The sequence below is a fragment of the Salvelinus namaycush genome, chromosome 41, assembly GCF_016432855.1.
Source record: "Salvelinus namaycush isolate Seneca chromosome 41, SaNama_1.0, whole genome shotgun sequence".
NCBI classification, from domain to species: Eukaryota; Metazoa; Chordata; class Actinopteri; order Salmoniformes; family Salmonidae; genus Salvelinus; species Salvelinus namaycush.
In genome coordinates this window covers 3,736,867-3,808,955 of record NC_052347.1, presented here as the reverse complement: position 1 = coordinate 3,808,955, position 72,089 = coordinate 3,736,867, and the positions used below count along the sequence as shown (strand labels likewise).

The 72,089-nt window shown below is 40.2% G+C and overlaps 6 protein-coding genes across 6 annotated transcripts; all 6 read left to right on the top strand.

Annotated features, from left to right (window-relative positions):
- The first annotated feature begins 22,606 nt into the window (after positions 1–22,606).
- On the top strand, positions 22,607–24,971 carry LOC120034568 (homeobox protein Hox-B10a-like). The gene is made up of 2 exons (XM_038981167.1): positions 22,607–23,192; positions 24,694–24,971. Exons 1-2 carry the CDS (start codon positions 22,607–22,609, stop codon positions 24,969–24,971), a joined length of 864 nt encoding a protein of 287 aa, XP_038837095.1.
- Positions 24,972–33,402: 8,431 nt separating this feature from the next.
- LOC120034483 (homeobox protein Hox-B9a) lies at positions 33,403–37,843 on the top strand. Its single transcript, XM_038981063.1, has 2 exons — positions 33,403–34,010; positions 37,234–37,843. Exons 1-2 carry the CDS (start codon positions 33,497–33,499, stop codon positions 37,467–37,469), a joined length of 750 nt encoding a protein of 249 aa, XP_038836991.1. The 5' UTR covers positions 33,403–33,496; the 3' UTR covers positions 37,470–37,843.
- Positions 37,844–45,761: 7,918 nt separating this feature from the next.
- LOC120034452 (homeobox protein Hox-B8a) lies at positions 45,762–47,221 on the top strand. The gene is made up of 2 exons (XM_038981019.1): positions 45,762–46,185; positions 46,908–47,221. Exons 1-2 carry the CDS (start codon positions 45,762–45,764, stop codon positions 47,219–47,221), a joined length of 738 nt encoding a protein of 245 aa, XP_038836947.1.
- Positions 47,222–48,927: 1,706 nt separating this feature from the next.
- Positions 48,928–54,304, top strand: LOC120034314 (homeobox protein Hox-B7a-like). The gene is made up of 2 exons (XM_038980818.1): positions 48,928–49,593; positions 53,456–54,304. The coding sequence occupies exons 1-2, from the start codon at positions 49,182–49,184 to the stop codon at positions 53,713–53,715; spliced, it is 672 nt and encodes a 223-aa protein (XP_038836746.1). The 5' UTR covers positions 48,928–49,181; the 3' UTR covers positions 53,716–54,304.
- Positions 54,305–62,700: 8,396 nt separating this feature from the next.
- Positions 62,701–65,788, top strand: LOC120034305 (homeobox protein Hox-B6a-like). Its single transcript, XM_038980810.1, has 2 exons — positions 62,701–63,562; positions 64,970–65,788. The coding sequence occupies exons 1-2, from the start codon at positions 63,136–63,138 to the stop codon at positions 65,224–65,226; spliced, it is 684 nt and encodes a 227-aa protein (XP_038836738.1). The 5' UTR covers positions 62,701–63,135; the 3' UTR covers positions 65,227–65,788.
- A 2,267-nt stretch (positions 65,789–68,055) lies between these two features.
- On the top strand, positions 68,056–70,525 carry LOC120034308 (homeobox protein Hox-B5a-like). Its single transcript, XM_038980813.1, has 2 exons — positions 68,056–68,707; positions 69,410–70,525. The coding sequence occupies exons 1-2, from the start codon at positions 68,125–68,127 to the stop codon at positions 69,655–69,657; spliced, it is 831 nt and encodes a 276-aa protein (XP_038836741.1). The 5' UTR covers positions 68,056–68,124; the 3' UTR covers positions 69,658–70,525.
- The last annotated feature ends 1,564 nt before the right edge of the window (positions 70,526–72,089 follow it).

Sequence of the window (72,089 nt, the reverse complement as noted above, 5' to 3'; positions counted from 1 at the left end):
CGTAGAAACACATGGGCCTGAGTGTTCAGCTGTATGTGCCCCATAGCATTTCTATTCAAGTAAGCCTCAGTAAATAGCAATGCCTGCCATTTGAAACATTATTTGTAATGTTGTTATTTCAGTTCCATTGTGTTAAATACAATTGCATGATGTATTTCCACCCAGTATATCTAATTAAGTTTGGGCATTATACTAAATGATTATAAACATGGCCTATAGCCAATTCATGGCGATTTTGAATTGGACCGGTCATTTCTCAGTCCAGATTTCCCGGCATGTGCAGTGCTGCTTTTCAGACCAGACGTGTCTTCCACCGAACTGTGCTTGGCAATAAATGCGGAACAACATTCCTTCCACCGCCGGTTAACATTGAACTTGACAAAAGCATTCTAACAAACGGCGCGTCTGCTTTGTGTTTACGTTGTGGTTTAATGGTAGTTCCTTCTCCTCCTTTAGAAAACGCACAATGTGAGCATCAAGCACGGAAGTAGCTTTCCACCAGCAATACAATAAAGCTGCAATTTTCCCTGAGTTGAAATACCAGACCCTATCATTAATTGTTTTACTCTTGAATAGTAAATTGTAATTGGTCGATATTTTTTTATCAATGTATAGGAAATATAGCCATTTCCCATTTCGTATGGCCTGCATCCACTTCAAGGACTTTAACGTGCATCTGGGCCTATCCCACTCTGGAGTGACGGATGATTGACGCTGTAGCCTTTAGTGCCGCAGTACTGACGCAATAGTGTGGTTTTTGTTGAACGTTGTCTTCACTGTTATCCTCATTTTGCTTTTGCCAATTTAAGATATTCTCATAACTCAAACGCTCCGAGACTTGAGTGTGCTTTATACCCAAATACCAATTCAATATTACGTTTAGGAGTATAGCCTATATCTTTGCTCAAGATTCACCGAGGTGTAACTTTAAACATAACCGCAAAGAATAGCATGTCGTGGCTTTTTGAAGTAGGCAACAGATCTTCTCATCATCATCACACACCATTCCAACTCTGAAGAAAGTGCCATTTCAAAGTGTGACGCTCAAAACGAATTAATTTTATTACTGCTCTATTAATACTCTTGGAACCCTTGGACGTTTACGCAGGCCTAAGCCAATAGGCTACTTCAAAATATATATGAATGGTTTAGACAGGATTGTGTTAATTGGTAGGCCTATTTAATTTTAAAATTAAAATCAGTCAGATACGGCTACAAAGGTTAAACTGACTTCAGCTATAGGCCTTTATATGCAAACTAAAACAATTGAAATTCACTTCAAGCGTCAAGAAGTGAGTTGCGTATTCAATATCGGTTGTTAGTCTATATATCCTGTTCTGGGTGGATACGAGGAATGTTTTGATGTTCAAGAAGGAAACAGAGCATGAGGCAAATGCAGACTTCCTTAATCCGGCCTTGACCTTGAGTGTCACGCGCTCACCAGATCAGCAATACCGTTTGTCTCACGCTGATCATTAATATTTATACGGGGAACGGGAGTTTCTATGTCCCTATGAATAGCCTATAGCCACCGTTATGCTAGATCTGACTATGTTCAGTTGTCCATATCTCGGATATACAGTAAATCTCACAACGTAAACAATATTTTGTGTCAATCTTGTCATGGAAAAGGCTCTCAAAGTAGCTTATAGCCTTGGTTCCCCACACATGCTTCCATTCGTGTTGAGAGGACCTCATAGTGACTACCCTCCTGCGTAACTGTATGAAATAATGTTCTCCGAATGTTCGCTCGTTTGGATAATAATTTTACGCACTATAATCTGTTTTACAGTCTTTTGAGACGCGATTTACGTATCCGTCCGGTTCCGAACAGTTTAATTGTTGGATAGTGAGCAGAGCTAAGGCGCGCTCCGGCTGCATACTACTCTTAACGCCGGTCTAGATTAGTCAGGGTGTAAAAGGTGCGTCGTTATTCAAACGCTTTACATCATCACCTTTGCATCGTCCTGTTGCTTTCTCTTTGCTGTGCTCTGTTTTAAAGTCAGTTGACACACCACATAGGCATGTACTTCTCTCGTTGGTGAAATATAGACACTTTTAGGGAATTCTCATAATATTCTCATAACTCAAACGCTCAGGGACTTGAGTGTGCTTTATACCCAAATACCAATACAATATTAATGTTAGGAGTATAGCCTATATCTTTGCTCAAGATTCACCGAGGTGTAACTTTAAACATAACTGTAAAGAATAGCATGTCGTGGCTTTTTGAAGTAGGCAACAGATCTTATCATCATCACACAGCATTCCAACTCTGAAGAAAGCGCCATTTCAAAGTGTGACGCTCAAAACGAATTTATGGATAGGACAGGCTATGTCACATATTGGCTATACATGTATGCTTTAATATCATAGTTCAGCCCAGCCTCACATTCAATTCGCGCATATATGTACAAAATGTATTTCAGCAGATTTCGTGCGTTTTTTTGTGCATTTTTGGGGTGGTTCAATTCGTTTGAAAATACACGAATTTCTGTGCTACTTAATTCGTGCGAAAATACACGAATTTCTGTGCTACTTAATTCGTGCGAAAAGACACGAATTTAACCAGTAGGCGACACACAAGCCGTTGCAACAACCATAGACGCGATCGCCTGTATTTATTTATTTTACGTTATGAATATATAGATATTTTGTCTTTTTTTAACCATTTAACCATAAGAGGTTATATATATATTGTCTTTATTTAATTCCTATTAAAACATTGTGGTTTTATGCCTATATGTACTGTTTTCGATTTTTTCTGAACAGACTTTTCAGGATAGAATGAATGTAAGCAATGCATGATGGTTAATGGTGTTTTATTCGGTTGTAGTTCCATGTATTTCTTAAAAAATAAACGTGTAAACCATTTTTATTGAACAGAATGTAACTGAAAATACAATGGCAGCCTTGCCATTGTCCATCAATAACAAAACGTTTTTTTTTCGTATAACATTTGGGGAAACGTATGCAGTCATTGTAGTCTTACATTTTGTTGGCCAACCAAAATTACCAAAACGTTAACCCGTAATAAGGCTAGGGTGGCTGAGTGTAAATACATGGCTCTGAGTGTAAGCACCTTTTCACTAGAAACGTTCTTGTGTTCAAATTACCGTCAGTGCGAAATAGCTAGAAAGCTTTCGTATTTCCACTTGGCTGCACCTACGGTTACGATAACGATAAATCAAGTGCAATACCTGCGTCGACCTGTGTCGAGCAGCAAAACACCGGAAAGCTTCTAGCCTACCGGAAAGTTACAAGAAGAACAAGAATAGTTACCTCATCCGGTCATGTGACACTCTGGATGCCCCCTAAAAGCAATTTCAACCGTTTTGAAAAATGACGCCTGGTAACCCCCAAAAAATACCAGGTGCATGAAAAGTTTGGACTTAGAATATTTTTTTAAAACCTCCATAAATCACTCAGGCCATTGACTCGAGAAGAAAAAACATAAAATATTTTCCAGAAGAAAAAACAGAATATTTTTTGAAAACCTCCATAAATCACTCAGGCCAGCACCCATTGATTTGGGGCGGTAGTATAGCGCTCCCAGAGCGGGTATGGAAGTCTGGATCCCCCCTAAAAGCATTTAAGGCTCTGTGTGTCTTTAAGCACCATACTTTTTCACTCCATCCTTGCTGTGTGTGTGTGTGTGTGTGTGTGTGTGTGTGTGTGTGTGTGTGTGTGTGTGTGTGTGTGTGTGTGTGTGTGTGTGTGTGTGTGTGTGTGTGTGTGTGTGTGTGTGTGTGTGAGAGAGCTTTTCTTTGACATCTGTTTAGCGAAATTACTGATTTACAGTTCATGAGGGTTGACCGATTCACACATTTAAAGTTTTGGAAAGATCTGACTTTTTTAAACCTTCGAAACAGCACCTATGACCCCATTTTAAGGCACTTCCGGTTGGCACAGGAAGCTATAAGTAAATACATATCCTGATCGGGGTATGCTTTTACAGAATCCTGAGTTTTAAGTCTATACGTTAAGAACTGACTGATTTACACAGGGTTGAATGCACTATATCACAAACTGCTGGTTGGGTATGGCAAAACACTTTTAGGGTGATTTTATCACTTCCGGTTGCTCCAGGAAGCTTAGAATCAACACAGGTAGACCTCATAGTGGCTTGATGGATTGTCATTGAAGACAGGTTCATAAGACATTCATAACCCACATAGGCTTCAGGTTGAATTTAGGGGTGCAGGCAATGTGTTCCTATGGGGTGAGATGTCATTGTAAACTGTTTGATGTAAACACCTTCTTTTAACTGTTAAGGGTTAATGCCACACGGTCAATGTTAGGCTTGCACAGAGACCTTAGGAACGTTCCTGAGGTCAAATTGTGCTTCTAAACCTTAACAGTTCTCTCTCTGTCTCCCAAAAGCAAAAGACTTGAAATGTAGGTCAAGGGTCATCTTCTTGTCACTGTCGCTGCGCTCAGACCGAGCAAGCTACGGTCAAGCGGGGCATCTCGTTGAACTCGGCACGGCTATGGTGATGTCATTTTTAGTGGTGATTTCAGAATGCTATTTTGGTGGTTTTTCACTGTTGAAACATATTGCAAATGCACAAAAGTCAACTAGCAAGTCAGTGTCCATCAGCTAATTAGATATTTTCAGACACCAAACTGATACCATCTGACTCCAAACTCACTTTTTCCAACTCGTTTAGAAGCCAACTATCACATATTTCAGAGCAGGCCAAAAATTCACAGCGCCTTCCATTTAAACCATAATAAAACAAATAATACGTAGTTATGTTCTAGCTGCGGGTCCAGTTTTCACATTATGTTTAGCCCTATGTGAGGCGACCTCGAATCCCAAGTTTCGGCTCGATAGGTCATTCGGTGCCCGAGCAAAACCTTAATTGGTGCTGAAATTCCACTTTTTTCCATGCCTTGCTACGGGGTCCTTGAATGAGCTATCGGACAGAAATGTCGGGGTCCGTCTCTATGGGCCGAGCCGGTTTCAATGCACCTAGTCTTGCAACTCTGGGACTTTTCTAAATGTCACCATTTTGTAATGCTCAAAATGAATTGAAGTCAATGCAAATGCACCGAGGCTTTTTATCGGTCCGAGAACCTTCTAGAGCCACATAACTCACCGTGCTTAATCGACCTGAGCTCTAGAACAGGTTTGTAAAGTTTCAGAACTCTAGGTCTGACGGTTCTTTAAAAGTTCAAACAAAAGTAACTATTGCAGGCACTGTCTGCCTCTAAGCCCCTCAGTGTGTCACTCCATCCTTTCTGTGTGGGTGTGTAAATTTTTCCTTGAAATCTGATGGGATGAATGACTGATTTACAGTTCATGAGGGTTGCCTATTCACATATATTAAGTTTTGGAAAGATTTGACTTTTTTAACCCTTCGAAACAGCCCTTTTGACACCAATTATGGCACTTTCGGTTGGCACAGGAAGCTGAAAGTAAACACATATCCTCATTGGAGTGGGCTTTTACAGAATCCTGAGTTTTAAGTCTATACGTTAAGAACTCACTGATTTACATAGGGTTGAATGCACTATTTCTCTCAAACTGCAGGTTGGGTATGGCAAACACTTTTAGGGTGATTTAACCACTTCCGGTTGCTCCAGGAAGCTTAGAATCGACACAGGTAGACCTCATAGTGGCCTGATGGATTGTCATCGAAGACAGGTTCATAAGGCATTATTAACCCACATAGGCTTCAGGTTGAATTTAGGGGAGCAGGCAATGTATTCCTATGGGGAGACATGTCATTGTAAACTGTTTGATGTAAACACCTTCTTTTAACTATTAAGGGTTAATGCCACACGGTCAATGTTAGGCTTGCACAGATCGGGAGGACCTTAGGAACGTTCCTGAGGTCAAATTGTGCTTCTAACCTTAACGGTTCTCTCTCTGTCTCCCAAAAGCAAAAAACTATGAAATTGAGGTCAAAGGGTCATTTGGGTCCTTCTTCTTGTCCCTGTCGCTGCACTCAGACCGAGCTAGCTACGGTCAAGCGGGGCATCTCGTTGAACTCGGCACGGCCTGGAGATAATGGCAATGCCATTGCAGGCTTTGTGTGTCTTTAAGCACCGTACTTTTTCACTCCATCCTTTTATCCCCTTTTCTTCGTGGTATCCAATCGCTAGTAATTACTATCTTGTCTCATCGCTACAACTCCTGTATGGGCTCAGGAGAGACGAAGGTCGAAAGCCACGCGTCCTCCGAAGCACAACCCAACCAAGCCGCACTGCTTCTTAACACAGCGCGCCTCCAACCCGGAAGCCAGCCGCACCAATGTGTCGGAGGAAACACCGTGCACATGGCCCCCTTGGCTAGCGCGCACTGCCCCCGGCCCGCCACAGGAGTCGCTGGAGCGCGATGAGACAAGGATATCCCTACCGGCCAAACCCTCCCTAACCCGGACGACGCTAGGCCAACGGACCTCCCGGTCGCGGCCGGCTGCGGCAGAGCCTGGGCGCGAACCCAGAGACTCTGGTGGCGCAGCTAGCACTGCGATGCAGTGGCAGAGCTTCGAGACCCACTTAAAAAATGTTCGTCTGAACACACTGCAACTGGATCTGTAACTTTTTTTTTTTTAACTCCTTTTTGTGAACATGACCAATTTGTCAATGTACGATTTCTCTTAAATTACGATAGATAAATGGCTGGTTCTTTTTTTCCTGACACCGTATGCTTATGTACTTTGACGTGAAGCGGTCAAATTAGCACCCTACTTTACGTTTTTGACATTTAATCCCAGAAAAATGGCCATAACTCAAAAAGCGTTGAGGCCTCGACGCCATCTTGTTCGGGGCCAACTGTCCATTACGTCTTCGAAATATTTTCCGTTTAGGAGAAAAGGCCACATGCATTTGCAATGTGCTTGTGCATTTGCAATATTATTTATTTTCCCTCTGGTGGGAATTTCCTAGACTGCAGAAAAATGACCAAAATGTGTTATTTTTATAAAACGGAAACCGAACGTCCGAGAGATTTAGTTTGATGACTTCCTGAAAGATCTCTCCCCGTTTAGAAACGTTGCAGGACGTCTAGTAAGGGACCTTACATTTGCAATGTGGCGTTTCTCACTAACCATATGGCGAGTGCTAAAATGTTCCCTTAAGGTATGGAAAGGCCTTGGAAAGGCCATAAGTGTAAGCCAACATAATTCATTATTTTACATTAACATGTAATACATGCATTATGAAGAAAATGGTGTAATTTAGGCTCCACGAAATATGAAATGGGTTATGAAGAAAATCGTGTATGGTTGCCTACATGACAAAAAGGCGTTCTGATTACAAGTGCACCAGTATCCAAAGTATTAAGCGAAATCAAGCACAGAAAACAGCATTGGCATTAATAAAACAATATTTCCCACGAATTAAGTCGCAGGTAAATGTGCGTCTTTTCTCAAAAATTCTGTTCAGCAAGTCTAAAACAGTACATATAGGCATACAACGACACATTTTAAAACATGGTTAAACAAAGACAACATTTCTGTATATTCATGACGTTGAATTAGCCATTAAGAAGAACAAAAATGAAATACAAATTATCGCGTCTACATGGTTGTTGCAACGGCTTGTGTGTCACCTACTGGTTAAATTTGTGTCTTTTCGCACGAATTAAGTAGCACAGAAATTCGTGTATTTTCAAACGAATTGAACCACCCCAAAACACCCCAAAAATGCACAAAAACGCACGAAATCTGCTGAAATACATTTTGTACATATATGCGCGAATTGAATGTGAGACTGTGTTGCATAGTTAGGCCTACTTTACTTTATTCGATTTATTTGACAGGGACAATGTTTATGTCTGTGAAAATTGACGGGTATTTGGACCCAAATGTAAAATATATATTTTAATACGCCTATTTTCCATTTGATTATTTTGTCTGAAAATATGAACTACTGCGATAGAACAGTTATACAAAGTTAAATGGAGTAAAGCAGTTTAATAATTGTTAACCTATTGAAACGACTTAATTATATTAAAGGTTTTTGGACATGGTAACGTTAGGCCTATTTTAGATTTGAGACATTCGGCCACTCAGGCTAATGTTTGAACCTCCTGAGTGTGCTTTAAACTACTTTATTTTTAAACAAGGCAGATTGCAAATTATTATGTCAATCTGTCGACGTTAAAATATGAATGTTTTGACAGTGTTTTTGGTGTTTTGGTGGCTGGCTTGAAGACAAGAAAGAGAGTCCAAGCTCTATCCCGCGATGACTTCCGTGTCAATATCCCTCCAACTGGCCGTCCCAAGAGCATGCTTCATTTCTAGAATGCCAGACTCTTCCCTCTCAAGTTCACGTCCAGCCCCCCCCCCCCCCCCCCAGTTTACCACACTCTTTCACTTTTGCAGAGTCCTCCTCCCCCTAGTCTGCATTGCGGACAGTCTTTTGTTACACGGGTGGACTTTGCAGTTGAACTTGAGACATCTTGTAAACAATAAGTAGTCTGGCCCTTGTCTGGACAGAGGTGGTCAATGGACCTGAGGCTCAAAAGGTGTCCGCTGCATGCAGGAGGAAGAGGAAATGACTCTACACACCAGGCCTCCAACAATGCACCTAGAAATAGTGATGAGCTCAGTCTGAGCTCCCTGAGCTGCAAGGTGACACATAGGCCTACATGGTTTAATGAATTGAGAATAAGACCTGCATCCCCATATAGGCAAAAATGGGGACAAGGTCAAAACCACATAAAACATTGACGATATCTATATATTTGGGGCGGCAGGTAGCCTAGTGGTTAGAGCGAAAGGTTGCTGGATTGAATCCCCGAGCTGACAAGGTAAAAATCTGCCGTTCTGCCCCTGAACAAATCAGTTAACCCACTGTTCCCCGGTAGGCCGTCATTGTAAATAAGAATTTGTTCTTAACTGACTTGCCTAGTTAAATAAAGGTTAAATAAATAAATGTACAATATTTACAAAGATAAACATTATATATATGTAAGAAGATATTGTGGGTCAAGATCATGGATGAAAATCACCACCTAACGACCCGTTTAAAACGGCACAACACTAATAGTCTGTAGCTAAACTGTAGCTGAGCTAGAATTTCCCCACATGTGTGCTTTAATAAAGAGCCTATAGATTGTAGAAACAAAGTGATGTTTCTTACAACCACATCAGCTGGTGCCAACACTAGTCCAATAGGGTATGAACTCAACTGCAAATATTTTCTGGCGGTGCACGTGCTAAAAGTTTACTGGCCATACAAGTGGTTAGGTGCTATTTTGAACGGCTCACTAGAATATGGCTACACCAAATTTTAGGATTGAAATGTCTTTTTTTGTTGCTGAGCAAAACAAATTGTTGGCCTAGCACTGTGTAGACGCTCAAAAGTCACATGCGACTATCGTTTTCAACAATGTATCTGTTTACCCTATATGAATCCAACATAGTTTTATTATTATTAGGCATGTAATAATTATTTAAAAATAAAAACCTAAAAAGCGTAGGGCTATTCTAATGTAGGTCTGTATCTTGAATTAATGATATGCAAGTAACAGTGATAATTAACCATTAACTCTGTTTTAAAACTATTTTATGTATTTGTTTTATGCCACATATTACCATTAAGCTGCCAAACTCCTAGCCAATTGCTGGATACTTACTTATTGACATTACACTTGGAAAGGAGAGTCATTAAGATTCATTGATAAGCCTCTCATCATGTTAGGTATGTATTCGTATGCCATTATTTACCTTCCTTGCATAGTGTCATGCCAAAGGTTATTGATAGGACCATACGCCAGCAAAGGGACTTTTGGATAGACACATTCAACCAGGCCTAGACTATTATATTTTCAGCTACCGGATATGGCTGAATAAATGGGGCTCTGGAAGACAAGGCTAGGCTACTTACAGGTAAAGAAATTAACAATATTTAAGATGAATAAAGACTATACTGAAAATAGTTTGACAGGAAATTATACTTAAGTGTGACAGCATGGACTTGGCCTGCCTTTTGGCCATGCGCTAGGCTACTCAGTGTATATCTTGAATCTGGTTAGGTTTGTGTTTTCTTTTCTTATGTCGCCAGGGGATCTGGGAGCAGCGGGAGAGGTGTTGGTGTTGACAAACAGGAACACGAGTTGGAACTCTCGTGCGCGCTAATGATCACCAGCCCACCCTCGCGCAACGGAACCACATCATAGCATCGTTCGGACTGAGAGGAAAAGCCCGCCTACTTAAACCGAGATCAACATAACTTTAAGACTACGCAGTAAAATAACCAATTGTATTGGCATGCAACACACAACTCATCTGTGAGATTTTACGGGGCACTACAATTATGTGGACCTTATAAATCGGAGTTGGTTTAGGAAGAAAGTGAGGCAACGTTCTGCATTGTACTGGGCTAACTATTGGTTCCGTTATTTTCCCTGTCATTGAAATTATTTACGCACTGACCTCCAGTTTTAGAACCTAGTTATTATGTTATAACTGTTAGCTACATTTGGATGTATTTAGCCCACCAATAATTCATTTCAATAACATTATGCTGAATGTATTGTCAATAATCATATATGGCTTTACAGGTTAACTCATGGCCTACAATTGCGAAAATAATTTTAAACCTTTCGTGTATCGGAACCGAATACACAAATATAGCTATATCTACCATATTAATTAGGCAACAAACTCCATCTTTCACCTTGACCTGTTGTGTGGAGATCTCCTTAAAAGGAACAGTTCACCCAAATTACAAAATTACACGTTGGTTTCCTTACATATGACAGCAATCCATGCTTTGGTTTAGTTTCCCTTTCCACGTGCGAATGTTTTAGCATTTGTGGCACGAATCCCATTCAAGTCATGGGACGGATATTAGCATTTTGTTCAAAACGTCTAAAGGTGACTTTGTTGAGCTTCACGAATAATTCGAGATACTTTGGATGATTTGGACATGATGAAATGCTAATATCGGTCCCATGACTTGAATGGGATTTGTGCCACGAATTCAAAAACATTAGCATGTGGAAACAGTGCCAGGGAAACTAAACCGAAGCATGGATTGCTCTCATACCTTGCCCATTGACTGCTTACAGGGTAAGGAAACCAATGTGTCATTTTGTAACTTGGATAAACTATCCCTTTAACCTTGCTCCATGCCTCGCACACGAATTAAAATCTGACTCAGTACATCTGGATGAGTTGTGTAACTAGAATCGTAATGAAAGGCGTGGATGTTTTTAGTAGCCCAGTGCACTAGCCCGCTGGCACGGCGTGGATGTGGTCCAGATGTGTTGGGCCGCGCCAGAGTGCAGAGGTGCCCTACCCGAATCAGCAGCGTGTTAGAAGCCGAGGCCAAATTGACCTTACTCGCATTTTCTGGTCGCCGATTCCATATTTCGATGGCCAGTAAAAAGGGAATTTTGTATCATGACGTGGGTGGTTTGTCAACACCTCACGCCAGACATTGCTCTCCGGGGCCGCGGTGTAGGCATAGCCTATAATGGACAAGTGTTGATGCCAGGTGTTGGAGTGTATCAGCGAAACCGCAGTTCACAAAATAGCCTGATATATTTATCGTGGTTTTTGCAGGCCGTTGTGTATTTTAACGTTTTTCCAAAACAATAACACACAAAATCGTTAATAACCTGTAATTCGGTTAATTAATTCTCTACAGCCATAATTGATCACAGTTTTTTTCGGTAGACAATAGCTTCCCGGGTTATAAACCCTTAAATTAGCCTAAATTGGGATACAAATTGTTGTACAACTTCAGAATTGTGCAGGTTTAAGATATATAGACAACGTTATATTAATGTTGTAACCTGTATGGGTACATATAGCCTAAGTAACAGCTGGTGAACAAAGTAAACGGACAAAGTAAACGAATGCAATATTTTTAATCCGAATTGTGTTACATGTTTGATCGACTAATCTATTGCATTCCCATTTGGAGATATGAATCAGGCCTGGTGTGTTTGACCTCTGATACTATTTAAAACGTTTAGTGGTTCTGTGATATAAATTCTAAACGTAATATGCTACAAATGTCTTTATTTCGATAAATGCGTAAACAAAGACTCATTTAGCCGTATTAGTTCTAGAGAGAGAGAAACTCGCAAATGCAGGCTTCAATATGACCAATCGATTACAATTGGAAGTTGTTGAACTGTTAATACATTTAGCCTGAATGTAGAAAGCGATAGGCCACAGTGAGCAGTAAAATGATAAATGATCAATAACTACTGCACACACACTTCTTATAATGAAAAATCTAGGCTACTGAAAGAGCTACTGCCTAAATACTGCAATGCGGGATCTTATGCATCCTGTGTCATGTCAAATACCTCAGATTTAGCTGGAAAACATTGAAATACTGGGTTGTAATTTTGCATTCTAAAAAATATTTGCTCTTATTGTCGTATGAAGTATCTCTTGAGGCTTTGATAGCGGTTCAAACACAATAGCTGTTTGTTTATCCTATTGCTTTTTAACCAAGACAACAATATGCATTGTATACAATTACGATTTTGAGTTTTGCTATTCATCTATGCCTTATCTTTTCAAATCTTGATTAAAATGTTTGTATTTGATCCTACGTAAACTTTTCGGAACAATACAAGAGGATCAGATGAAAATGGTAAAAACGTATTTATGTTTGGTCCAAGTTGTTCTTGAGTCGACTTGCCTCGAGCTGAATTTCTCTCTTCCCTGTTCACCTTGTAAAAAGTACTTTCCAACAATAATATCTATCTAAAAAAGTATACAGCAGAAGCTTCCTTATTTTATGGATGTTTCATTGTCCTTTTATGAAATAGGATTTTGCAATTGAATACTCAAATCAATGGGCATATTTTGTGCTCCCAGACACAGAGCTTAGGCCTACATTTTCTGACATTCAACATTCATCATTAGCTTCACGCACGTACCGATTAATCTTCATGAATCATGAATACTTTTTTGGGACTTGAAAAACGTCAGTGGTTTCTCTTTTTTTTTCCAGTATGTAAAATTGCAATTTTGTGCTAGCCTCGTTATGAGTTAGCCTACTCGTGATTTTTTGCTACGTGATGCTTGATGATTGACATGATAAAGTAAATCATGTATTCAAATTGTATTCATATTTGATTAATAGCCGATTCCCCAGTCGCTTAGTAAAGCACGAAGGCATACTTTGAACTTCCTGTCGGGGTAGCCTAACTATTTAAAAATTGTTTATGCACTTCTAGGCAGCACTATAAACTTGTAGAATATAGTTGTGTTAAAATATGATTGGTACATTTGATATGAATTCGTATGCATTGTCAGAGAGACAGGCACTTTTGTGCAACGTCCTTCTCTTCAGTAAATCGGCTCTCTTCTGCCATCTTGCGTCGTTTTGAGTGACATGCAACCAGATAGTTGCATTAAACGTCCACTAGTAGGCTACCCATGAGGTCGGTGGAAGAATTTTCCTTCAAGGGAATTGTGCACAGACCGCACTCACAAACCAAATATACAAATCTTTAGATCTGGATTTGACATCAAATAGAATAAGGAGAGTTATAGAAACGATACTTTACACAGACAGAAGAGAATTTCTTGGTTTTGTCCGCTTTCACGGTCACTCAAGGTCAAACGAGATCTTGAAGCGAGAGCCTCTGATTAGAGAACGGGCTAGTGTTTTACGATTTCTTCCCAGTGACGACATAGGCAGCTCGTTTTACAGGAAGGCTCTTTATTGAATTGTTCTCGCTCTGATAGGCACCCGGGACATTGAGCGTGTGTTCCCCATCTTAATTGTCTGTCGGAGGCAACAGAGCCACTGAAATACACAACTATAAAATACTTCACCCGTGTCCAATGATCTAGATTGGCTGTCACCGAATATATATGAATGAAAAATAAAACTCAGGAGGTATTGGAAAATACTTCTTCGCATTGTGCAGTTTTGCTTCCATTTTGAGAAGTATGACCTACATGCGTTTTGCATGATTTTGAATGAATCAACTGGCTTAGTGGTTTAATTATAAGTATCAATGTGAGTCAGTCCCAGAAGTTGGTAATTCATCCATCATGAGATCACGGGTTGCCTATCATCATCTTTACATGTCGATGTTTGATTGCTTATCACCGGTGCTGGTAGGGCCTACTGTAGGCCATGCAATACACTGTGTAATTCTTCATAATGTTTCATTGATGTTTAAGTGTGATGTACATTTGATGCACAGAGACAACAATCTGCCCAACAGGCTAAACATGACTAAAACACAGTATCCATTCAGAATGCAGTTTATTAGATATTGGGCCTTTGTTAAAAATGAATAACATGTACATGTAATATACTGCATGCATGACAAGTAGGCAGAGTGGAAACCAAGGGAAATACTTTATGAATATGCTCTTATCCTTGTAAAACGGAATATCCTACCGATCCTTGACTTCGGTGATGTCATTTACAAAATAGCCCCCAACACTCTACTCAGCAAACTGGATGTAGTCTATCACAGTGCCATCCGTTTTATCACCAAAGCCCCATATACTACCCACCACTGCGACCTCTATGCTCTCGTTGGCTGGCCCTCGCTACATATTTGTCGCCAAACCCACTGGCTCCAGGTCATCTATAAGTCTTTGCTAGGTAAAGCCCCGCCTTATCTCAGCTCACTGGTCAAAGCCAACACTTACTTTGGCCGCCTTTCCTTCCAGTTCTCTGCTGCCAATGACTGGAACGAATTGCAAGAATCTCTGAAGCTGGAGACTTTTATCTCCCTCTCTAACGTTAAGCATCAGCTGTCAGAGCAGCTTACCGATCACTGTACCTGTACACAGCCAATCTGTAAATAGCACACCCGACTACCTCATCCCCATATTATTACTTACCCTCTTGCTCTTTCGCACCCCAGTATCTCTACTTGCACATCATCATCTGCACATATATCACTCCAGTATTAATGCTAAGTTATAATTATTTTTGCCTCGATGGCCTATTTATTGCCTTACCTTCCTACTCTTCTACATTTGCACACGCTGTACATAGATTCTTTCTATTATTATTTTATTTTGTGTTATTGACTGTACGTTTGTTCATGTGTAACTCTGTGTTGTTGTTTTTGTCGCACTGCTTTGCTTTATCTTGGCCAGGTCGCAGTTGTAAATGAGAACTTGTTCTCAACTGGCCTACCTGGTTAAATAAAGGTGAAATATATATATATATATTTATCAGCATGTTTATTTCATCACAGGCTTTTTCAGGCTGAAGTAACAACCAATCAATGTCTCCGTCCTCCTGGATTCCAGAGAGATTGTGAATGATGGTTCATAGTGGACCCATCATTGGATCTTTCTCTCCCACTGCAGAGGGGCACACCAGAACAGTACATCTAAGGGCTGTGGACTGATAGAAAGAATGGAACAATGATGGAAAGAGTTAGATTTTTGGATGACATTGAAAGTGCTCTTGATATAATTGTGGGTTGAATTGAAAACCACGTCTATTGTGGTCTGATATATCAACATGTTGGAAGAGAGTCTCTGCACAGGGTGTCACTGTTAAGCAAGATTTTGGCCATATTAATTGGATTAATATGCTAATTGCAAGCAGACCATCCAAATCATAAATGTTTGGGCCAAAAGTGTGCAAGCTAGTCAGATTGAAATTTGGTTTTGCACCAGCAGTTTTTCTCTTGTTTTGTCAGTCACTAACAGTCACTCAGTTAGCCATGTCAGCTTCCATTTTTTTACATTTACATTGGTAAGTTAGTACACACCGGGCATGCAGTGCACGTGCCCAAGGGCCCTGACCTCCAGGGGGCCCCGTTGATTTTGTTAGTCACTCTCACGCATGGCATAAGTCATGACAAATTGTATAGAATTGCAGGCAATTAGCTTTAAAACGGCAACATTTTCTCTACGCTCCATGGCAAAATTTGTAGAATTGCAGGAAATGAACTTCAAAACATACATTTTGTCTCTTCTGTCACAAAAAAATGTTGCCCGCTTGGAAGGGGGACCCCACAACCAAATATTGCTTAGGGCCCCAAAAGGCTAGAGCCGGCCCTGGATGGAGTAGACAAACACATCTGTGATGAGTCTGCTTTTCACATTTGTTCTTGTGTAAAACAATGTTTGGTTGTTAATCTCCATGGACAGTCTGTTTCCTGTGTCCGTCATAGGCCTCATGTATATACAGATGCTGCAGTGAAACTTAAATATCTATATCTGGGTATTTGTGATTAAACCTAGTATCCTTAGTTGCTACATCCATTTTGGACTTATAAATTGACAATATATACCCATTGATTCTTGAAGAATACAACTTAAATGCCTCATGAGCTTATTTCAATGGTTGTATCCCATCAGAACCCAAAATATAAGCTTGTTTTACTCCAATGTTTGTAAACAATGTAAATGTAAATAAACACCGTATAGCTTTAAAGCATGGTTAACACGACCATTTTGATATCATGGATGGCCCTTGCATCCATACCTCTGTCTATGAATTTGATAGTGGTTACATTTCTCCGTGCCCATTCCTGAGTTTTTTTTCCAAAACAGAGGCGGGGTGTTGGCTTTGTTATTGTTTCAATTAATTAGGTTTAAAGAGTGCAAAATATATCAGTAATGTCGAATGAAAAGAGAGTAGATTTTCACTGCCTTATTGTTTTCGAGCAGACACCAGTACTTTCCACTGCAAACCTTTGCATACATAAATCAGCTTTTAGTTTTCTTGCACCTTATTTGTGGAACAATCTTCAAAATGTTCTTACATGTGATGTTTTGGTGCCTCTGGGGCAATTCAGAAAGCTGATTGAAGACCTTATTACTGATGACTGTGTTTGTTTTTTATGACCTTGTTTTTCGTTCTGCTTGCATTTTTGTATTTACATTGATTTGTGTATTTTCTGTAATTTATGTCATTCAGGGCTCATCTGTAAAAGAAACCTTGGTCTAAGTATGACTCCCTGATTAAAAATGAATGTTCAATTTAAAATAAATACAGGAGTCAAAGTTAGGCAACACTGTCACCTTCTGGTCATAGTATAGTACTGCACACCGAAGGCAGACGTTCTCTCAAACAGTCAAGTCTAGTTTATTGGGCTTAGTTAACAGTATTTCAACTCAAAGTATTAATGCAAAAGCATAGCTGTTTGAAGATTTTCAAATGTCCATATATTCTCGGGATAAATAAGATGATTTCTACTAAATCTAAAGTACGGAGCAATTTTGAAATACATAGCATATTAACGGGAACTACTTTTAGATTGCGTCCATCTCTTTTTGATTGTGCTAATGGATGTCGTCAATGCAAATGATATAGAATTAATCCATTGACATTTGAAAGGACAACTCATCACGCAATACAAATGATTTAAAGCATGCTGTTCTGAAATCTATTTATAGACATTCAATTAAAAGAAACAAAAGCAGTCTTCTACACAATGAACACCCCACTACTAAGAAGCAAGCACCTTAATAATAAATAAATAACAATAACAAATAACAATCTATTTACTTGTCTTCTTCTCTCGCCTCTCCTCGTTTTCGAGTTATGACGATAGTAATAATGATAATAATAGTAATAGTAATGATAACAATAATAACGATGATCCTTAAAATAACAGACAACAATACTACAAACAACAATACTATTATTGTTGTTTTTAAATTGTAATATCTACCACAACAATACAAGTATTAACAATACTAATGGGTATATATTTGTAAAGATTGGTGAAATGTAAAGGTAGGCTTACACGCCTGCTTCATGCTTTAAAACCTATTGGTGACTAGATGCAGGATATTGAAATATCTCGGTCCTTGCAGAATGTTGATACTTTGTTGAAGTTCTGTCTGAAAATGATTAAATACATAGTACTATAGTATACAATATACTGTGCTTAGTGTGTGAAACGCCCTGCATTACGCACAAGACAATCTATTCCGTGTTGTTTAGTTTTCACCCTCTTATTTCAGCTTTTTAAATATAAAATGAGGATTTCATATTGAACGACTACTCTGCACTTCCAATCATGCGTTAGATGCCAAAATTGTAATCTGCCAGATTAGACTTGTTAAAGTTAAAATGTGCCATTCTATTTCTGGTTTACGGCACAGGAAACTTGTAATTGTTAGCAGAACTTGCATGTGGGTTTGTCCATGGCCGTATGTCCCAAAGTCAACCACTTACTGTAGTTCACACTGCGCACAGACGTCCGTTTAACGTGTAATTTTCATTTACATTTGGTTGAGTTGTCAACTAACTCGAATTTATCGTGAAATCAACCAAACATCCCACCGTGTCATTGGATTTAGGTTAAAAGTTGGGTGAATAAAAAAATTAAATTCCCTTACATTGATGACTTTTTGCAAATCCAATCAGTTTCCCACGTTGATCCAACGTCATCACATTGTTTTAGTTTTTTTAAATGACGTGAAACAACGTTGATTCTACCAGTTTTTTCCTAGTGGGTTGTTTCTCTTGTCTTTTGCACAGAGGATGCTAGATCTATTTCCAGATAGTCTTTCTAAAGTGTGCACGGCTAAAGATTTTTACAGTATTGAACGTAAACTTTCAGTTCCAATAGCCTCGTTGTTTTGTACCAATTGCGTGACTAGTCGTAATGAAGAAAAACTGAGGAGATTCCGAATTTGGAAAAATTGTGAGGTAGGTAAGCACACTGGAAAATATTTTTAACTCCTATTGTCATTATTTGCCATAGCCTGGCCATGGGCCTAGCCTACTAACGTTATGCTATTGGAATTTTTGTTCAACCCTAGACTAATAGGCTACTGATTTCGTCAACACCAGACAAACAGGTATATCAATACCTGTGTCGGTAATTTGGCAAAGGCCCCATGCTGGAAAACATTGACTCGTTTTCTGTTGAGGAATTTAGTTAAAGCCAAGTGAGTAGCACATAGCCTATGAATAGCCATTTCCAGTAATGTAGCCCATGCACTCAACTCTAGTGGGGGTGCTCGACCTTCCAACCTCAAGGTTAGACTTTCGCGTTGTGCTGATTATAAGATATGCAAAACAGCTCGTTATAATATGGGTTAATTCTACTAATGCACTATTCTACTATTCTCAGCAAGTAATGCACTCACAATTCTATTTTCATTAAAAAAACTATCGTTTTTTATATAGATAACACTCATGCATGGATTCGTCTTTTAAAAAAACAGCCTTTGAGAGGAAATATCTGCATAAGATCGATTCCATTACCTTCCAGAGCAGTGGCATAGTATTTAGAGCCTTTCTCAGTTGTAAAACTTTATAGCAATCTGGGGGCTCCGTAGTCATGGATACAGTTAAAGGAGTTTCACCGATGTTCCTCTCAGCATTTGGAGAACAATTCTTTGTGATTATGAAAAAGGAATGTTAGGAATATATAAATTGTCGTGCCTTCGTTGCACAAAATAAGTTGGGGCTTAAATCGTGCTTTGCCTGTAGGATAGTCTTCTATCTGGGCTTCTAGGACATGGCCGTCATTCCAAGTTCCCCCACAAATGTTTATTTGCTTTAGTGCAGCCCGCCAGACAAAAAGTAACAGCCGGGTTAGAGTGGTGTTGTCAACGTCAAAACTGTAGTGTCTGGGAAACTATTGGTTTATCTTTTGTAAAGGAAGATACAAATTCGTTTGGTTTAGCATCAAGAGGCCTATAGCTTTAATACAATAATGTTTGTCATACGTCAACATCCTCGAAGTCTAGTAAGCGTAGGTTACTTTTTTGAGTGTAGTTTTACTGTAGTCTAATACGTCTTCCCATGGCTTATTGTTGTTATTGACTACCTACTTGCACCATGCCATATGCATCAACGTTCATCCCACGACGCTACGTGTGCAGTGCAAGTTAAAGCTACATTGAATGATGTAGCGTAGGCCTACTGTAGAATAGTTATAAATGATATAGAATATAAACAATTTAAACATAGGTGATGCTTCTAAAGTTGTATAGACAGACCCTATGTTATGGACACCTTTTGCAGGCCTACGCAATACTTACGCGGTAGCAGTAGCAATGGTCGTTCTGCGGCCATGCAGACGTTTTATACAACCTTTTACGTCTTTCTCAGTTGAACGTTTTTTCTCCTTCTAATATAGGACATATTTTCCCTCAGACACGGTTCTTATTTATTCTTCTGTCGAAGTCTGATCTTAACACGTGTAGGCTAATAGCCTAATATTTATGATAAAGTCTATCAGTTTTGCAATAGTGCTTTTGTTGACCAATGTGCGTATTTAGCAAAACGATTACCTCCAACGAATCTATCATTTGTATCAAATGGACAGCCGCGAGGGCCTATTGGTTGACGAGAAAGAAAATGAGGTGTTACTCGATTGGCTAGTTAGGCTAGTTACGTTTCTTAGCTATGTGTTTCATACGTACGAAATATGGTTATAGCACATGGACCTTTTAGTTTTGATCAGTTGGCTAATCTATACAATTTAGTGAACTGTAAGAATTAGGCTACATATTTATGTATTAGTTGCACGCAGTCTTAATTGTCTCTCCAATGCCAACATATGGTATTAGTTAGCCTGTAAACACAGAGCATCAAGAAAGGTGTATAAACCTTTAGGCCCTACAAATTCACAATATTATATCTGTATACAATATTATATCCCAATATACAACGTGTGCATTCAACGTGGCATGAGCCCTTCGATTGGTTCAACTGTACAGCGACATCTGGAGGCCACAAAGGAATTTTGCTCGGGGAGATTTCCAAACCGTTCTAATTTCCCTTTGTTTTAGTAACCTCGGTTTGAACTATAACCGGCACATGCATTCAGCAGTATCTATATTCTCTGTCAATTTTCAACGTGCACAGTTTCCCTTAACTCTTTTTTTTAATCAAACCTTTCACATCATTGCTGTAGACTACTCCATTGAGTGGGGGCCTTGTTGAACGAACGCTAGGCCTGCCTATTTCGGACACATATTTTGCGCATACTTGGGCACCAAAGACCACGTATAAGTCTATCGTTGAGACACACAGATGTTTTCACTTGTTTCTAAATTCAGAATTTACGCACGTGTTTCGAAATGAAACATACCTGCTATGCCAGCTGTTTTCTTTGGCCATATTGCATTAAAATGTTGCCGCTCAAAAAAATATATATTATTATTACAATTTGAGGCTTAATTGTAACCCTGATTATGGGCCATGACATTTACTTTCTTGTCATTTCAAACATGTAATACTAGATAGCCTGTATCGAAAATTATACAGTTAGTTTTTACTTCAGCTCGTTCGTGTGCCCACAATAGGCCTATCCTCTACCTGAATATGAAAGACAGTCCTGCATTACATTATGGTTTTCATTCCAAATTGAAGTGTCTATAGGTGTGACTGCAATAATACTTTACATAGATGAAGAAAGCAATTTCATCCTTTTTTTTAGGAATGTGTGTGACGGGTACTCTTCATTTATTAAAAAATGACAACAATTGTAGATTTGCAATGTGTCGCTAAGAAGGTAAGAACGTTATAACTATTGCTGTTATAGCTATAGGCTTTAGTTGTTACTATTGTTATCATTATTGTATCATTACTAAACAACACAGCGTTAAAAATACATTTACAAGATGAATGTAGAGTCCTTATATATTTTATCCATAGTTAGAAAAATTCAAGATTGTCTTTAAAGCTGGGGGGGTTTAAGTACAAATAATTAACAACGTTTACAGAATATAAATAAGCAACAGCAATGACTCATTAGGTTATAAGGAGCCATGGCTACGGTACTGTATATAACCTGTACTAAAACACAAATAAGTGTGTGATTGTACAAAGTGTGAAGTAATCATCCATTTATAATAAGATGGTCATAATATTTGTGCGTAACGTAGCAATGTCTGTGCGTAATGATGTAAGTGATAGGCTATTGCTAGGCGTGCATTTGAGCTAATAACTATTGTAATGTGTATGACATTGCTGCACATTTCGTCGAATTTATAGGCATAAATCTGACTGATAAATTTGCCATTTTAACAAGGGCCTGTAGCCGACACGAAACGCTGCTTAATTTTGACAACAGGTTTGAAAGCTTTAATTGTATAAAATCATACACGTTAGGAACGCACATGAATATGCTCATACAGCTTGGAATAGAGTCAAGCCAGGTGTATATATATTATTAAACCGAGTGAGTGAATTACATCTGTGTCCAAAATATAATTTAATGCAGATGTTCCATCTAGCAGTAAATAACATGTCAATCTCTGCCATTTTGAAAACAACTCCGCTACTTGCATTGACACATTGGCGATATGCATTTAATTTAATTAAAGATAGATAAGATAAGAAATGGATAAGAAATGAATTAAACAGGAAGTTCTGGGAATAGGAGATTTAGGCACTTGAATCAACCAGCGCCGCAAGGGGAGGAGCCTGCCGGTGAACCCCAGACGCTATTGGGTCCCTTGCAGGAAGCTGCTCGCCAGACTTTTCGTCAAAATATGTCCTAGCAATGTCATGCTCTGAGAGATTGGTTTTCACGGCGTCCTTGGTTAACTCTTTCGTGGACTGCCGTCCAAAGGAGCCCCCCTCTGTTGCCCACCCTCACCAGCACGCCGCCCGCTCTGACCCGGACTGCAGTGTCCAAAATAACTGTGGTTCCGTGCCAAACACGGCCATACCCGGGACAATGAACCAGCACCAGCCGTTGCAGCCGCCAGAAGCAATGGCCCAGCCTCGATACCAATACCACCAGGGAATACTGAACTGGGACGTGCCACACTTGAGCCCGGTCCGGGTGCCACAGATCAGTGCGTGCCCTTACAGCGCGTCAAACAGAAAAGACAACTCCTCCTATTTGCTTCTGGAACCTGACAACCACTCAAAACCGTCACCGGACGTGTCTGCCTTCACCAGACTAATGTCAGAGATGGGCTCCATGACGGGCGGTTCTGGTCCAATTCAGGGCTACTTCCGCCCGGAGCAGTCATACTCGGGGATCAAAGTCCAGGAGTACAACAACTGCGTGCACAGCTTGCCCACGACCAATTCACCGCGCTCTCCCCACTCAGACTCGCGCCATTTGTGCAACTTGAGCTTCCCGGTGCTGCCATATCCAGACAATGACTTCAAGCGCGTTATTGATGACTTAGCGCTGGGCAGCAGTGAGTGTCAAGCCCAGAGAGGCGATAGCAGCAGCATCACCCTGGCCAGTCAGACCAACACGGAAGACTTGGTCATAGGTTTACGGCGAGACAAGCCCTCATCAGTCTTACCCGAGGGCGATAAAAGTCCCAGACAGGAGACGCAAGGTGGGTAAATGGAAGGAAAAGGCAAAAAGCCTTGAAAGATAGAACGCGATCATGGCAATAGCCACAGGAAAACATGATCCGGTCAATCGAGACATGGTGCTTTTTTTTACTAAGGCTGTTAATTAAAGGGAAGAGAGAGGAGAGGACAAAGGGAGCCATTGCTCAAAATGTATTTATTGCACGGAACTACCCTCACCAGGCTAAATTGCACTCAATTTTACTGTGCGCTCTTTTGAACATCAAAACAGCGGAAGTCTCCTTTGTGTTTCGGGACAGTTAGCTAGGTGTAGCATACAGTTGATTGTGGGCCCAGGTTTATGTGAGAGTAGGCTATAAGCGACTGACTCAGTCTCACAATAAAATGTAGGCTAAAGCTAATGCTAGCTTCTATTAGCCTGCCGCAATGCTAGATGCTATAGCTAACATGAATATAGTTTCGTAAAATGAGCCGTAAAATCTCTAATTTAAAAAAGGCATCATATAACACGAACGTTAACCAATGAACCAAATATTGACATATTTCAACTCAGGTTGTAAAGTCATCACGCATGCCAATATTTGACATTGAGTGTTCAAATATTACGCCATTTTGTTCAAAATAATATTTTTATGTACAACTATACCATGCTTGTCAATAGTAAATATCGAAATAAGTTGTCCAACGGCATTTGGCATATTAAAAATAAATTGTCATTATAGGCCTGTCATGCTAGGCCTAGTGCAACAGATTAATGGATCAACAATAACCCATTTATTTTATGTGAAATCTTCTGATTTCTATAGCCTAATCAGAATAGAGCTTTGTCACATAATGATTTATTGAGTAGGCTAGCATCATTTAGCGTAACAACAGCCAATGCCTCGCTGTAAGGCTACACACCATTCACATCATCTTCTACATTCAGATAGACTACTACTTAGCTTTTTGTCCATTTACAATTTAAACATAGGAACATATTTAGATTCGTTAAAGATTTGATCCAAACATGGGGCCTAGCTTCGTTTTTATGTTTGACGCATGGGTTTCTAGACAAATGGATTTGACTCCAGTAGGCACGGCACGACAGTCGTTCAATTCAATACCAGAATTGTGAGACCTATTCCTATTCCTCTCCTATGCATGTGTAGTCCTACATATTTCAATTTGTCCTTTTGATAATAGTTTGTTCTTTTGATAATAACCTATTCACGCCCAAGTAGAATGTAAGTCGTGTTAGCTAAGGCCTACATGATAACAAACCTTGCATTTCAGAGAACTAGCAAACAGTGAATTAGAGGAGAAAATAGAACACAAAACAATTGTACTATCACACGCACGCGCGCACACACACACACATACAGGGGAGAGAGGCATGTCACGTGACATTATATCCCGTCATAAACTGAAATTATCAGCCAGGTAATGCCCGCGAGAGTATTTTAGAAATGTGCATATCCTAAAACAAAGAATTCGCGCTCTGCCAGTCTATCACTAAATAAATGTTTTGTCTTGTTTTGACAGAGGACGCAACATTCGAAAATGATGCGTCCTGTGGATGGCTGTGGGCGAAGGCGGGGAGGAAGAAGCGCTCTCCTTACACCAAATACCAAACCCTGGAGCTGGAAAAGGAGTTCCTCTTCAACATGTATCTGACTCGCGATCGCCGCCTGGAGATCGCTCGCAGTGTCAACCTCACTGACCGCCAAGTCAAAATCTGGTTCCAGAACCGCCGCATGAAGTTGAAGAAGATGACACGGGAACACAGAACCAGGGACACGGTCACACATTTCCCCATCTGATTCCTCACAAACATGGTGCGCAGAGACAGGCCTACATGGACAGGAGCACGGGATGATGCAAAGTCAATAATAGGATGGACCATATACTGAAGGATGTGGAGATAGAGGTTCTGATCTGAAGGATGGGCTGGATGAAAGTACTGTCTATGTCCTATACACTTTGCATGAGGATATGGTGGCTCTTACCGGTTACACTTCGGTTTTTCCATGATGGAGAAATATCGGGAAGCTTTTTCTTTCTCCATACCCCTGTCCCGCAACACCCTTCATAAAAGCACTTTATTTTATCATTATTTAAACAACTGTCTTGTAGTTGTTTCTTGATAGCTCAATAGAATGATTGCAACGTTGCTTAATTGGTCTTTTTTGCCAGACATAGGCTACCGTCTTGAATCGAAAACTATTGTTTACAGTTCATGCTAGGCTATGGGAAGCCAATTTTAAAGGATTACTTTATTTATGACGCGAGCACTATTTTATTTATTTTCGGACGCAATGTATTTGTAAGCGCTGGAAAATGTGCACCAATAAGCACAATATGTTGAACTTTTGTAACGGATTTTAAACATGATTTCTTGTTTATACGGAGTCCTTTTTCAGCTTGACTTGAAACAAAGGATGTGTTGATTACAATAATGAATGATTTTATTATTTTAAAAAAAGACCTCTTTGTTTTCTAAATGAGAGCATTTGAATTAAAGGTTACGCTTTCGGTGATATAGGGAAACGTGTTACTACGCACATGAGCCCTTGAGGTTCCAAAAGGCAAGCCTGGGATATTATATATACTTTTGTCTTGTATTATTAATTTCTAAGCTAATATTTGTTTTGATATAGTTTCGCCTATCACTTCTGCTTGAATAAATATTCCCCAGTTCCCATATTTCTTCATTTGCAACTTCGATATGTATAGATAGATGGAGAAAAACTGACAGAATAGTTTGATTTGAGTACATCCCATTGCAACAACTTAGGGTTCTAGACACCTATTACCCCCCTTAGCCCATTCCTCTTCCTAGGAGCCGACTCCTACCAGGTCATATGAGCTCCAGTAATGTGATTATTCTATCCTGTAGTGATGATTGTAATTGCTGTAACTATGATTATTAGGCTAGTATTTGTGGTTTGCAGTAGCATAGTTGTATGTTGTCATTTCCTTATCATAACAAGCAATGCCAATGCATATATTTGGTTTATACAAGGCCTATTTTAAAACAATTTAATCTGATTTAGGAGTGATTCCTTGTAATAACGAATAATGGATATAATATACTTTTACAAGGTTAGCCTACATCTATCGTGTCCCTTTAACCTTCTTTCCTTTGTTCACTAGCTGTGTTCAGTGGCTACCATTTTTTGTAGCCTACCTTCTGAATTCAAAATATGTATATATATTTTTTTCAAAAGCCAAGTTGCAGATGCCAGAGTTTCCGCTGCTGATTTGCGGGTTGTTAGCCAACAAACAGGACGGTCTTTAACGTCCTCTGGGAACAGTGTAGGCTTACATGCATTCCACATAGAATTCCCTCTTTTTTTTTGTCTTCCAGATTGTTAGAGATTGGTCGAGCTGGAATTATGATCTGGTCTGTGACATTTATAGCCTTTTACCAGATCATCATGATAACCACGGCACGTAAAAAATAATAATAACGTGCGTGTATTTAGTGTGTGCATATGACTATTTAGTCCCCATTGATTCCATTGGTATCTAGATTTATGGATTCATTCGACGTTATCTATCGTTTCATTCTGCATGGACTTTCTCTGATATTGTTTGAATATGAAGAATTGATGGAAAACACATGCCGCAACTTCCCCACACTGGATACTGGATATTATCGTTTTGTCTGTTGGCCTTTTGTCTTAAAAGGAAACTGTGTAGCGTCTCCTGCTAGCATCGCCATATTGAAGAGCGCACGATTTTAGTGACGCTGTCTGGGGCATCCAGGTTTTATCAGGGGCAATTGACAGGGCATTTATTGTAGACTCAGGAAGTCAGGGTAGCGGATGTGTCACAGGGATTCTAGTACTGTACTTTTCACTACAATAGTATTGCCTGCTATTGTGGTTAACAAAGACGTCTTAACGTGCGTTATAGGCCTTTATGTGCATGATTGAAATGGCATGGGCATGCTACTTCCTCTCATATTCTTCATTCCTGCTGTATTGCAGTTTGTATCTTGTCTCGTTTTATAACTGCTGATCACTTTAGTAGGCTAGTATATATGGAATAAAGGCTACATTTTTTAAAAATGTTATTCATCTAGCGGAACCAAGAATAACGTTTATGGATGGTCACCCACGTTTATAAGGTATGGGAACTTGTCCAGTGGCTCAATCAGGTTCTCTGAAGGTCTTTGAAGAGAATATGAGACAAAGCTGTTGTGTGATTTAGGTAGTTTCAAGTTGTTGGGCTGGACGCTTATCACAGGAACCTGAAACTACCTGAATTACTCCAGTACTGCACATCAACGCCCGTGCGTAATGGACGAATGCAACAACAACGAGAATGAGCCGTTTCCACACGTCTGCGCACTACCCTCCATTTTGTAATTGCACACAAAAAATGTATTCAATATGATCTAGAAAAGTTGTTATTGTTGACATGTATTTCCCTCCCAAGAGTCAACTTACTGCACATGGGCTTGTGGAGAGTTAAACGGCTAATTTAAGCCTCCCCCAAAATACCTTGGATGTGATGAACGCTTCTTCTAATATAATAAATACATTGTATGAAGTACAGCACGCCCAGACGCCGTAAATTATCTACATTAAAAACACCAGCACCGGCTCTACCTCATATTCACACCAGCTTGTTTTTACTTTGCGTCAGGGGCAATGCTCATATATAATTTGCAGGCAATGTAATAGCACATTAACATTTACCGTCTACAATACATTTTCTAACTTCTATCTTGTTTCAACTTTGTAATACAAGACAAATATCATTCACCATTTTTTTGTTCTAATTTTCTGCATTGTGATCACGAACTTTTCAATAAACTTCAATGAACAAAATCAAACTCAGAAGCCATATATGCTTTTGATAAATGTGTTTATTTCTTACAGATAAATGTTACAGCATTACCGTTGATACCTTCACAAAGTATTCATTACCCTTCACTTATACCACATTTTGTTGAATTCAAAATGGATAAAATGTATATTTTTTTCTCACCCATCTAAACACAATGCCCCATAATCACAAAGTAAAATCATGCTTTTCAAAATTTATGGTAGATTTATTGAAAATTAAATACAGAAATATCTAATTTACATGAGTATTCACACCCCTGAGTCAATACATGTTTAGGATTACAGTTGTGAGTCTTTCTGGGTAAGTCTCTAAGAACTTTGCACACCTGGATTGTACAATATTTGCACATTATTTATTTATTTTATTCCTAAAGCTCCATCAAGTTGGTTGTTGATCATTGCTAGACAGCCATTTTCAAGTCTTGCCATAGATTTTCGAGGCAATTTAAGTCAAAACTGTAACACGGTCGGTCAGGATCATTCAGTGTTGTCTTGGTAAGCAACTCCAGTGTATATTTGGCCTTGTGTTATAGGTTATTGTCATGCTGAAAGGTGAATTTGTCTCCCAGTGTTTGTTGGAAAGCAGACTGAACAAGGTTTTCCGCTAGGATTTTTTATGTGCTTAGCTCTATTCCGTTTATTTTAATTTTAAAAAACTCCATAGTCTTTGTCGATGACAAGCATACCCATAACATGATACAGCCACCACTGTGCTTGAAAATATGAAGTGGTACTCAGGACATAAAGTACATTTTTTGCCACATTTTTCACAGTTTTACTTTAGTCCCTTATTGCAAAACGGATGCATGTTTTGGAATATTTGTGTTCTCTAGAGGCTTCCTTTTCAATCTGTCATTTAGGTTATTATTGTAGAGTAAGTACAATGTTGATCCATCCTCAGTTTTCTCCTATCCTTAAGCGGTTTCCTTTCTCTCCGGCAACTGAATTGGGAACGACGCCTGTATCTTTGTAGTGACTGGGTGTATTGATACACCATCCAAAGTGTAATTAATAATATTCAATGTTTGCTTTTTTTTTAATTTTAAGAAGGTTCTTTGCGAGGCATTGGAAAACCTCCCTGGTCTTTCTGGTTGAATCTGAGGGACCTTACAGAAAATTGTATGTGTGGGGTACAGAGATGAGCTAGTCATTCAAAAATCATGTTAAACACTATTATTGCCCACAGTGAGTCCATGCAACTTATTACGTGACTTGTTAAGGAAATGTTTACCCCTGAACTTATTTAGGCTTGTCGTAACAAAGGGGTTGAATACTTATTGACTCAAGACATTTCAGCTTTTCATTTGATATTAACTTGTAAACATATCTAAAAACATAATTCCACTCTGACATTATAGGTTATTGTGTGTAGGCAGGTGACACAAAATCTCAATTTAACCGTTTTAAATTTCAGGCTGTAACACAACAAAATGTGGAAAAAGTCAAGGGGTGTGAATACTTTCTGAAGGCACTGTACGTCTTACCATGAACCCTTACCAGGGTTACCATGAATTTTACCACAGGGATGTCTCTATTGGGAAAATGACAGTTACACGTGAATGGCTGACACACTTTCTCTTGTTTGTTTTGATGATTTCATGTGAAAGAGTATAGACTTTTTGGACTGGTATGAAGAGCGAGGCCCTTAGGGGTGTGTGTGTGAGTTGTGTGTTGTGTTTGTGTTTGAGAGAGAGATATCTGTCATCATGAAACCTAACAAATTCATTAACTTGGTCTGAAGGTGGATTCTTACACGTTCAATGGCAATGAATGTAAAACAGGTTAGCCCCGATCTGCCATTGTATTCTGCATTTCAGTTGGCAAAGAAGCATATTACCTACTTCCCCAGAGTTAGATAAACTCATGGATGCTATTTGTATTTCTCTGCATCCATTATGAAGGAAGTTAGAGGTAGTTTCGCGAGCCAATGCTAACTAGCGTTAGCGCAATGACTGAAAGTCTATGGTATCGAGTAGCATGCTAGCAGTTACCACATGCTTCCAGTCATTGCGCTGTTTCTACTAATATGCTAGCAGTTAGTATAGACTTCCAGTCATTGTGCTAATGCTAGTTAGCAATTGCACTAACACTACTTAGCAACTTCCTTCAAACTCTACACAGAGACATAAAATGGTATCCATGATTTAATCAGACTCTGGAGAAGTAGATAAAGGGTTTCATTGCCAAAATCCTGAAGTATCCCTTTAAGGCTTATCCAGAGGGGGCTCACAGAAAGATGACAGAGCGTAACACATATTCATGTCAGAACGGTAATTAACAGACATAGTAAGTTTGTATGCAGTCATGTCAAACTTTCAAACTTCAATGTCTGTAATTTTATTTCAGCAGTGTTCACGAAAACATGACCCTTATTTAGACGCTAGCCGAAAAAGCTAAAGGTCAATTCATTTGCATTTCAGCAACAACTTCACGACACTGCGTTCGATATGTATATATATATATATTTATTATATTTTATCTGATCAGGATAGATAATGCAATGCATACGAATAGCATATGTTATATAGTACACAGAGAGCAAGCATATGTGTTAACTATTTCCCACATACAATCATGTCTTGATTATTAATATCTTAAAGGCAAAGCACTTGTACTCAACATTCCACAGAAATGTAAGGCTGATTTATTGTGACTAGTTACTGCTCAAATGTGTAGGTTACTGTTTACTGCTTTAGGCTAGCAGCAACAATCACCGAAAGAACTGCAGACTGCATACTATTTAGCATATAGGCTAATATTAGCTACATGCTATACTAATGCTGAAGCTTCTACTACTAACCTATACAGGCCTGCTGCTGCTACTATTACTACTACTACTTTCTTACAACGCACTGTTATGTAAAATGTGTTATATTTAGTAAATAGCCTATTATAGTTATGTAGTCCCAAGTGCAAGCGGGCTAGCTTTAGTAAGAGCATCAGAACCTTTAAAATCAAGCATTTACTGTCAACAAAGGAGGATACAAATAAATTAGGCCTACTTGGAGATGGGGTTGGTAACATAATCATAGTTGACATGAGTTTCCTAATATCATAATCACTTAAGGAATTAGACTGAATACCATTATATAGTGGTATTTACAAACGAATATTATTCACATAAGACAGGAGAGCAACAAAATATTATTCACATTATTTGAACGTTGTAAAACACACCAATATCCCTTCCCTCTTTTTTTGCGGACAAATTAAGCTACATAGTATATAAAGGCATGTAGCCAAAGTTAATTAACAACATTTAGGATAAAAACGTTTCTGTATAGAACCAAAAAGTGTTATATACTTGCTTCATATATGGCACCCCGTAAGGTTCCATATAGAACCATTGGGTTCCATCCCGTAAAGGGTTCTATATGGAACCTTACGTGGTTCTACATATATTCTTTAAGGGTGCCATATATGAAGCAAGCAATAGAACCCTTTTTGGTTCTATCCGGAACCTTTTCCCCACGAGTGTAGGCTACTCACAAAACTTATTTTATTAGCTCTCTTGTGCAGAAATCCACTTAAGAGACTTTCTGAGTTTCTTTAAACAGTTCTAAAGAACCTGAGCATAATCATAAGATATTTCATTTTGCACGTCACTAGTGTTGCCCATAGCTTTGGAGAGGCGATGTGATAGTTATTGTAACTCCTGGCAATATTAGGTTTCTTATTGAAAAGTGGAGGCTTTTGTAGTCGGAAGAAATATCTGATGATGAATTATAAGTATAGATACATGTGTTTGTTTCATGGTTTGTTTTACGTTGATTTAACAATGAGGTGTTATCAAACCCTTATTATTGTAACTTGTAGGCCTATCTCCTTACCAGTGATTACATTTTGTTACGATAATTACGATACGATAGTCTACCACATTTAATTAAACGTTGCTCTTGACATTTTTTTTAAACATTTCGTGCGGTTGGCAGATAATGTTTTCAATGTTTACTACTCCAATGTATCTAATTAAGTTGTTGGCACTTTGCACAGCGGGTATTGGGTGGAGTGTATTCAATTACCAATGCAACATTCAAGCCAGTGGAAGGCTACACGCAATGTTATGTAGGGAAAAACATTCAAATGGCCTTACAGATGAATCTCATCTACCCAATTCCCTTTCGCATGTTATCGTGCTTTGGAATTAGTCTATATATTTTTTAACATAACAGCTGCTAGGCTATTTAGTGCTCAATAACCCTGCAGATATATTCGAGTGCAAACACAGCGCAAAGTCTTCTCAGCCGTAGGTATTCCTATATTGCTGTTCTTTTTGCACTTGATAGAAGTTGTTCTGAAGCTGAAATGCATTAGATGCTAGCACGAAAGCCAGTGGAAGGCAGAGAGAGCATTGAAGGCCGAGGCCAAAGCTTTGACCCGCTTGAATGTGACAAGTCATGCACAATACCTGGAAAGCTGCCAGAAATAAATATGAACTGTCTCCAAACCGTTAACTTATGAGTCTTCTTCGCTTCCCCCTGTATCAGTAAAATGGTCATCATCCTCTGGGTTTTCGAATATCCTGGTGTAGTCTCACTTCTGCGGTGTTTACTTTTTGTGTCTGAGTGTGAAGTGAGCGTTTTTGTCAGTGGCAGGAATGCTACAGCAGAGTCGTTTACGGTCCCCGCCACAGGCGATATATCAAGTCTATAAAAATCAAAGCTGCCTGATGTAGTATTTTATTATAGTATTAAACGACCAAAAAAGTTCAAGTAGTTCCTTCCATAAAGACAGGGGATTGGCACGCAGTAGTGTTTAATGCGCTCGTTAAGAAACATTACTCTTAATCTTCCAATAAAGCATGAACATAGACATTTCCTACACCAGAAGAAACTCAGACGCAAGTTTAAAGAAAACAAACCAATAAACGTCTAAAAACCTGAAGATTTGAAACATAAAACGTTATCCGTGATAGACATCCAGAGATGAACGTGGTAGAGAAATAATGGCGCCTTAATAGTATTCCGATGTTAGATAGATTCTGATGATATATTGGGCATTCATACACGTAATATATTGGATAAGGCTTATTGTATTCAACGGCCTTGTTCCATGAGACGCATGCATGTTTATCAGTTTGATAAAGAAAATAATGTGATCGCTTATTTTATCGTCCATTGTTTCCAATATGCATGTATAGTGTCGTTGGGATGCATAATTCAGCTGGATGTTTCTACGACAGCCTACAGATACCCACATATATATGGACGCATTCACATTTTGCATATTGCATAAACAAGACAATTTATTTAGAGAGGAAAATATGTACAGTGCTAGGAGAGGTGCAGCCCCCTTGGCGGATTGATTTACGCCCCATTGACGCTTTATCAGGCTCGTGAAAAAAGTCTGACCAATCATTTCGCTCCGAGCGCACAGCCACAGCAATCTAGCTCTACTTTGTTCGTAGGCTAGTAGAAGGCTAGTAAAAAAAAGACTTCTGTCCTATATGTTTTCAATTCAATGAACCGTGAATTGTATAATGTCCGAGAATGTCAATTTCTGGAACGCTGAGCAACTATTATGTGGACTCTATAATAAGTCACGAGAGCGAAGATCCGACTTCAGTCAGGTTTTCCAATGTACAGTATTCCAACTCCAGGCAACCGGGGGGACATGGCGAGCATCCCGAATTCCCCTCTTGTAGCTTCCAGCCTAAACCTCCAGTTTTTAGCTCGTCCTGGAGCCCGTTCAGCCCCCATGCCTCCAATGGCTTACCAGCGGTTTACCATCCATACATCCCGACTCAGCCCGTGCCTTCCACGGACACCCGATACATACGCACTTGGCTCGACTGCGCTCCGCGCTCGGAGTCCCTCCCCGGGCAGGGGCAGGTCAAGATGGAGCCGCTACTGGGACACCTCGGGGAACCCCCCAAAATCGGTGGACACGAGTACATTTTGGAATCCTCTTCGGCAAGAGAGATGAATTCCAGCCAGGGCTCCGGATTCGAGGACAATAAGGATATCTGTGAAGGTAGCGAAGACAAAGACGGGCCAGATCAAAGTAAGTTATAAAACGAGGAAGTGAACAGTCTGTAAAGCTTTTAATGCTGTCATAAAACAGGAACAAAGAGATAGCGAGCCATAGAGGCTCACTACCAAATATGGTCCGTAGTGTGCGTCTAATTTACTATGTATGTTTACGTTAGAATTATTATCATACATTTATACATACATCAGGTCAGGGTATGGATGGTACTCTGTTTTGGAGCTTGCGACATTTCACGTGCGCGGTTTTCTGCGCTGTCCTGCCTTAGTTTTGGGGACCAACTGGTATTGAATAATTTGAATGCAGTAAGTTTTGGCACACAGTCTCTGAGAACAGGTTATCTGCGCTCAGTTGCACTTTAGTGCAGTTCGTTTTGTCAGCAGCTTGTTTTAATCTAGTAATAACTGAATAGCACCTCAAGAACAACGTCCCTCTATTGAACTATGTGCCAAGAGCCTCTCCAGTGCAAATGTAGGGTTTACCAGGGCAAGGCCCCCTTAACTCTAGTCAATATTTTAGTGTAAATATCCTCTCTAAGGGAAAACGAGCCTTTTTTTCATTCACGTCTGATGACAGTAGTCTATTTATAGACATTTCATGTAATTTAGAAGGTGGAGTGTGGGGGATTGGGCTATATGTTCGTTTTTGCAATAATTATTATTTTGGCAAAGAAACCGCATTGACGACATTTTCTGGAAATAAAGTTTTATTGATGCCTTTAGCGCTGTTGAGTGGGCAAGAGTCTGTCTTTAACACCACCAAATAAATCTGAAACATTTTCCAAGTGAGTCTCACAGTTGGGTTTTTTACAAGCAGACTCATCTGTCTGAGCTATATGACATTATGTGGAGGATGTTGGTCACTGCACTCTCAGTTGACTCGCTGTTCTAGCCATGCCTATGGTTGCCTTGACAGAATAAAATTAATTTTCTCTCCTTTACCAACACTGCCTCATAAGATCAGGCTGGCTATTAATCAGGCCTGGAGCCGAGCCGGAGTGGAAACCTATATATTTGTGTTACTCTGCACAGCACAGTCTTGTTGAAATAGGCTTTGCGTGCTCGCCCGGTAACGTTTTGGTGCGCCGGGACACATAGAGATATATCATACATCTGAGGCCTAACCTACATTGGGTGGGTCAAGGTTCTGACAGATGGTCATTTTCGAGTAGCATGGACTGACGGTGGAGACGAACGTCGATTTGAATCCACAAAATGGGTTCACGCACTACGTGAACTCTCTAATGGATGGTGCGCAACAGAATTCCCCTTTGTGTTGCCCTGGGCGGCATTCCAGAATAAACTACGGGCAAAGGCAATGAAGTTGGGAATTACACGTCCCTCTTTGTGCTAGCAGCGGCTTGTGAGTAAAAAAAAGTGATTGCCCCTGAAGTTTATTAAGTTATAAGACCAGCCAACATCACTATTAATTGTAGTATGTTGGCTCCCTGGGACAGTTGGGGAAAAACATATGAAATACGATGCAATCTTATTGTAGAGAAATGCAATAACGAATCTCTCTAGGCATATACGAAAGGTCAATTTCTCAGACTATTAAGGTAAAATTGCGAAGAGACATGATGGTATAATAACGGTCTGTAGCCATTATGTGTTTCCATCCCAACATTCGTCACAAAACAGACCATGATCATCCAACGACAATACCCTCTTAAACGTGCATTGTTGCAGATCATGTCTCGGAGCTCATAAGTATTTAGATGGCACACCTCTATCTCCGACGTGTCCGCCGGCAACGGATAGCTTTACAGGGTTATCAATCATCCCCGAGGGATTATTTCCTTTCATGATAACAATAGGATTGCGTCATAAGATTTAGGATATTGGAGACAGTTGATGTGGAATGAAAGTGCTTGTCTAGGGGCATGGGCCGATTGGATTTCTCTACGTTGGTTACATGTATGTAGCCTAAGAGAAATGGCCATGGGCTTCAATGAGCCCAGATTTTTTTTCATCTGTAGAAATGCACGGATCCATTGGCCAAAGCTATAACCCTTCACATATCCGTACGCGTTATGGGATAGCACTGGATGGTTTGTCATGCAGTGACAGGAAAAGCCCTGACTTTGCACGGGATGAATGACACTAGGTGATTATGTACTTGGGGAATGCGAAGCACCACTTTGCGTGTCACAAAGCCCACTTCTACCTCCAGTGCCTCGGAACAGGCATTTGTGTCCACTTGCAGATGCAATCGATCCAATGCCATGCCTGGGAGATTTATATCCCCACGGCCTTTTGAGTAATCAAGGTATTCTCAGTTTAAGCTTTTCAAGGCCGTTTGAATGCCATGGTAGCCCAACATGCACAGTGATGGTATACCAAAAGCAACTGTGAGGAAATGTAGATGGGCCTACATGAAAATACATAGCATGCATTCCCGAGAAAGCCACCAGAGAGGAAAGGCGTCTCCACGGAGACAGCAAGAATTATTTCCCCTGGAACATATCCCATAAAAAGGAGATAATCCACTTTCCAAAACAACCGCATTTCAGGGGGACTGCATTTTTGTATGGGTTAGGCTCTGTTGCTCACTATAGGTCTCTCATAGTTCCAATGCTTTTGGCTCTGTTGGGGGAGGATAGCTTCTCCTCATAACCATGCTGCGCTTTCTTCACTAATTGCATTCGGCTGAGGCCTGCTAACCAAGCTGAAGGGTGGAGTGCATTGCCATGATTGGAGGTTCTGACAAAAAAAATAAGGAGAATCGTAGTTTACGAGATATCATCACATCCCAGTGTTCCCACCCATTTAGAGTGCACTTCTCACAAACAGGGTGATTTTCAAGGTCTAGTGGGGTGAAGGACACGAGTACTTTTCCCATTATCTTTGTGTTTCCCATTTATGGCGTTGTTATGGTAACATGAAAAGACACCTTGTGGTCCAGGAAGTACTTTCATGGTAACATGTACATTGAAGGAACTGCCTGTCCTCTAAACCCATTTACAATACCAACCAAGGTCACCTTCGGCCTGAGGGGAGGTGAGGAACTACTTTCCTCTCTCCTCTACATTACCGAACACGGTTCCATTTGGAGCAATATGAGCCTTGGCTTTTGATATCACTTTAACTCAATTATATAACGCATGGGCATGGATATCTTGTTATTACGCACGCATGTTTGTATTTAGTTATATTATGAGGCTTGCTAGTCTAGGGCCTATTCTGGTCTGTGTTTGTTAGCCATTTACTAAAGGTGTCTGTCTGACTTTCCCTTGTAGATGACCCCTCTGTCAACTGGTTGCATGCCCGGTCTTCCCGGAAGAAGCGGTGCCCTTACACGAAATACCAAACCCTCGAGCTGGAGAAAGAGTTCCTCTTCAACATGTACCTCACCCGGGACAGAAGGCACGAGGTAGCGCGCTCCCTGAACTTGACCGAGAGACAAGTCAAAATATGGTTCCAAAACCGACGGATGAAAATGAAGAAAATGAATAAGGACCAACCCAAGGATTAAGAAAAAATGTAGTGCTATTAAAAAACACCACCATCACAAAGAGTCTGCTTTCTCGTTACTTTTCCCTTAAATAGGCATACATGGACTGTAATGGGTAAAGTAGGGGTACAGGAAGCTTGTTTTTGTTATTTTCCATATCGATGTGAAATACCCTCTGACGTTATAGAAGCACAGACCAATAGAGAAAACCCTTATGGTCCATTGTAGCTGAGTTGGTATAGCATGGCGCTTGTGACGCCAGGGTAGTTGGTTTGTTTCCCGGGATCACCCGTACATAAAATGTATGCACGCATGACTGTAAGTCGCTTTGGATAAAAGCGTCTGCTAAATGGCATATATTATACTATACAGTAGAAAGGAGGGTGGATTCACGCGGCTCTTTCTCAAGCACTGCTTTTACCACGTATTTATTGCTTTACGCATGACGCCAACGCTCATCAGGAGAGGCGCGGAGGTGCTGAAACGTCGGTTTCATGTGGTCATTAATACATAAGAGAAACGGTTGTAGTTAAAGGGTGTGTGCAACCTGCATTTATTCTTATCTTTTAGTTTTTTGTTCGCTCCATTCCTCTGTTCAACTCCCTAGATGCGTCTTACGTAATGACGGTGCTAGGCCTGTAACTGATCCTTCACGAAAAATACATCATTTTATTTTCCGAGCAGCAGTTCCCCAATTCAGTTCCCCGATGATGTTATGTTTTAAATCGATGAATAACCTAGTGTGGCGTCACATCCCCCAGAGCCCCTTTGACTGGGTCGCATTTACCAAAATATCAGGGTTCCAGGTATTTGTTGTAATCCCTTTAAATACTAACTCAACAGGTATATGCACACTCTTATATGTATCTAATTTTTCTACATAATACTTTCACATTCAAGTTCCTTGTGCGTAAAAAGTGCGTAATAACCTAATAAGAGTTTCATATGGAAAGGTCTATGACATGGCTCTCCAACCCTGTTCCCGGAGAGGTACTGTCCTGTAGGTTTTCACTCCAACTCCAGGTTGTAATGAACCTGATTCAGCTTATCAACCAGACAAATATTAGAATCAGGTACGCTAGATTAGGATTGGAGTGAAAAGCTACAGGACAGTAGCTCTCCAGGAACAGGATTGGAGAACCCTGGTCTATGGGGTATTTATCCGTTAACATTTCCTTGAGACCAATGTTACTATTTCATTGTGTAATTGCTAAAAAAAAAAAGAAAGTATTTTAGACTACTTGATGTGGAAATTAATCAGGAATACGTGTTTTCGGGTAGATAGCGCGACATGGTATATTTCATTGAAGTATCATATGCAACAATGTTAGATCACATTCAAGATGGAACCTTGTTCGTGACTGGGATTAATCCTAGTTTTATATAGTTCGGTCTGCCAATATAAGGTCAGTAGATCCAGTGGCCCTTAGCCTACTTGCTTTGATCTAATGACTGTGCAGTCTAACAGTGGGACGTTTCGAACATTTACGTGGAAGTAAAATGGCCTACAATAACCCGCCCTTTTACGCTCTCTCTCATTTTGATATATGCCATAAAAAGATTTACTCCTACGCGCTAAATACAGGATATAACATATGTCGAAGAAAAACAAGCCTACATTGTCTAAGAATAAAATGTTTACATTGTTAGCGCATGCCTAATATCATAATGAAATGTAATTTATTTCTTTATGTTTGTGTGTTTTGGAAATGAAAATCTATCTAAAGAAAATGCGCCATGCTATAGCAGTTTTTGGATGGTAATATTTCTAATTAATTGTAAATAGGCCTAGGTGAATAACCTCGATTGTTTTTATTGGAATGAGTTGAATATGTTCAAAATTGGTGTTTTGGGAAATGACATCGGAGTTGAATGAGCAGACGTCGTTTCTTCAGTTTTAGATATTGTTTACATGTTCTTGTCCAGAATGTATTGAGCATTAACTGATTTAACCGTGTTGTCAATACAATAAGGAATGACGTACTTATTTGGTGTACATGTATTTTTGTTTGTTTGTTTGTTTGTTTGTGTGAGTACTTACAAACATCCTGGGAGACTCTTAGGATGCATTTTCAGTGAGATATGAAATGGGTGGCGTTTCTGGAGTCGCGCGCACGGCTGACCTTCATTCTGAATATTAAGGAGCATTAGACCCCATTGTGTCTCCATGCGCTCGAAACCTCGCATATTCATTGCAGAGGCCTTCAGGTCATCTCAGTTGGACTCTTCATTTTTAATAACAACAACGCTGTAAGGACCGACTCCAGAAACTACCAACCCCCTCTCAGTCTTTTTTTTTTTTTATATCACATTAATCTCTTGTTTCCCTTATGTAAATTGTATTCAGTCCTGTGTTGTTTATCTGTGAGATAGAACTGCTGATGCTGGATACGTATTAAAAAAATAGTTTACATTAGAACAACGTCTCTGCACTGTTTTACTGCTGTTGATAACTTCATGGAATTGATATGAGATTCAAATGAAAGTAAAGCAGTTGTATTTATGATAGCCAATTCATTTTAGACAGTGGGAAGGTCTCAAGAGCGCGCGTAATAGGGCGCATATGCGCCTTCTCTCTGCGTGTGAGTGACAACAAAACACGTTTGAGGCTTTTTATATTTCCAATTCCACTTCATCTTTTAGGAGGAGCATGTGTTCGAAATATGTCTCGTGCGCCGGAGCATGTGTCTTGAATTGTACTTGAAGGAAAGGAGTCAAATTGGCCAAGTATGCACATAGTTCCCTGAAGAAGATAGCCACAGACCCTGGCCTGTGGCACATGACTAGTGAGGTAGGTTATGATTCTAAGGCCCATGTTCGCTTTTTTCCAAAGATGAACGCAAAGAAAACTATGATTTTTTAATAGGTCTTTCCAAAAATGGCACGCCCAGCAAATGCCCACCCCTTTGCATAATGAGTCCATATATTATATTTAACTAAAAAGCAGTCTATTCATGAACTTGGATTAAATAGTTTTATAGATTTATTGCCGTATTTTGGTACAATGTGGCGCATAATGGTACAATTCATACCCTATATCCTCCTGTAACATCCCATAATAAACAATGATGCTAATGTTTCATCGATTTATTTTTCAGAAATGGAAAATAACAACATGGGCGTGGAACTCTGGAGACTGGATATAGGCTACATGAGGTTGAATGTACAATAACATTGTTGGGTGTTATTATCTGAATCCCTGCAGCCTATAGTAATTAAAATATGTCTTGAAGTTCGGGCCAACCAGAACTACTGGCTTGCAGATGTGCAACTGAGACGTTACCGTTTTTTGCGTTGCCAAGCATATGGGAATAAAACGCCTATTTCTTGTTAGGGTCAGTATTGGTTATTATGGCTCTGTACCACCCAATCCTGGGCCTGTTATGGTATTTTTTTCAGGAGGAAACAAACAGCAAAAACGATGTGGGCTTTCGTTTGGGGAGAAGGAGATGGGGAAGCCGACTGTCATAAAAGAGAGAAAGAAAATTCAATGCGGTGTGCCGCAATAAAATAATATGACTGCAATAAAACTTAATAGGGTATACCTTTCTGAAGGTTAAGAACTAAACGGCTGTAAAGCAAACACTGGGAGAAGGAAAAGTTTCAAGTTCTCCTTAATAACTGTTTCGAGGTGTGGTAGGCCTAATCCACGTTCCTAGACTGGGGATTTACGTTGTTCCTTTGCGTTTTTGTCGTTTATTGTTTGCTGCGTTTGTTGTTTTCAGATTCCACTAGGAGTGGGGGGCTTGCGTGGCGAGGTCTGGACTTCCAGATGAACCGCCGGAGTCCAGTGTTCGCGAAGCATCCCTTTGTTTCACTTCCGAGCGCATCCTGGCCGCCCTATAGCAGTGCCATAAAACGCCACAAAAAGATTCTGGCGAGACGTCTGACATAGGGGAACCTTAATCTGTTAACAACCTCGCCCCCAGGCTAGGCTGGCCATTTTGTGGCAGAACCTTCGATTGTTAGGTCATGGAATAGGTTCTAATAGGTGGTCAGAGTGCATCTCTTTCTTTTATAAACTCTGTTTTCCCCATGTTCTCATTTTCAGTTTGCAATTCTGTTGTATGACTGTATGCTGTGATTTTGCATACATTCATTGAGTACAAAGACAAACTCCTGGACAGAGTAAATTCAATTTATCATGGCAATTTTATCATACACCAGATTATCATACCAAATCTGAAATGACAGCAAACGTTGCAGGCTCTTTTTGACAATCATTACCACTCTTGTCAGTACTTGCTACCACTATGAGGCACACTACGACCCTTTTCAAAGAAATTACCATAATTATAGGCTACAATTAGGCCCCACAACAATAACCAGAGATGAACGAATAGTAATAACCAACATGTATATTATACTGTCTCTACGTTGTTTTGACATTTAAACCTCAATGAATGTTTCTATTCATATTGTTTTTTATTGTGATCAAGTTTTTATTCGTTTTTTGGTTGTCAGGACAAACAAAAAACACATGCCAACAGAAATTACACAAATTCACACTTATCCCTCCCCCTCTGCTTCCAACCCGCAGGGTTGAGTACATATATTAAAATAATGGACTTTATACTACCAAGTGTTGTAGTCCATAAGTTAATATTCTCTAATGTTGCACCATGTAGAGATAATATGAGTAAATGTGCCAGGAGTACCCAGGGGGCAGAGCATACAGACAGGGGTTGAGTTTGTCTTCATCTGGAAAGTGTTTTTGGAGTCGCATAACTCATATGGGCAAAATTAATAAATAGCTTTGACTTCTAAATCTCTGCAAGCTAGACTTCTCAAATATGTGCACAGAAAATGAATGTTTCTAACGCATATTGTTGATTATGTTTTTCCATCAACTTTGGCAAAAGTTATGTGAATGATAATTTCCTAACATGAGCTTGATTCAAAGTTCTTAAAATAAATATTCTGATCATTCTTATTTTCGTTTGAACCATGCACGAGAGGTCTACGAATAAGGTTGAAGCATAATTTACCCTCGTGTTAACACGTAAATCGTTTTTAGAAACAATTAAAAACCTCACTTGCAAATTACAAAGTTTCTTAAATATTTTAACAATTTCGTGTTTTTTTTTTTTTTACATTATTCAGGTTATTCATCTTACATGATTCATCTCAAATGATATGTTTAATTTGTTGTCTGCATATAATCAAATACAATAAGGTATGCTTTCTATTAGGTAGGCAGCTGTTAGAGTAACAACTTAAATGAAACAAATATGTATTATGTTCTTTCCAACAATATGTAGGCCCATGTACGGCAGCTAATTATTTCTTACAAAAATAAGTTTGTAGGCTACATATAGAAATGACTCGATTGATATTATGTTGTCAATTAAATAGGCCTAAATAATTACACATTTTTAGCAATATTAATTAAACTAGACGGGATTAGGCATATGTATAGACTAACATGTCTTCAGAACAGAAGAGGAACAGCTCTTGTAGCCTATGTGTTTTCTTATTTCGAAATAAGGCCTATACTTGCACTGTTTAGCTATGAAATAGCGTCATTATGTGGGTTTATGGGTCGTGTTCATAGAATCATAAACTGGTATTAACTTGAAATCCCTGCGTCACACCTAAAAACGGCCTCTTGGTGGCGATGTTGGTCCACGAAAGAAAGCCTCCACTGTGTTGTCTGCCTATCCGGAAGTCCTTAGAAAACTCAGACAGGCCACTTTACACCACCTAAACTTGGGCGAAGAGAACCTCTTGCATCACTTAAAGAGATTTTGAAGGGCGGCAAGAAGATTAATATAGGCCTATATGTTTCTCCTGTATTAGGGTAAGATTTCAAATTAGGCCTATATATTTGAATAGTCAAACAGAAGCGCATTGACAATGATTTGGGCTATTTGTTTGTTTCTTCATAAACGTTATTAGCTTGCAAATAATGTTTTCACCCTAAAGCACTTATATAAAGGGCACAGCTCTTCTGAGAGGATTATATAGCCTACTAATTTGTAATAATTGATCTTCTGTTGGTTTAAAGGTGTTGTCCATGACTTTGGGAATAATTACTAAAAACAAACTGAATGTTGTGAAGGTTTTTTTGATTTATTGTTATTCGATTGCAATGTGTTTAACTTTGTAGTACAACTATTATATTCATTATTCGGATCGAAAAACGCTGTTCATATTTATGTTTTTTTTTTTACAATGTAACGAAATATGGAAATAAGTGACTCTTGCTGTAAACCGTCATGTTAGAAGTAAAATGCCGCTAAATTGGGTAACACTCTACATTGGTAACGCTTTTAGCGCTGTGAAATGTGTTTGAATTTACATTAGAACTCCCTGATATGTAAAGGACAACAGTTAATTCAGTGTAGCTAATTCGAAAGTTTGGTATACTTCCAATAGATAGCTAACTAATTTGGGTTAGAACCTTAATTTATTAAAATTGCAGTAACCTCCTTAACGTAGCCTATCATGAATGCGCACGCTATAAAGTATGACAAAATGGCAGAGAAATTGTCCTACTGTAAATTGGACATTCACATGACATATGTTGGAAGGTTTTCCAAAAACACGGTTAATAATAATGTTTAAAAAAATTGCAACGGTTACATTTGACAGTAGCCTAGCAGGGCAAATACTTGCATACGCACACTGGGAATAAAATAATGCACGCAAAATGGATATTTTCTCACTTAATTTCAACAATGAACATATAGGCAACAACAACAATTTCAACAATGAACATATAGGCCTATATCTTACATAATATCGGAAAACTGCATAAAACAAGAATAACAAAAAGTTATTATTGGTTTGGCTCCTATACTACAATGTAAGTCATATATTGGCCAATACAACGTAACTAAGACGTTATCATAATCTTAATTATCTAGGCTAGTTGTCCTAATACTAGAATTCTGAATAAATACTCGAAGACACTCCTCCTTGGCTTCATTTTGTAAATGCAAACTACGCTCGGCCTATTTTTCAAAGCAATCACGTATAGACAGGCCTATATTCTCTTTAAAACGTATTGTAGTCCCAATCCTAACAACCGTTTCGTTTTTATGAGGTCATTAACGAACACAACCTTTCCACAAGTTAACCCCTCATTTGTTATTCCAGAAAATAATTCTAGGGGTTAAAATATCAGCTTCTATAATGACAGTCCGTATGGAAAACACAACTAAAATTACAATTAAATACTTGAATATTTCTGTATAGGTGAAATTGCTCCAAGTGAAGCATTTATGGCGTTGGTCGTGGAACCTCATAAAATCTTAACAGCTTTTTTGATGCTAGGTGTAAACAACAAACAGCCTCAGCGTTTATTGCATTTTATAGTTTGTTAAACCATTTACAACCACTTTCTCCATTACACCACGAGTGGCGCTCCTTTCAGACATCTTCATATCTTTATGAATATCATATTTATAAAAATACTATCATCAAAATGTTAAATCTGACTACCTCGTTTGTTCTCAACAAGCCTCAGACGCTGGTGCCGAGGCTTTGACAAGTTGTTTTAGAACTGCAATTACATTTATAGGACTTGTTAAAACTGATACCAATTACATCGTGTGCTTTCACAATTTGCCAGGGCGACCCTGACATTTTCGAAAAAGAGGATCCCACCTCATTATAATTTAGAAATGAATGAGTAGGCTATATGTGCATCCCTTTAGGTTGACCATTAGCTAGGCTACATGCTAAAAATCAATCTCTCCAAGAGAGGTTTTTAGAGTGGGTAAGTTGTGGTGGGTGGGGGCGCTCTCTATTTGATCTGATGCAAAGCGGCAGATTTCTCATTAACTTACCCGCTTGAATATATTAATGCGCATATTCTCCCCTCCTCTCTCCCTCGACCCCCCTCTCTTTCCCCTAGTCCATTGCTCCCTCTCCCTTTCTCTTTTTCTCTCTTTTTCATTCTCTCACTCCTTCCATATCAGAAGCCCGCAGAGTAGAGCAGTGTCCGTGTGGGATGCGAGAAGCCAATGAGATGAGGACCCGATAATAGATGCAAATTATCGTGAAAAGACACCGCAAAATATGAAACAACTCATTTGCAGCGGAGTAAATCACAGAAAACTGTTTGTGAACTGGCACCTCATACCAGAATTGTGATGCAGGAGCACTTCAGTGGAGACGATTTTATGGAATCGGCATGATTGTGGCTTCGGCTATTTAGATTGGGTGTTTTGAAATTCAACATCAGTCCATATATTGCGAACCAGCTTGGGTTCTTTTTTTTTTACCCAATAACTCTTCAATTGCCTTCCTCTCGAGCGCTTGAGTCTTGATAATCACAAACAACAACAAAACCAACAACAACAAAAGATGAGTTCATATTTTGTCAACTCTCTCTTCTCCAAATACAAGAGTGGAGACTCTTTACGTCCCAATTATTACGAGTGCGGGTTCGCGCAGGACCTTGGGAGTAGACCCACAGTAGTGTATGGACCAGGCACTGGAGCAACTTTCCAACATCCCCCTCAAATCCAGGAATTTTACCACCACGGAGCGTCCACGCTCTCCAGTGCCCCTTACCAACAGAGTCCCTGCGCCGTAACATGCCATGGAGAGCCGGGCAACTTCTACGGGTACGACGCTCTCCAGAGGCAAACCCTTTTTGGACCCCAGGACGCAGATTTGGTCCAGTACAACGACTGCAAGCTAGCCGCTGGTGGTATCGGGGATGAGACGGAGAGCACGGAACAGAGCCCCTCTCCAACGCAGTTATTCCCGTGGATGCGACCGCAATGTAAGTCATATCTAAAACTGGAACATTGCTTGTGGGTATGAATGAATAGCGGGAAAGGGGTAGAATATTAAACCTCAAACCATTCGCAATTAGGGCTGAGGTGCGTTTCCTGTGTTCAAAAGGAGAGACAAAGTGCTTTTATTGTTTTATGGTGTCCAAAACTTTACAGTTTAATGACCCCGCAATATACAAGAGAGAGGGGAATAGAGAAGAGAGCAAAGCTTTTCTCTCCATGTGCGAGCCGGACCGCAGCTGATTCTCTTACTTCTCACCCAGGTTAAAGTTTTACTACTCGCTTTTACGACTTAAAGTGGTCTCGGGGATTATTTCGCTACAAGGTGGTCATTTCCCACAGGTTAGGCACTTTATGGCTTCACCCAATGCGTTGAGTAGCCTATGTGTGGGCGTCAGACATGACTTGCTTTGGATTTTATTTAATATCCTATGAATGTGTGGACATTAAACATCCAATCATTTGAATTGTATTGCAATGCTGATAAATCACTTGGAAGTCAATCTAGGTTTAAGTAACCTCGGATATATATATAAAAATGAGTGGATTATATAATTGATAGCTTCACTCTGTAGGCCTAGACAATAATACTTGCTTGTGGGGATATTGGGGATGGAGATAAGGGGATTGCATTTGTGAACTTGTATAGGCTATTCGTTATGGCTATTTGTATGTTTTCCTCAAACATGTCCCCTCATTTTGCCAACAGCTGCCGGACGAAGGCGAGGCCGACAGACCTACAGCCGTTACCAGACACTGGAGCTGGAGAAAGAGTTCCTATTCAATCCCTACCTGACCCGCAAGCGGCGAATCGAGGTATCGCACGCCCTGGGACTGACCGAGAGGCAGGTCAAAATCTGGTTTCAGAACAGGAGGATGAAATGGAAAAAGGAAAACAACAAGGACAAATTCCCCAGCAGTAAGACAGAGCAGGAAGAGATCGAGAAGGAGAAACGACAGAAGGAGCAGGGCGCGGGGACACACTCGTCCGGGGAAGACTGCGACAAAGCCAAGCAAATGTAAGCTATAGGGAGATTGGGGGGGTCGAAATCACCACCGCGAAAAAGGCAGCGAGAACGATAAGGGAAGTGGGGTCAGCATGTGGTTTTGTCTCGGAACATGGCAGTCTTTGGCTAGTCGTTCCAGGTTTGAGTCATTCGAAGGGAACGTCTCCTGACGGCGACAAAGGACAGGACCATTCACATTGTGGTTGTTGGGAGACAAAACGAAACATTTGAACGGGAAATGAAGCATTTGTACTTTTTATCTGATGTTGGAAATTATTATTGTGTTAAAAATAGAGTCCTTTCATTGTGGAACAATTATCGTGAGAAAAAAAAACACATTTATATTGTTAGAATTTTGTCATTAACATTTATCTTGGCAGCTGTATAGTTTTTAAGTTAAATTGTGCACTTTTTACTGTTCTCATTTCTATGTTATGCCCACGTGGCGAATAATGAATTCCAACAACATGAAACTGCCTATTTATGCTGTAGGCTTTCCTATTTTTACACTTGTCCTTCCTTAGTTCGTTTTGATTGATGGTATTTTGTTGTCTTCCTTATTTGGGTAAGCATGCGCACAGTGCAAAAATGAAAAAATGAATAAAAATACAATGGAAATTAAAAAGGATGTCATGTGACCCCTCGTTTGAACAGAATGTGTACTGTATGTGTACTGGCTACTCGTGAATTAGTTTATGGGGACTTCATGATATGTTTAATTGTTCTTCATCACTTTGTTCTATTGTCTAAACCTGGAAGCGGCGGAAGACAGAGGACACAATAAAGTTTACAAGCGAGAATCTGTGACATCATTGCTGCTTAATTTCCTCTCAAGGTGTGAATCCCAATAGGTACCGTCATCACACAGACTGACTCAACCAATTAGTAATCTTACCCAAATTACACAAGTGCATTAAAACCTTCACCAAACCAATGAGTATGTATGGCTACTGGGTGCACACTTCTAACAATGTAGGGATTGACGCATGGTCAGAATTGTGTCGTACATGTTTATCTCCACACAAGCATGACATAGATAAGGCCATGGCATGTGGAACCACACTGTAAAGTCTGGCTAAATCATATGACTATTGACAGTAACAACACACACCCCTCCTTCAGAAAAAACGTGATAATATTTCACTTCCCATAACAGTCACATTCATGTTGAGTCTTATTTGAGAGGGGGGAAAGAAAAAAAGGCGCATAAAAGCACCTGTGCGCCAGGTAAATCTTGTCAAACACTGCGAGAGCGTGGTACGTGGCACTAGGCGACTCGAGACAGCTACTGGCCTCCCTGTTCCGTAAAAACAAAAGTGCTTGTGTTGTCCAGAGCTTCTCTGTCGTGCTGGAGATGGAAGCTGTGGAAAGAGGGATGCTCTAAAGCAGAAAGTCTCCCAGAGTGGGCTCCACTGGTCCCTGGACATAGTACAGGCATCGTGCGCAGAGACCACAATAACAGACAGAGGAACTTGCTGAGAGATCCCACCACTGACAAGGATAAGTAAAATCGATATGGAAACTAATAGGTTTTTCTTATTTGTGTGGTGTCCAACGAGAAGTCGAGGACATTTTAAGATCTGTCTGTATACATTCAGTTGGATATTTGTAAGCATCAGCCCTTTTTATCACTGTGCAACGCGCTGGGTGATTACATAATATATTATATTGACTATCGATTTGTTTGTGTTCTAGTTAGTTCCTTGATTGGAGGTAGGCCTACCTTTTGGCTTACAGTGAATAGACTGAAGTATTTTATGTGTATGGTCAGCGGTGCACTATTTTCCACATTAGCTGAGCTTGTAGGAAGCCCTGCTGTTATTGGACGAGTTTGTATCACATGGCCCTCGTCACGTGGCCCCTGAGGAAAAAGGGGTGATTTTTGGTGTAAATCTAGACTGTAATTCTGTAATATATCACAGTACCTCGTAAAACCGACAGTAAAACCTCCCGGCCTACAAATCACCGGTCAAATTATGAGTTCATTGTATTATGCGAACGCTTTGTTTTCCAAATATCAAGCTGCAAGTTCGGTTATTCCAAGTGGGGTCTTTCCCGAGCAAACGTCTTGCGCCTTTGCGTCCAGTTCACCGGGAGTCAGCAGCTATGTCTCGGGCTCCGGCGGCGCAGGCTTCTCCTCCTCTTCCTCCACACTGTCGGGACTGTACAATAACGCAGGGAACATGCCCACTCAAACCCGCAGCATGTATCCCTCTGCGTACGGGCTGGGCACCGGCTCTCTGAACATGCACTGCTCCCACTTTGAACACCCCAACCTCTCCATGATTTGCTCCGGTGGTGACCCGTCCAAGGTGTCCAGCTGCGGCAAGGCGGAGCAGAGACAGAACGAGGACAGTTTGCGGATCTACCCCTGGATGAGAAGCTCAGGTATGTGAGCTTAAAATGTATGTTTTCAAAAGAAGAGGGGAGAAAGGAATAGGGCTTTGCTCCGACCTAATAATTCTTGTAAACGGTCTTTAAACAGTGCGGGCTTCTACTTCCTGAACTATGCTTTACGCCGCTTTGCCTGCGCATCTTTTATTGCTATATGACCTCAATAAAACCATAATTTAAGACATCTGAATATTCATTAGGCGGTATTGTGTTAAAACAGAGCGAGAGAGGGCGTTGGATTGTTTTACTCCGTCCTCGGGTAGAAAGAAATAGCGCACATAGACTATTCCATCGCTTTCTGTTGTTTATGCTGTTTCGATAGGATCTCGTGGTAAGCGCACTCTACAACACAGCATGATTTCCAGATGCCTGGTCTCTGCCCGGTGTTCACTGGCTTATATTATTATCGCATAAATGCCTCCGAGTGTTGCAAACACTTAACACACTGTGATACTAATAGTTGGTTAGCGCTTGGTTTGCGATGTTAGGCTGTGTTGTTTTGTTATAGCAACGCCTTTGTCTGACATTCTGGACTGGCTTGTGGAATAGTGTCAGTGGGCCTTACAGCTGCCTACAGCCCACACAACAAACAAGTAAGTCTAGTCTGAGAAAATGATGCTTACAAAATAGCAATTCATGTTACGCCAAAGTTTGATTACGTGTACTGTCAAATAATGTCATGCGTAAAACGTTTGTGTGTGTGTGTAGATGTGTAAGTGGCTGTGTAGCTGTGGTATGTGTCTGCGCGCGCCTGCCTGTGTTTGTGTGGTGTGCGTTGTATGCACTTTAGGAGGCTAAACAACTACACACCATCAACGAACAACCAATTTTAGTGCGCGCGGCTCATGTGAAATAGTGGCTGACAACAATTTTGTCTAATAATTTTCAGTAACCTCTCAAGGCCTTGGCTACTATTACCACAAAAATTCCTATCAGTCAATTGTCAATTTAGTGCTCCCTCCTCTTGTTAGCCTCTGGCGTAAAACGTACAACATCATAAATAGTTTTGAAACATACGTCCTCATTAGCAGGGCTTTTGACATCTACTAGCAGGTATTCGTTGCCACACGTTTTCTCATACATCTACGCTCGTCGTGTAAGTTGTGTGTAAGCTATTTATGTCCTTGTGTGAAATATACATACTTAAAAAAAAAAATCCTAATGGAAGCCTGCTCATGCCTGGCATGTCTTGTCTCTCTTTGCCAGCCTACCGCTTGCTAATTTGGTTATAGGAGCCACCAACTGACTTTGAAAACCTAATTTAGATTTTAAAGTGTAATTTTATCAGGCTAAGACTATTCATACACAAATAAATATGACTAGTAGGTACACACAGTGATGGACAAGCAGGCAGGCAGTCTATCTCCCTCTCTCTCACACACACACACACACACACACACACACACACACACACACACACACACACACACACACACACACACACACACACACACACACACACACACACACACACACACACACACACACACACACACACACACACACACAGAGTCTTGTACAGCTAACATTGTGGGGACACACAATTCACTCCCATTCAAAATCCTATTTTCTCTAATCCCTAACCCTACACCTAACTCTAACCCTAAGCCTAACCTTAACCCTAGCTGCTAACCCTTAACGTAATTCTAACCTTAACACTAATTCTAACCTTAACCCTAAACCACCTAGAAATAGCATTTGACCTCGTGGGCACTAACAACATGTCCACAGTTGGTCCATTTTTTGTTTGTTTACTATTCTTGTGGGGACTTAGATCCTCACAAGAATAGTTAAACACGTCCACACAGACACACACACACACACACACACACACACACACACACACACACACACACACACACACACACACACACACACACACACACACACACACACACACACACACACACACACACACACACACACACACACACACAGAGACACAGAGGGAGAGAGAGAACCCTCTCTCTCACACAGACATTAACTTTCAATGTCTTATACTCTGGGACGGGTGTGTTGTAGACTATGCGCGAGCGTACTAGAGGGTCTCTGAGAGCACAATGCTCGCTCTTGTTAAAACTCCTGACAAAACTGCGTTTCACGGAGAATAATTCCAGCCAAGCCGTTTCTCTCTGCTGAAACACAAATCACCGAGGACACCATAGGAGAGAAAAATATAATCAATAAGAATACCCCTTTTTCTCTCTCTCTCGCTCTCTTCCTCCCTCTCCCCTTCCTCGGCCTGGCTCCCCAGACCTCCAAACCTCCTCCTGTCTCATTTCGAGCCAGTTTCACCCAGAATGTGACACGTCGCCAGAGAGGAAATGAGAACCACACCAGTGACCACGGCGTGCAATAAAACCCCGTAGTGCTGCGGCTCAGCTCAGACTCCATTCGATGTCTGCCTTGAGCGGAAACGGGAGGAGACCCGTCCCATTCGCAACGTATGCGGAACTTTTGGAAGTAAAATCACTTGTGTATGTAAACAGGGAGTGATCTTGTTTTGCTCCTCGCCTATATGCCATCGAGGTTTATTCGAGAAGATAGGATAGGGGTCCTGTTGTGTGGGGAAGGTTGTGTTGTTGTGTACACCAAAACTCCCATTTTATGTTCCAAGGAAATGGAATGTTAGGTATTTTGTGCAAAAGGAAAATGCATGAATATACAGCTGAGCATTTTCCGCTGCATTTTATGGTTTCATAGCCTACTTCTATTGTATAAGCTAGGCTACCTGTTATGGAAGGAACTTGCGTGCCCTTTGCCACTATTGGTTTGAATCCTTGCCAATTGAATGATACTGCGTATCAGTCGATATAGAAATAGCATCTACCTGTAATGCTATTAATTGCATCATGAATGTCAATGAAAAGTAAGTGGCCCTAAGTATAAGGCTAGTTTAGATACTTTACAAAAATATAATGTATTATGCACACGATGGAAAAGGAAACCTATAGATTACCTGAGCTTGTAATACAAGCATTTAAAGGCCTATAGTATCTCATTACAAATATTGCTTATTTATTACTTTTCTTTTCTTGTTATTTTCATGAAACGTTGCTGGATTCTAGGCCAAAATGACACTAAGGATTTGTGGTGGGCCTACAGTCACCGCTATCTGACCAGGAATAGTAATGAACAAAAACACTGCAATTTATTTATATTTCTGATAAGTGATACTTTTTACTAGAATTCCATAACAAAATAACAGTGTGGAAATGACTATTACTTCCTTTCTGGCCTATACATCCGCTTCCCTCTTACTACCCCACGGTTATACCTGCGGGGATTATAAAACTATTTACTGTACACTTAAAATTAGTAGTGGAAACAGCTCGTAAAATGTAACTTTTATGTGTTTATATTTGCTCCGCAAGGCGTGTTTACAACATAGGCCACTACTGAGGTAGCACAACAGATCCACTACATTTGGCCCAGCTAGATTCAGAAATGTAATTATTTCCAAACTATGAGAAAGTTGCCTTTTAACCTCCGAGAAGATAGTAAATAATAAAATCCTCTCCACAACTAATTCTTCGAATCATATAATCTTCAGAAATATAACACAATTGTTGCATTTATTTCAGCAAATATCACAACATTTCCCTCCTCTGGACTTATGCTTTCTATGCACTTTTATCAAAGCTTTGTTATTTAAGTTGAAAAAATAACCCACAAGGTATAGCCTATAGGCCTACACGTTCACAAGAACAAAAAAACAAAGTCGATCTAGAGCATTCGATTTTATATTTTTTTTTACTACTTCAGTTTGTTGAGAAAAATGAAAAATGAAATGGGTTTTCTCTCGATTTCTGTCTGTTCAGTATTTTCACACAAGCTCTGCCTCTGTTATTTACAGGTGCAGACAGGAAGCGAGGGCGACAGACGTACACGCGTTACCAGACGCTGGAGCTTGAGAAGGAGTTCCACTTCAATCGCTACCTGACTCGCCGAAGACGCATAGAGATCGCTCACGCGCTGTGTCTCACCGAGAGGCAGATCAAAATCTGGTTCCAAAACCGGAGGATGAAGTGGAAGAAGGAAAACAAGACGCCCGGACGGAGCTCCCCTGTAGCCGAACCGCCGGGTGGCGAGGAGGACGAAGATGAAGAAGAGTAGCGACGGTGAAAGGACAAAGACTAATAGGCACTACATGAGACTGATATTATATTAAAACCATGGGGGGAAACCGTGTCCCCCCTATTCTTACACTGAGTTAAACATACAGTACTACCTATAAGATTAATGATTTATTCATGTAGTCTAAAGCCACGTCTTGTTTGGTTAAAAGTACAGTGAAATTGTATAAAGAAAAAAATTACATTGATTTCTAATCAATACTAAATAAGCTATTGTTGCTTACATGTTGATTTAGATAAATGTTATCTCGTTTTTTTGGCATAGATCTGTAATATTGCAAAACCCTGGTTGGTAAAACTAGCCTATATGCGAGAAAGGGATCGGCTTTGCAGCAGTTTTGCAACTCTACGATCATCGTTGTTATGTTATATATGTTCATTCTCTGTCATCTTGTGATCTTCGGGATGTGTATTTTATGACTTGTTGTAAGGGCTTTTACCCCTATGTCAATTGATTTGACGTATTTTGTGTTTATTCTCGACATGTAGGCCTGGACCACGAGATGTAGGAATTTGTATATTTTCGTGTTGTGAGGAACTATTTGTTATTCAATTGCACAAGTGTTCTGTTCATGCCAATAAAACAAAAAGTCATCAATTACAAATGATTTTGTTTTGGATTTCTTTTGGGTATATGCTACATTCCTAAATGCTTAGGCACTATATGTTTGTAATACATAGGCCTATGCGATGGGCGATGGCCTATCGACGAGGCTTAGGCTATTTGTCGAAGATTACAAAAGAAAAAGACAAACGTTAACATGTATGATGGTTCAATGACTAGGTCTACAGGCTACATATACAGTTGTAGGTGATATATCTTCATTTCATTTCACCAAATGAGCCTTCATTAAGGCTTTTGTTTAACAAAACTTGTGGAAGCATGATACTGTCCACAATTTTTATCAGAATTTTTTCGCTAACTATCACATTTTGCTGATAGTAGGCTAGCCTTCCACTTGCAGGCTAGTCTGGTCCAACAAATAAATAGGCCCATTCATTTGTAGGCCTTATTGCAAAGTGTTCCAATTTTCATTGAATATTATTTTGAATCTGTGTTTACAAAGTCAAGATAGTCTAACCTGTTTTCATTTCTAATGTAGCCCAATGTTTAATATTGATTATAATAGGGATACTTGTATTGCTATAAACAGCCTATCAGTATCACGATTTCATCATCCTGTTTAGTTGATTGATGCAAGTGTTTGGGTTATTTTGAATATTTCGTTTATTGGTATATCTTTTAGGCTAAACTATGGATGTTAAATCCACCCGTTTGCCATGGAATTGTTGGCTATAGTCTCTGCCTTGCTTCTGTGCATACAACACTGACCAAAAGAAGGCTTATATTGGGGGTTGTAACTAATGCGTTTATTGCATCAATGAAAGACCGGAAACCACCATCAAAGTAACAAAAAAATCAACAAAACGGGAAACAGGCGCTTACGAAAAAGTCTGCTCATGTGACAGGATTGCAGGCCCAGCAACAATACCCGTCTTCAGAGTTTAGTCTTTCCTTTTTCATTTTCGTTAATAATCAACATATTTCATTTGCTTATAGGAAGCATCAAATTGCATCGTTTAGCTATTGTATATTAGACGAAAAAGAAACCAGGATGCCAATGCGTTTCATTCTCTTTAGGACCTTCTTAGAAGACATCTTTATGATTTGGGCCTTGGCCACAATGCGGCGATTATATGCCGCAGTGCGAAACATGTTACGCACGCCTTTTTGTAGCATAGATATTCAGTTGAATGTTGATATTTGCATATTTCCATGGTTGTGTTGTTCCACAGGATTCGATGAAATCTTCTTTATCAAAGTATCTCCTATTAGACGTTTTGGTAGACCGGAATGCTTTGTTGTTTAACTTACACGCCTCAAAGTCTGTTTTCAAAGCTGTATGGTAGCAGTGCAAGACTTTCTGTTCTGAAAAGGGTTTTATTCTGAACATACACCACCAATACACCGTCAATAGATAAAGCTGGTCTCATACAAGCAATATAAAGGCAAATAATATATAACATCTGAACAAAGGTCTCGATAATGCATAGATAGCTTATCAGCAACGTAAATGGCTAACATTTATGTAATATGAGTATGCAACGATTCAATGAGATATGCTGCTTCATCATTAGTTCTTGATGTAAGTAATTGTTTTCATGTGTTTTTATTTTATTTTCAATTTCAACAATACAATGATAATATAACTAAACAACAGCAAAAAGGTCAACGTAAGCCTAGTCTTGTCCTCCAAGTTCTTGCTATCCATAATATTTACGCATTGCGCCAATAGCACACTGAGACATCCCTTTTCAAACATCTTTGGACAAAATACTAGATATGAAATATCTGAGCAATATAGTTGTATTAATTGCTTATAAGCGCACAAAAACACCCTCATAAGAAACGTTTATGTCCCACCGATCGGCCTACAACCTCTTTCATGTAAAACACAAGAGAAATCCTCCCTTTGCTTTTCCTTTTTGAGAGAAAAAGATGGCGATGGAGGAACCACTACTGCCAAAGCAGTCATGAAGAAATGCAATAAATTCCTTGTTGTTTTATGAAAATTTACAACTTTGTGATAGAACTTTATGAGTGCCTGGGTCCTGGGATTGGCCGAGGATGGTCATGTGGATGGGTAACCGTGAACATGAACTTTTTATGATTTCCCAAGTGGTTATATTGCAGCAATCTTTTGGACACCGCACCTTCTGTAGCAACACCGTGCTCCTTCAAGGTTCTAGGCTCTTCAATCGCATGTCGAAGTAAAAAAATAACCTTGTCCCCGCGCAGTGTTTACAGAGAAACTGGAAGACCTGCCTCCTCATCCTGCGCTATGCTAATGTGGCCGACTGTGATTGGGATTTCCGCTGCGATGGAGAGAGTGACTGACTGTGAGAGATATGGACACACCGGAGGGTCTCGTCTCATTTTTCATACCGGGATGCTTCATTCCTGTTGACTAATGTAAACTAAACGGTATGGAGGCGGCCTGTAAAGCCACAGTGGTGACTTCGCGCGCTAATGGCGGTACGGAGCTGGGACAACAGGAATGCTGTATGGCTAGCTGCAGACTCGCGGATGCTATCCAAGGATTTAGTGACGGACTATCAACAAAGGTAAGGCGTGCGTGTCTGTCATTACACTCACGCTGTTTCGTTTCACAGAAAGTTTGAAAACAATTATTCAAAACGCAATCATAGCTGCTCTCTCCAAGGAAATATTCAAATTTTAAGTGTGCATAAACCTTTAGTAAATATTAGATTATATGATGACTTTGTATAAGATGTCATCACTTGAAAGTGCTTGTAAATGTTTACCTTGTTATGTGTGCATGACGAATTTGTATTTGGTTCGGAGGCATATTAGAGAAATACATATCGATATCGATATGCTCATTTGTGGCTGGCTGAGGGTGTTTGTGATATAAGGATACCCGTGTCCGGGCTGCGAGGGCGAGGTTTGATGGAGCGGCTCCTATGCAAATATGATTTCTCATGTACAGTCTTGGGTCACCTCTTAAGAGGAATCCTTAATCAAAAAGAACGGGGCTATACAACATTCCTTCGCTCTCATACGACTCCCTAAACCGTGGAAACAAACAAGACGAGGCAAACAACATGCTGCTTTGTGGAGATAGCAGATTATCTTTTGAATATAGCATTGAGACTCGCCGTCTTTTTTTTCTAAATCCTCCATTACGCAAGGGCTTGTCAAGTAGTGGTGTAGCGTATCACTTCCAGATCACCGACGCGACGCTTCCAGGTTACTGGACAGTTGGTGGGTCTGTGCGGTGTAGAATGTTTTTTTGTATGTGTCTGCGGGGTGATCTCGCCCACTTTTATTGCTTAATTTCCCCTTTCATTCCTCCTTCTGTGCCATCATCTGGTATTTTTTTTAGACGCTAGACCCTTAGGTGTCCATTTGTTGTCTCCTCGTCAGTAAAAGGTCCCCCACACCCACCATCAAGGCTGCTTCCACAGTGCACTTGTTATGATATCTGTTTCAGTCTGTCTGTGCCTTAAACCCAACGTAGCCAACTATTTAGTGATTTTTAATGTACCACTATAATCATAATCACATAATAGGCTACCACTACTAGAACTACCACTAATATATTATACTGACACAAATCATGCTTGCCAATCCTCATCCAATGTAATAACATGTTATTTTTTCCAATGTATAATTAATGGTGGTATTATTATTAGTATATAATGCGTAATTGTGAGTGATAATATTCGCTTCTAGCTGTGTATCAAGGGTCTGGCAGTCTGTCTACCTATATATCTATCTGCAAGTATATCCATCTGTGTGTGTGCGTCTGTCTGTCTGTCTGTCTGTCTGTCTGTCTGTCTGTCTGTCTGTCTGTCTGTCTGTCTGTCTGTCTGGTCTGGTCTGGTCTGGTCTGGTCTGGTCTGGTCTCTTTGTCTACAGTTTATCACAATACTTCTAATATCAAAATCAATGTTCTTTATCATCTCACTTCAGTATTTGACATCCCAACAAACAACAGAGCAATTCCTTATTCAGAGTTTATTCAGCAGTACTGCAAAATACAGACTAAAATCCAAGAAAAAAAATGACATGATAAAAACAAAGAACCACTGAATGATATGGTATTTAATTGCAACATGTTATAATATACAATTACTATGTTATAGCATAGTATATTTTGTATTGTATGACATACTGTCAGCAAAATATGGAGCCTACCATAGAATTTCGTCCATGCAGATACAATAACTTTCAGGAAATAAAGGATAGCAGCCTAGTGCATATCCTATTCCACTTAACGATGAAAGAGACTTTGTTTTGGATTTCATTTCCAAATGTGATAAGCCGCCTTGGCAGTCTTGTAGCTTTGCAGTAATTCCAGTTGATTTGATCCTGCAGTGACGCAGGTCGCTGCAGACTCTGCTCGTTCCTAACTCTTTGGTGCCATCTAGCGTCAATTTTTCCATAATGCCCAAAAGCCTCCTAAATCAGGGCCTTCTGTCTGGTGTGTGTGTGTGTGTGTGTATTTTGCTCCTATGATTGTGCGGAAATGTGTTCGTCGCTAAGTGCGTGAGCTGTTGACAAACAGATGTGATCTTTCCAGTGTTGTTGGTCCCTCTTCTGAACTATTGCGTGTAACAAAGCGGTGAGGCCCTGGCTGGGGCAGGAGATAACAGGAAAGCTGTAAGGGGCGGGTTGGGCTCGGTGGCAGTGAAACGTAGAAGAATGCAGAGGTTGTAAATTCTCGAGCTGCTGTTGCCGCACTTTGATGTGCCTGCGTTTGGGAGAGATTTGTGGCACACACGCAGATGCCCAAGCCTTAAGGCTCGATTTCGTGCATCCCCCCATTTCTCCCACTTGTAAAAAGCCCTTCTCCAAGACGTAAGCGGATGACCGCTCCAAGGTTATTGCATTGTGCAGTGAATGGAGCGTGTAGTGGCGGCCCCGTGTTAGAGTCAACCTGGACTCACTCAGTGTAACTTTCACTGTTATTACGCGGCTGACTTTAGTTGGTAATTTGGTGTATTAAGTGATGTTCTGGTGTTGTGTGCTCTCTCCCCAAGGAAACAACCGTGCTATAAATGTCATCTGGACAATCTGAGGGTCGTGTTGAAGTGGAGATACAGTGAGACTGGTTGTGGATAAAGGGTGTGTGTGTGTGTGTGTGTGTGTGTGTGTGTGTGTGTGTGTGTGTGTGTGTGTGTGTGTGTGTGTGTGTGTGTGTGTGTGTGTGTGTGTGTGTGTGTGTGTGTGTTGGAAGCATACAGGATTTGTCCTTGGTCACTGTTTTCATTTGGTTTAGTGGGGTCGTACACTCAAGGCAGTCATTTGTAAACACCTCAAGACATGTTTTCATACCGTGTGTTTGTGTGTGTGTGTGGGTACATGAATGCGTTTGTTTGTTGGTGCGTGCAAGCTTGTAAGTGTGTGTGAGCGTGTGTGTGTTACATTGAGCTGGCTAATTGTTTAGTTTTAATGTCAAATTAAATTTGACAGGTTTATTACCATCGACTGTTGTATAGCCTGTGATACAACAAACAACATAATAATCTCCCTTCGAAAATGAAGTGTGTATTTTATTATAACAGAATAGAGTAATGACTAAATATCTATATTTTGACTGCCAACCATGATTAAAAGTTACAAAACATCAGAATATTAGCGATACAACGTTCGAAGTAATTAGGTCTACAGTAAGCCTATATGAAACTCTATGAGACTAACGCTATTAAATATTTAATGAGTAACCTGCGTTCTAAGCTTTTGGCTTTTGGCTGATCAGGTAACGGTCTAGTGACTTCACAAGAGTTGAAAGTCCGTGAAGGACTAGTCACTTTCTGGAAAACAATAATAAATATGTAAGGAAGGGTCTGCCCTGTCTATCATTAACCAGCACAGATTACTCACTTGATAGAACACCGTTGTAACAACGCGATTTAAAACCACACCATGCTGCATGGGCCTATATAGGCTACGGTAACAATATTTGCCAATGTTGATATAATACGTTTGCTAATATTTGATTATAGTTCGAAACGTTAACCTATGCATTTCCAAGCTAAACTGTGCGGAAAAGCTTGGTTGTTATAGTCACCTTTAATTTATGCATTATTTACATAGGCAATCTACTTCCGTTTAATTCGATATTTCCACGCACTTTCATCCATGTAAAGACTTGCATAATGCCTTGTACAGAACTGGAGTGTCTTCAGAATGAAAGAGTTGTTGTGTAGGCAATGACAATTCATAAGACTGGTGAATCCTTGGTTTAATATAATACCATTTACTAAAACGTTGAATATTTCAATCACAATAATCACTTTCAATCGTCAAAAAGGTTCAAACTAGGATTACTGTTTATGACAACTGTAGCGAACAAGTGTCAAAAGCAGATGATTCTTTTCGATAACCGAATGAATTAGGCTACGCACGCTAGTGCGCACTAAACCGGCTAGAAAAGTCAAATTGTTCTACATAATTCTGAATTGTTTATTGTATTATGGTTAGGCTAAGTGCACTTATATAATAAACAATTAAAACAAAATGACAGTAAAGTAAGAGCTAAGCCAGGGGAATTTGTTATAACTTCTGTTGTCACCACTTGTTTTCAATTCCAATCGTGTCTGTGAATTTACAAGCCCCCATAAAGTCATAAAACACTAAAACACTTTCCCCAGTGAAATAAAACAAGCAGCTACAAAGCACAAGACACCACAACTCGTTTACAACTTTCTTATATTTTTATGATAGGTCTACATTATCACCAAGATTACAGATAGGCCAATGAAAAGCTACAATCAACAAAATTGGCCTTTTGACATGATATGCAGTTATTAACTCAGCAGAGCACAGTATTGATATGTTTAATCGTGCAAAATATACTTGTAAGTCAATTATTACCATCAAAATGCTGCGCGTCAAACACATTTTATTCACAGTAGCAAATATAACATTTACAAGGAAATATAGGCCTATTACTACTTGACTTTGTTTCACACACATACTCGTATACATACACGTATTAATATATGATCAAATAAACAAATATACAGAACAATGCAGGATCATGAAAAGAGCACATACTTACATATGCATATGTCATGCGGAACTCGGGGTTCTATGAGGTAGTTCGGAGACACATGACAAAAAGTGACACGCGCGTGTTTCCTCCCTGGTCTGTATAAACAAATCATCACCTTTTCTCCATACAGTCAGACTCATCTTCACTGGGATTTCCGGTAATAGTCCATAGATATTGTGTAATTTTAACTGAATTGGTATCCAGTGTGTTGCTCCCCATGCAATTTGTGGACAACCTTTCTGCAGTGCAGTTTTGTCCACAAAAGTGACCAAGTCAGAGAAGTTCAGCCGGCTTTACCTTGCTGTTCGAAAAGTTGTCAGGAGACCTGCAACGAGACAAAAAGCAAAATGAGAATTGGTTCAGAGGAACAGACATTAAAGTTAGTTTTAACACAACAATAGCTCCATATCATCAGATCATTATGTTAAATTTGCTTAGTTAAGACTGAATAAAATTGACTTATGGTAGTTATTATTCATAAATTATTAATCGAGACTTAGACTGGCCCATTTCTCTCTGTACTTTAAGAAATGGTCACACAATGGACGTTTTCCGTTCACACAAAACGAAGCCAAACCAAAGGAAGCTCTGTGTCCTGGTTTGAAAGGGAACCAAACTGAAAGTAAAAATACACAGACTGCCGGCGCTACTGGACAGACACCACTTGTGTGAGGACCGGACTTATTTATGGGACTGGCTAATTTACGATTTTCTAAATGCCATTTGTAAATGAAAAACAGATCCAGACCTGACTTGACTCGTGGTAGAAAAGTCAGCGAAACATTTAAAGCATTACAACGCGTAATGACCTTCCCAGTCAATAATTTTGAAATAAAAACCGGTGCATGAAATGTGGTCAGGGCAGCATGCATGTAAATACACACTCAGACGAGACAAATGCGGTAATAAGGAACTTTTATGATACCGCAAAAATAGGCCAGAGCCGTTCAACAAACAACCAATGGTAACATATCGACTAATGTATGGCAGCTAATTTGCTCTAAACATTGATAAAAGCCAGGGCTCTAAAAATATTGTACCATATTCAACTAATATAGGAATATTGTTCGGTGAAGGCAACTGTTGTAATGCTGAATATTCCAATAAATATAATAAGCACGTGCATGTTGAAATATACATTAGGTACATTGTCAAATACCCGGATGGAAATCGCTATGGTGTTGATAATGTGCTGTAAGAGGGGAGAAGATATATCTCATCACATATCTACTGTACTGAGCGAATAAATCAGACCTCGACAAATATAAACACAAAATATTTCAAATGCAGAAGACAACTCAAACCCCCATTGGTGCGTCTCTACTTGATTTACGTCTTCAAGTCCTTTTTAATGTGGAGATTATTTGAAGGGTCATATTTGTTGTCTTGAGTGAATAGGGCCTTTACTGTATATGGGCTCACCAAATACCAAATCGAAGGGGGAGAAGTGTCGATGTATTCAATTTACCACTTTAAAATTCCAGTGTGATTCGTATTGTGCAATCTCATTGGAAGGAGAGAAAGGCGAAAGAGAAGCGAGAGAAAAAACGCCTGCTCTCGAGTTTGCGCTGGGGTCCCCCGACGCATGCAATCACAGCCCCCCCTCCAGGGTGCTATTTTGCAGGCACTGAAGCACGCTATTGGTCAGCGCCTGGTCAGATGGTACGGTTTCCCTCTGTCCCGCACTGGCACATCGCCACCCAGCGCCCCCCCTCAACTAAAACCCAATCTCCGATAAACTACTAATAGCTAAACCACTTGGACTATAAAACACAACAAATCATAAACCAAGGAAAAGAACCTGTACCCTCCCAATGAGTTCCTATTTTGTAAACTCAACTTTTCCAGTGACTCTGCCTGGAGGACAAGAGTCTTTCTTGGGACAGATACCGTTATACTCCTCCGGATACACTGATCCTTTAAGACACTATCCCGGTGCTGCCTATGGCGCTACCAGTGTTCAAGACAAGGCGTACCCATCCTCATATTACCAGCAGGCGAACGGTGCCTATGCCCGGGCCAGCGCCGCCGGTGCATGCGACTACGCAGCAGCCAGCTTTTACAGGGAAAAGGACCCCGCCTGCACCCTCGCCAGTAAAGAGGAACATTCGCTCGTCCTGAGCCAAGACCATCGCAAGACGGACTGCTCGGGGCAAAATAAAAGCATATTCGGGGACAGCGAGGACCAGAAGCCCTCGACGCCCGTTTATCCGTGGATGCAGAGGATGAACTCGTGTAACGGTGAGTCCACATTGTCATGTCATTTGTTTTTTCTTACGGTTTGTTTTGGTTTTTGCCTGTCTAGGCTGATACAGAGCTTGCCTATTACATGTGACCTGCAGCTGCACTGTACAGCGCCGGAAGAGCATACCGTGGGGAATATTGTCTCTCTGGTTGTGTCTTAACACAGGCTAAAAGTAGAGGAAGCAAAGCATGCTATTAAAAATAAAAATGGACACTTTTGCGTCCTCCATAAGTTAAAAAAAAATTATCCTCATAAACTGGTATTCGTATGGTTCCTATCGCCTCGAGGCTGACATTATTCAGGTTCTAGATTAAAATCGCACGGCACACGAACACATCCTTGGCAACAATGGAGCAGCAGTTCCAACAAAGATGGGTTCTTATCACAAAATGGCTCGTATTGTTATTCTGACAGGGTTCCAGCTATTAGTGCTTAGTTATTCACCACAAAAAGACTCTCGCTATCACAAAAGTTCAAAATGTATCACAAGGCAAATACATGTCTGTGCTATGGGTTACAGTTAGAAATGATGTCCGAGACATGAAATATGATAGGGAAACACATTACACAACAATAGAGGAATAAATTAGCACTATAAATTACATAGGAAATCAAATACAGAGGAAATCCGTTTCGACACACAAAAATAGCTAAAATAACTCTTAATAGACAGTGAGAGAGAGCTACACTTCCTTGACTGTTGGGTATCCTAATATTTGAATTATGATCATTTTAAGTACACCCGCCATAATCTACACGTTGATTGTCTTCTTCTACATAGGCTTTTTATTGTTTTGTGTCTCCAAGCAGAAGCTGTGTGTGACTTGCTAGAAGCAGTGTGGGTCAATTAGTGAATGCTTAGAATTATGATGATCAATAAAGAGCTCCTTGTTCTTTAATGTTAGGGTGCGCCATGGTTTGCCCCTACTGCAGGCTAGAATGTGTTTATGAAGATAAAATAGGTAGTTATTAAACTTGCCAAAACTAACATCCCTTCTCGGAATAGCTTATCTTTTTGTTTGTGTGGGAAAAAAACAACAGGAAATAGACATGATATTTCAGTTGCTTATTTGTAAGGCTGGCGCTCATTGTTTGGCGCAAAAAAACACATGCATGATTCAAATATCGTGCATATTATAAAAGTATTACATAACCCTTTGCCATATGATGTAAACAGCACTTTTACCAACTAATTTAAGGGCAGCTTCCAGGACTATATAAACGATATAATTGTTTTTGCTACTCTACACAACATGTCTACCAGTAATGCGTAAATCTTCAGCAAAAGCTCACGAGTTCCAGCCATGCTCTTCGCCCTAAGCTCTTTCTCCTCGGACATAGCCTATCTATATCAGTCCTATAAACACAAAATGTTTGACTCTCTCTTCCCTTTCTTTTGACAGGGACCTTCGGTAACCCTGGTCGAAGGGGTCGTCAGACTTACACCCGCTACCAGACGCTCGAGCTGGAGAAAGAGTTTCATTTTAACAGGTACCTTACCCGTAGGCGCCGTATCGAGATCGCGCACGCACTGTGCCTAACAGAACGCCAGATCAAAATTTGGTTCCAGAACCGAAGGATGAAGTGGAAAAAAGAGAATAAACTGATCAACTCTTCTCAGACCAGCGGAGAGGAAGAGGAAGAGAAGAGGTCAGAGTAAAGAAAAGAAGAAGACAAAAAAAAACGCATAAAATGGCTTATGGCGTCACCTTCGGATATCCTACAAATATGAAGATACTACTTTCATATGCCCAAAGTTCCCACCGGTGAAGTTGTGTTTGGTAAATTTGTTGTAGCATTCCAGAAGTTCACTTAACTGTCTATTTTTTTAATTGTCATTTTATGTTTCTTTAAAAAAAAATCATAATTCGGGTTCCCGAATGGCAGGGTTTTTGTGCACTTGCCTCTTGATTTAGGATGTCCCCCCTCCCAAAATGGCCACGTATAACGAAACTATTTGAAATATATGTCATATTCGTGTTCATATTTAAACTGTATAGAAATAAAATGAAATTCTCCTTGTATGGTGAATGAATGTATTTCTTTTGTAAGTTAAATACCCAGCCTTATCTATTTGTTTTGTTGACTTGTATAGTTTCAAGGGGAGAACAAACTGATCTACTGATAATTCAAAACTACCAAAAGACTGGGACAAAAGTGTATATTTTATGGATTTTGTACGTGGTTTATGTTTGTGGTTTTGTCACAAATAGGTATCTACTTACGAAATCCTTCAATAAAATGTAATAATTACTCAACCTGTCATGCACGGTCTGAGCGAGCATACTTTATAGGTCTTTGTGATTTTGTCACCTGCTTAGAACGCCATTTACAGTAAGTAGGCTAGAACACATTTGGCTCAGGAAGTGAAATAGGCCTAGGCCTATATAATTCATAATTATGGCCAGAACAAAACTTGTGGATAAGTATTTGAAACAGCAAATCACAGGAAAGCTACATTTCTCTCTTTGAAAACGTATTTTAATGAACTGTCTACCATTTGGCCCTCCATAAAAAAAGCGAGCACCGTCCATCTGCTGCAGTTATGAGCAAACAGTGACTTGGTCATAAACCAAGCGTCGCTCTTTCACAGGTGTATGAAACACACGAATTTAAGTTTATCTAAGGCTAGTGAATACTAACGGCCCAAACAGTGACAGCAAACTTTGCGAGGCTGATTGAATTAATGGGTGGGAGGGAAAGTTGACCTGTCCGCCTAGAGACTCACCCAAACGTCTCTCAATGGTCACGTTCCCTTTCCAGATACCATCAGTGTGACATTTCATATGCAATAGAACCCTCGGGCCTGGTATTCCCTAGTAGATAATTACACACAAATTATTTGGAAATTGTCAACCGACAACCTCCCCAGTGTACATGACACATAAAGTAGCCAAGCCAGTGTTGTCGTTTGGAGTTAAACCGCACAAATACATATGGGGATACTTGTTTTTATTTAATATAATGTTTATTCAACTAGGCAAGTCAGTTTAGAACAAATTCTTATTTACAATGACGGCCTACACCGGCCAAACCCGGAGGACAATGGGCCAATTGTGCGCCGCCCTATGGGACTCCCAATCACGGCTGGATGTGATACAGCCTGGAATCGAACCAGGGTGTCTGTAGCGACGCCTCTAGCACTGAGATGCAGTGCCTTAGACCGCTGCGCCACTCGGGAGCCCCATACATACTTGTGAACTACAGCAAAATGTATAGAAGTGTTTATTGCTTGGAGTAGACTGATATTCTCCAGGCTTCATGTTACAGAAGTAGCACACACACTTAGAATAGCCTCATGTGTGATATGTGGATACGTAGAATGCATACGTATCAATCTGTGTCTCCCCTTGGAGATAGTCTGGACTATTTCAACTATCCTTTTCCGGTCTATATGTAAGCACACATGTATGTTCTGTATAGGGGGGGTTTACATATCATGGTACACATAGCCTACATGAAATAACTTGCGCCTTTCAATCAACAAACCATAAATCAATCATTACCGTAGATCATGACTTTGCATTCCTCTTGTGAACAGCAACACGTTTCCAGTCAATAACTTTGCATGAATGGTGCCTCAGAGAAGAGCATAAAATACAAAGACAAATTATGCGACGTCGAAACAACACCTTTATTTCCTTTCACGGCTAGGCCTACTCACCGACGACATTTGACTTACATGTAAGACATTAGCAGGTGTGCCATTACCTTAGACTGAGGGTTTACTATTCGCGTTCGAGTCTAGACCTATTGTACGCTATATTCTAAATACAAACCTTTCAGACATCCTAAAAATAATCTCGTAACCTCAAATTAATAATACAAAAAGGAATTATATTTTAATATTACTAATATCATAGTGTTCAATATCTACCAGGTATTATTATTATTATTATGATATATGACGGAGAGCCAGTGTGACTAAAATCTTACGAGAAACTTCCCCTGGGCATGGTAGAATGAACAGGACTCGGCATCATAGCTATTAACGTTATTAGCTGTAGTGTGTGTGTTTCCCTACTGTATTAATATTCAGTTATTAATGGTGCATTTATTGCCATGAGCCCACTTCCCACGGAAAAGGTTAGTAAAGACGCAAAATTATACTGCAATCCCAACAACCGACAAAGAAAGTTATGGGGGAACAAATCAATTTTATTCTTTCCGAAAAGAGACCTAAATCCTAACTAAAACTCATTCTCCTAAGTCCTTCTTTACTGCATTAAATTAAATTCCCAGTAGGTGACGCTCTCTGCCAACACCGAGCACAACCCTGCAATGGGGAGGCACACGTTGACTTGAGTCTAACGACTCCAATCTCGTCATCATTTGTAACCATAGAGCATGAATTACCTCTTGAAGTCATCAGTGAGAATTTACGACTGGTCAACAAAAGCACGTGATTCTCAAACGCACCCCCACCCCCATATTTGGCCGCATACATAGCAAAAACCAAGTACAGTGCATTGCTATAATTCATTAATACATCATAAATCGTGAAGCACAGCGTTATAACGACCAAGATCTACAAATCAAGCCCTCTAAAACAACCTAAATGAGCTCTTACTTTGTAAACTCGTTCTCAGGGCGCTACCCAAATGGCCCCGACTATCAGTTACTAAATTATGGAACTAGCAGCAGCGCTATGAACGCCTCGTACAGGGACTCCAGCACCATGCATTCGGGCTCTTACGGCTACAACTACAATGGGATGGACCTGACCGTCAATCGTTCATCCAATACTGGCCACTTTGGGGCTGTTGGGGATAACTCCCGGGGTTTCCAGTCTCCCGCTCCGGAGACGCGGTTCAGGCAGCCGTCAAGCTGCTCGCTGGCGTCCCCGGAGCCGCTGCCGTGCTCCAACAGCGAGAGCCTGGGACCCAAATGCTCCTCGCCCCTTTCCGACCAGAGCGCCTGCACGACGGGAAGTAACCTCACCAACACCACACATTTCACTGAAATAGACGAGGCGAGCGCTTCCTCCGAGACCGAGGAGGGCACCCATAGAGCCAGCGGCAACCCCGACGCCCGGACGCAGCAGAAGCAAGAGTCCACAGCAACCTCCACCACCACGGCATCGAGCGATGGCCAAGCACCACAGATATTCCCCTGGATGCGGAAACTGCACATTAGCCATGGTATATAGCCTACGTGACGTCTATCATTCCTTATTTTGATATCAGAAAGGTTGTGTTTTGTGTGTTCGCTTTATTCGTTCGCGTTTCCTCTGTTGCCCCTGATGGTGCCTTTATTTTCGCAAATTCCACAAAAGCGCCATAAATCTGTCAAGAGGGCAAGCCTCGCAAACTGAGGGCTAGAGAATGGAACGGGGTGGGAGAGAGTGAGGGCAAAACGGCAGGAAGACTTAGAAGTTGTTGTTCCTTTGAAAAGTTAAGCTTTATTACGTGTGGGAACTTTATTACTGTAGGGGGGGAGAAGAACGGCAATAAAATGTGGAGAATGGAGAAAGCCAGTAGAGAAAAGAAGAGCGCAAGAAGTTGAGGGATGTGTTGAGGACAGTGTCTATTCAGGAAAATAAAATACTCATGTTGTAACCAAGCATGTTCTTTGTAATGGGGAATAAATGCCCAGTGAAAGGAATGCATTGATAGCCTAAAAAAATACACACAAATACCCCAATACAGCCGGATGAGGCGTATAACACCATTTGGCGTAGTTTTATGTGCATTGATAGCCGTAGCCTATATCGTTGGTCTTGGTCGTGTGTTGTGTTTACAAACGTGTGCTGGCCAAAGTTATTGAGTATTTGCTTGTGTAATGCTTTTGGTGGTCCTTCCTCGCTAATGTTTATCCCCTTGCGTTTTGTCCATGCTATTCAGATATGACTGGACCAGACGGCAAAAGGGCCCGAACAGCATATACTCGCTATCAGACGCTAGAGCTGGAAAAGGAGTTCCATTTCAATAGGTACCTTACCCGAAGGAGGAGAATAGAGATAGCCCACGCGCTCTGCCTCTCAGAACGGCAAATTAAGATCTGGTTCCAAAACCGAAGAATGAAATGGAAAAAGGACAATAAACTGAAGAGCATGAGTCTGGCTACTGCAGGTAACGCTTTCCAGCCATAGACGTCACGCAAGTAAATAATACACTACGTGGGGTGAAAAGAATACACACATTCAAAATAGTTTTTAAAAACACTATAACTGAGTACTGTACAACGCGGCATCTTTTGGCATGTTGTTGATGTTTTAGGGCAACTTAACTTCTACTGTTGTACTGCTTCTATAAAAACAGTTCATGTTCATATGTTCTTGTCTTTTTAATACAACAGTGATTATTGTTTTGAGGTAAAAAAAAAATAAGAAAAATAGCTATCTATACCGCCCGTTGTTATTGTTATAAATATCGTTTTCGTGTCAAGTGCTATGTTACTGCTTTCTTGAAAGTTGGCATGTGAGCCCTTAAATGTTATAACTTATTAACAAACTATAACGAATATACTTTTGAGTTTACAGCTTTAGAGACTCCTCTGCCCAAATATGAAGTTAAGCTATATTAAACAGGCCCCTGTATTGCTTTAGCAGGAGTCTCGGTGAGTTATATATGGTGATCTTCATGTTTTCATACCATTGTTTGAATCATATCTTTGGATTTTGTCATGTGTTTAAATTACTCATTTATTTTTTGAAAAAAAGGAAACTTGTATAAAAAAACAAACAAATCTTAACTAGAATTCCTGTATCCGTTCATACGTTTGTATAGTTATATTCAACATGTAATTGTATATTATTGGATCATGCTTATGTTCCAGAAAGGATGTATATATTAGACATTTTTAATGTGACCAATTGGCTATTTGTATTGGGCAGAGTGAATGACAAGTGTGTGGGGGAAAATGACAATTGTCATGTCGGACTGCCTGTAAGCATTTTGCCAATAAGCTTTTTGTATTTGTTTGTAGCTTACCTTGGAGTACAAAATAAAGTTCCTCATACTCAGACCAAACCCCTCGAGCACACTGCTTGTAATTCTGTACCCCCTGCCCCTACCTCACAAACGACCCACCTGGGGTCAAACACGCATCAAACTCCCAGAACCTCGTGTACCCACTGTCCAAACCTGGTAGACGTATATCAATCATTCTTTGTACGACATCAGCTGTCAATTCGTCTCAAAACCGTATCAAAATACTTCGGGAATACGTCTAAGTCTTCCACAAATGCAGTCGGACAAATGACAGGCCCGAGTTAAATCTTAAATGGAACAATCGCAGTCACGCTACGCACAAGAACATAGCCGCTACTGCAGTCATTTCCATTGTTTTTTTTATGCAACCAAAGGGACATGTGACAATCAAAGCGGCAAAAACTACTGAAACTCAACTAAAATACACACTGAGCACACGCTCTTGGCCCATCTCTTGTTGACAAACTTTGACAGCCAAAACATGAACGAATTGGGCACTTTTCTGTAATGATTTCCTCACTGTTAAACGGCGCCCCTCCTGTACAAATTAGTTTACGTCTCACTTTCAGTAAACAAGCACTGAACTTTCAAACTTACCGGTGGGTCCTCGACCGTTCTTTCTGGTCCTACGCTACTTTTTAGAGCCGAGTAAAGGTCCTGCCAAAAATCCCCATCTGCCCGGCGCTGCCTGGCCCATTGCGTTTTGAAAATTTGCTTTCCCCTTTGGCCAAACTATACAAAAAGAAGCTATGACATTTACATGTCAAACGGATGAGGGTTTTATCTTGAAGTTAGACCGTAAAAATCGCCCAGGCCACGGACAGATACCCCTTACTGGCTCTCAAAAGTCACGTGGGGTCCATAAAGTTAGTTTTATGGTTTTGGGGAGTTGACAATATATATTTCACATTCTAGAATGCAAGTGGCGGGTTTAACTGCTTCGGAGGGATTCTAAAGGGTCAGTAGTTAGACAAGAGCTATGTAGTAGGCCACTGCCATGCCCTTGTCTGGTACACACAATGTCTGCGCTCCAGTTCGAACCATTTCAAGGCAGAAATGTAACCCGTGGACTGTATGACTGCACCAACTACACAGTAAGTCCAGTTTTAAGGCTTATTTGGCTGGTGGCTAGGCCTAGGGGCAAGGGAGGAAGGAGAGGGGAGGCATCGTTTGTACTTACTGTGTCATTTATTTGACTCTCAACAGTGGTATTAATATGATACTGAGTCTCTGGACCCACATATATTTCGGGTATTTTAGTTAGGACTATCTGCTATGTGTGGGGACATGTGATACAGGCGTCGTAGACACATGTGCTTATGTGTGCTTGTTTATATGCTTTAATTGTGTATTTGTGGATGTACACACACACCGTGATCTCCGCCTCCGAGGGAATTCATGTAAACTCAACTGTTGAGGGAAGTTACTTAGACATATATATAGCCTGTCGTTTTCTATTGTCATTTTGCATCAATGAAATAAAGTTTTGTTGTGGTATACACTTTGACATCTTGATTTGGAAGTATTGTGATTAGATATTCAAAATTATTGAACGTTTCTTGTCAATAATCTCATAATGTATTATTTTATT

Bases quoted from the DNA above. Each gene is read 5' to 3' on its own strand.
- LOC120034568 (XM_038981167.1), top strand. From the start codon at position 22,607: ATGGCCCAGCCTCGATACCAATACCACCAGGGAATACTGAACTGGGAC. The intron at 23,193-24,693 runs GTGGGTAAATGG...TTGTTTTGACAG, and splicing joins TCCCAGACAGGAGACGCAAG to AGGACGCAACATTCGAAAAT.
- LOC120034483 (XM_038981063.1), top strand. From the start codon at position 33,497: ATGTCAATTTCTGGAACGCTGAGCAACTATTATGTGGACTCTATAATA. The intron at 34,011-37,233 runs GTAAGTTATAAA...TTTCCCTTGTAG, and splicing joins CAAAGACGGGCCAGATCAAA to ATGACCCCTCTGTCAACTGG.
- LOC120034452 (XM_038981019.1), top strand. From the start codon at position 45,762: ATGAGTTCATATTTTGTCAACTCTCTCTTCTCCAAATACAAGAGTGGA. The intron at 46,186-46,907 runs GTAAGTCATATC...TTTTGCCAACAG, and splicing joins CCCGTGGATGCGACCGCAAT to CTGCCGGACGAAGGCGAGGC.
- LOC120034314 (XM_038980818.1), top strand. From the start codon at position 49,182: ATGAGTTCATTGTATTATGCGAACGCTTTGTTTTCCAAATATCAAGCT. The intron at 49,594-53,455 runs GTATGTGAGCTT...TGTTATTTACAG, and splicing joins CCCCTGGATGAGAAGCTCAG to GTGCAGACAGGAAGCGAGGG.
- LOC120034305 (XM_038980810.1), top strand. From the start codon at position 63,136: ATGAGTTCCTATTTTGTAAACTCAACTTTTCCAGTGACTCTGCCTGGA. The intron at 63,563-64,969 runs GTGAGTCCACAT...TTCTTTTGACAG, and splicing joins GAGGATGAACTCGTGTAACG to GGACCTTCGGTAACCCTGGT.
- LOC120034308 (XM_038980813.1), top strand. From the start codon at position 68,125: ATGAGCTCTTACTTTGTAAACTCGTTCTCAGGGCGCTACCCAAATGGC. The intron at 68,708-69,409 runs GTATATAGCCTA...CATGCTATTCAG, and splicing joins GAAACTGCACATTAGCCATG to ATATGACTGGACCAGACGGC.